The 72,089-nt window shown below is 34.1% G+C and overlaps 4 protein-coding genes, 1 non-coding gene and 1 pseudogene across 6 annotated transcripts; 4 read left to right on the top strand and 2 right to left on the bottom strand.

Moving 5' to 3' along the window:
* Window positions 1-816: 816 nt before the first annotated feature.
* On the top strand, window positions 817-3,510 carry LOC108982292 (dehydration-responsive element-binding protein 2A-like). Its single transcript, XM_018953618.2, has 2 exons — window positions 817-1,095; window positions 2,352-3,510. Exons 1-2 carry the CDS (start codon window positions 1,085-1,087, stop codon window positions 3,469-3,471), a joined length of 1,131 nt encoding a protein of 376 aa, XP_018809163.1. The 5' UTR covers window positions 817-1,084; the 3' UTR covers window positions 3,472-3,510.
* An 850-nt stretch (window positions 3,511-4,360) lies between these two features.
* Window positions 4,361-10,644, bottom strand: LOC108982302 (protein DETOXIFICATION 44, chloroplastic). Of its 2 annotated transcripts, none has more exons than XM_035688799.1 (13): window positions 10,262-10,644; window positions 10,050-10,171; window positions 9,569-9,727; window positions 9,304-9,446; window positions 8,602-8,737; window positions 8,007-8,103; window positions 7,807-7,907; window positions 7,275-7,438; window positions 6,481-6,552; window positions 6,243-6,359; window positions 5,680-5,775; window positions 5,481-5,553; window positions 4,361-5,127 (listed from the first exon to the last, which is right to left on the bottom strand). In XM_035688799.1, exons 1-12 carry the CDS (start codon window positions 10,555-10,557, stop codon window positions 5,494-5,496), a joined length of 1,563 nt encoding a protein of 520 aa, XP_035544692.1. In that variant the 5' UTR covers window positions 10,558-10,644; the 3' UTR covers window positions 4,361-5,127; window positions 5,481-5,493. The 2 variants fall into 2 exon arrangements, with proteins under 2 accessions (XP_035544692.1, XP_018809177.1); XM_018953632.2 differs by having other exon boundaries at window positions 4,363-5,127; window positions 5,481-5,602; window positions 10,262-10,642.
* A 22,027-nt stretch (window positions 10,645-32,671) lies between these two features.
* LOC118348092 lies at window positions 32,672-32,778 on the top strand. Its single transcript, XR_004801238.1, has one exon. It is a non-coding gene; the product is annotated as a small nucleolar RNA R71 (small nucleolar RNA).
* Window positions 32,779-47,036: 14,258 nt separating this feature from the next.
* LOC118348117 lies at window positions 47,037-47,147 on the bottom strand (annotated as a pseudogene).
* A 6,087-nt stretch (window positions 47,148-53,234) lies between these two features.
* Window positions 53,235-60,798, top strand: LOC108982294 (protein BREAST CANCER SUSCEPTIBILITY 2 homolog B-like). The gene is made up of 20 exons (XM_018953621.2): window positions 53,235-53,472; window positions 53,624-53,758; window positions 54,262-55,302; window positions 55,378-55,502; window positions 55,593-55,747; window positions 56,147-56,269; window positions 56,348-56,545; window positions 56,628-56,709; window positions 56,793-56,843; window positions 56,936-57,011; window positions 57,103-57,214; window positions 57,303-57,374; window positions 58,237-58,435; window positions 58,514-58,696; window positions 58,953-59,095; window positions 59,173-59,235; window positions 59,349-59,559; window positions 60,005-60,172; window positions 60,265-60,448; window positions 60,543-60,798. The coding sequence occupies exons 1-19, from the start codon at window positions 53,325-53,327 to the stop codon at window positions 60,319-60,321; spliced, it is 3,342 nt and encodes a 1,113-aa protein (XP_018809166.1). The 5' UTR covers window positions 53,235-53,324; the 3' UTR covers window positions 60,322-60,448; window positions 60,543-60,798.
* Window positions 60,799-61,402: 604 nt separating this feature from the next.
* Window positions 61,403-63,676, top strand: LOC108982295. The gene is made up of 6 exons (XM_018953625.2): window positions 61,403-61,851; window positions 61,963-62,080; window positions 62,459-62,652; window positions 62,850-62,917; window positions 63,002-63,151; window positions 63,458-63,676. Exons 1-6 carry the CDS (start codon window positions 61,482-61,484, stop codon window positions 63,602-63,604), a joined length of 1,047 nt encoding a protein of 348 aa, XP_018809170.2. The 5' UTR covers window positions 61,403-61,481; the 3' UTR covers window positions 63,605-63,676.
* Window positions 63,677-72,089: the final 8,413 nt, after the last annotated feature.

Genomic DNA, 72,089 nt, shown 5'->3' with positions numbered 1-72,089 from the left:
TTAATAGATTTTTTTTTTCAAATCAAAACCCTATGCAAAAGCCAAACCCTTTTAGCTCTAATATATGCACGACATCAACCAATAAAAGCTCACGACAATAGGGAGATTCAAATGGTGTCGGCTATGTTTATTTATTGAAAAATTTTATTTACAATCCTTATTTAGAGATTATATGTGAAGCTTTTTATTAAATAAAAAAAATATTATTTTAATAAAGATATTATTATACTTTTAAAAAAATTTAAAAATAAAATTAATTAAGTTTATAACACAATCTCTATTTAAAAACTATACGTAACATTGCTCTTATTTATTTACTTATTCAAATGGGCAGTTTTAGACAGAAATAACTATATAAATAAATGAAAAATGCAACTCTCAAGCACCTGAGGAACCCGCGCGACATCGTGTCTGACGTGTTGAAATGCAACCGGCCTAGTTACTGACACGTACTTGCTTGGACACAAACGTGTTGAAAAGCAAGAATAGCCATACATTTTTTTCTTTTTCTTTAAAATATATATATATATATATATATATATAAAAAAAAAGAGCTTCCACCATCCTCTTTCCACCCTAAACCACTTTACACACACGCGTCATGTCCACCTTAAAATGGAAATGAAACCAAGAATTAAACTTACCTTATACAGAAGAGAGCTTTGGATGCCGAGATAAATAGCCACAAGCCACGTGTCTCAAATCTATCCGAGGATATGACACGGCAAGATAAATACGATAGCCACGTGATCGCATTACATAAATATAGCCTTTATAGATAGATATGCATTCGCGGAAACATCGCAGCAACAGAGAGAGTGCCTGATGGCATGTTGTTATTCTCTCTCTCTCTCTCTCTCTCTCTCTCTCTCTCTCTATATATATATATATATATATATCGATATCCTTTGTTGATCGGTTGACAGAGTTACTTCGTCTCCAAGGCAAAGGTCGCAATACCAGCGTTATCAAGACAAACAGAGCAAGCACTGCAAAACGCTACAACAAAGAAACAAATATCATATATAGAGCTTAGAACTCGAGCTTCAACCGAGGCTTTTTGAACGAGTCCCCAGTCTGAGAGATGGCTGACGGGTGAGTCATGGCCCGTTTCCTTTTTTGGGTTATTACGATGTTAGGAGGCTTCTTCTTCATCATGAGTTTTAGTAGCACCCATTTTTTTTCTACGTTTCTAGACAACTCCCGATCTCTGTTTCTTGAACGTACTTGTCTGCTTTAATTCTTATATGTGGTTGATTTTCTTATGTATTTATTGTACTATGGATATGGTGTTCCCATTATTCCATATCTAGTCCTCCATCCTTGCTGGGTCTTTTTGCTTTTACGTATGGTGGATGGGACTAGAGGAGTCTCTAGGAACGATGAGAGTGGATAAATATCGAGTGCAGTCCAGGTTTGTTAAGGGTGGGTGCTTCTGAGTTACTGCAGCAACTTGTTGAGATGGATGTTGCGGGGTTTAATGAATTGGAGTTAATTTTTTTTTACCCCATAACTCAATAGATGGTGGTTCTGTGAGTTCATACTAGGATTTTAAGGCTTATATGAGTAATCTTTTGGATTTAGATTTAAATTTAGAGATGAGTTGAGATGATTTGTAAATAGTAGAATAAAATATTATTAGAATATTAATTTTAATATTATTATTATTATTTTGAGATTGAAAAAATTAAATTGTTTAGTATATTTTGTGTGTCAATTTAGAAAAGTTACAATGATAAAGATGAGTTGAGGTGAGTTTGACTAAGAGTAACACAAAATAGGGCTTTTTTCTCTTGCTTACTCCTTTTTATTTGTTTCTTATTTTATCACTGTGATGTTTGGTGCATGAAATAATCATTCCTTTTCCCTTTGAATTAGTTTTGTTATTTATGCTAACACAACTGTTATTAGACTACTTTATTACTATTCATAAATACTTCATTACTATTCATAGATGATTTGAGATACTCTTATGATCCAAACGGAGCCCCGATCAGTTTACCAAAACTTGATCTTTTTGAGAAAATAATTGTGCCTTCTAGTTAATCTTTCCCCGTTTGCTTTGATGTAATTGAGTAATCAAGTAACTGAAATTTTCATTTTGGATTATTCATTCTATCAACGTCTACTTGATAACTAGTCCTTAGTATGGCCTTTTTTTTTATTTTTAATTACAGATTATGCACTTAAAAGTAATTATAGGTTAATAGGATCCAATCTTTAAGCTTCATGTAGAACTATTTCTCTATCTCGTTTTGTTGGGGGAGTAGGGATGTCTAAATCAGCTTTGCACTTGTTACTTGCTGACTTGACATGGCTAATTAACGGATCTTTCTGGTCTATGATTGCAGGCAAAGAAGATCGCGGAAGAGACGCACTGAGTGTGATTCGATTGAGGAGACTCTAGCAAAGTGGAAGAAATTAAACGATGAACTTGATGCTGGAAAAGATGGAGTAGATGTGATACGTAAGGTTCCAGCCAAGGGCTCGAGAAAGGGGTGCATGCGAGGAAAAGGTGGTCCTGAAAACACACACTTTAAGTATAGAGGTGTAAGGCAGAGGACTTGGGGCAAGTGGGTTGCTGAAATCCGGCAACCACTTAATGGGACTTATGTACCATCGAGAAGGGGAAGTCGGCTTTGGCTTGGCACTTTTGACACTGCTGTTCAAGCAGCTCTTGCTTATGATGAAGCTGCAAGGGCTATGTATGGTCCTTTGTCGCGCCTTAACTTCCCCGAGCAAATTGCTGAATCAGTGTTTTCAGATACATCTAAAACCTCTCCGACAGAGTTTGAAGCATCATTGGATAATTCTGAGGTTGGTGAAGTTAAGGAATCAATGATTAATCAACTGTCCACTGTAAGCAGGCTCAATTACTCTGAAGTTGCTGATGAGGAATCAAATGAACAACAAGGCTGTTCTAAGGTTTGCGTGTTTGAGGAACCAATGAAGCTGAATCCAAAACGTTATCAGTATTGTGTATTCCACAATGTGGAGGAGAAACCTGATTTCTCTAAGGACTATTTTCCTCAGAAGGTGCAGAAGCTAGATGCTCACTTACCTAGTAGCAGCAGCTCGAATCGTATGCGGGTGCTACATCTGAAGGAGAAACTAGATTGCTCTAAGGACTATTTCCCTCACCAATTGCAGAATCTCGATGCTGACTTGCCTGGCAGCTCGAATCAAATCCAGGAGCTACATTTAAAGGAGAAACCTGATTGTTCTGAGGACTATTTTCCTCACCAGCTGCAGAGTCCAGATGCTTACTTGCCTGGCAACTCAAATCATATGCGGGAGTTACATTTGGATGCGGATGGAAGCTGTGATTTTGGCTTATTGGAACAGTGTGGACGGTCGTATTTAAAAGGGAGTGTGAATCTGGATAGCTTGAGGCCGGATTATGATTTTTGCTTAGTAGAAGAGAAAAAATTCCTTGATTCAATGTACTCTGACTTGGAAATGCTTTTATGATAGATCTTTGCCAATAATTTTGTTCATGTTTTGGAGGACTAGGACCAGCAGCAGCAGCAGTAGTTTCCATTTTCATATTCCTAAATAACATAGGAGTTCGATCTTGACGTTTTGATGTGGTTTGGAGATGGAGTTGGATGTTTTTTGCAAATTGAAATGTTCTCTCTCAGAGTCTTTGCATCTATTTAGGTAGGGTTAGTCGCACCCTTTACTCATATGTACATCCTTTTTCTTCTTTCCATTAGGTAGACAGACTGTATTATTGATGGAAAGTTTGAGCTGTATCAGAAATTAACCCATTCTTCTTTCCATTGGGAGGTACTTGAGGAAACTTGATTGTTAATTTCCTCCTTTAAACATTAAATCAAGGTGTTTTTTTTTAATTTTTATATGGCATTTTGTTCTGGTCATTTAAAGTTGTACCGTGCCATTTTGTTCAAGGAATCTAACATTTTATATGGCATCCTACATCCACATTCTGATAAATGCGATGCATAAAAATTTATATTTATATTTGGAAATACTAGTAATATAATATGATTCCCGGCCAGAGCTGATGGCCTGTAGTCTGGTTCTCCAAATAGAAAATCTGGGTTCGAACCACCCACTCTTCTATAAAAAATTTATATAATACGATTCTCGGAATAAAAACTCTCATATCTGACTTATTTCTAGACATCCTGCAAGAACTCTCAAACCAGGTGGTTGATTTTTTAGGCGGAAATGCTTAGAACTCGTCAGCTCAGCTTGCTGGGTATTACATACTGATGAAAATATTATTTGAAAAAGCATTCTTACAGCATGCTTAAATGTCCAAACTTCCCCAAGAGAGAGAAATAGAACACCATACCATCACAGCAAGAGGACTTTCGGAATTGTAATTAGAAATAGGTACAAAAACTTTTATCAAATGATGAGTCATTGTTAGTTCATTATCACAAGGGCATTTACACATGAGGACAGCCTTTACCACAATCCAGCCCCTATTATACAAGCCCCATAATTATGAGCCCTACATTAAATGAGTCTTTCAGATATTAAGAAACTTAATCCTTCTAAGATCTTTCCAAAAACCTGAAAATTTCTTTTACAATGGGTTACAAATAAATATTCCTAAATTACTGCACAAACCTTAATTATCGGAATATACATGTGTATACATATCTATGCATTTACCCACTTTGCAACTGACATGGTTGTAAAGAAAGAGCTAGAAGAATATACAACAAACTCTGATAAACATATGAACCTGATATTAGCCCAAAAGGAGAGAAAACTCGCCCTTCAAACCCTTGTTATGTTTAGCTACCTCCAATAATACATTGTACCTGCCTCCTCGTCAAACCAGCCATACTCGTATCCATTTAGTTGTTAGCAGCTGACAAAAATCCACTCTGATTAATGAATCCTTATAGCTTCAGAACTGTTTAATATCCTGACCCAAAACTCTTGTGATTTGAGCACTGGTAAAAGGTTGCTTGATCGACTTCAAAACCAGGATTTCTTTATAACAGCATAACGTTTTATGATCCTGATGGAACTCAAAAGTCGAAACCAGATGGCAGAAATTTTGGCACGCAGAACATGAATCATATCTCCGTTTCTTGTTTCAACTCTGACCAGACCATTTTCCATGGTCCACTTCTAGTGCCCAACCTGGGGGAATTTTATCGAAAGAGTTACAGGTATGGAAGAAAAGAGTTGTCCGATAATAACAGGTGGATATGAATATACCCAAATATAAATCATCTATTCTGAAATTCATGCTCAAAATGTAAACTTATTTTGAGAATGCCAAAGACCTTATGAGCTAACCAATCTGCTTGGAATTATCGTGATAAAGTAAGCAAGATACACCCCCTCCCACCTTTAAAAGAATAAATAAAAGGAAGGAAGAAGTAATTGTCAAACAGCACCATGTAACAGTTGATACCTGATTTGTCCATCAATTATAACAACTCAATGACTTGACATTGCCTTGTATAGTCATGAATCAGAAATTATATTACCTCCAAATTCCAGCTACAACACGCAAGGCCATGAAGAGAAACAAACCCATCCAGACTCCAGCAAGACCAAATACTGGAGCAGCCACAAGTAGGAAGATTGAGGAGATCAATCCAACAAGCACCTATTTATCACAAGGTTGCTAAGAAAGGAGAACATATCAAATAAGCAAATGTCATTACAATAGGAATAGGGATGTACCATAGAGTAGGCAGCATATCCAAAGTCTGAAACCCCATAGTAGAGCCCATCAAGAACAAATGCTAAAGCATTAATTGGCTGTGATCCAGCTACAAACTGCAGAAGAGCGACATGTTGGATATGCTCAACAGAACCATTTGTAACAAGAAATTACTAAATGAAATAATAATAATTCTTGTCCAATGTCATCAAGGTAAAAGAGGGATAAACCTAGGCTCCCTACCCTTTTTCGCATTTACTACAATTTAAAATAACCTATCTAAACTGGGAAGTGTCAAGAGCTGTCACCACACAGGTAAATTAAAATCTACAACATACTGTTTAAAGCTACGTACTGCATACCATCTTCACAGTCCATAACCTGGGCAAAAAAGGTCAAAATTTACAGTGGGTTTGATGGGTTCACACTCTAACTTAACTGGACCTGAAAAGACTAAATATGCTGCCCTTACTCCATAGCATATAACTCTGAAAGACCGCAACCCAAAGATCATTCTCAGCATCTACCCAAAACATATAAATGTGCTCAACTGGAAAAGATTTCAGATTTTATAGGTTCTTACCAGAATACCTGACCAGGCAATTTTCAGAACTTCCACATCTGTAGTGAACAAGCTAGAAAATGCCCCAAACCCAAGAAATAAAATGACAGCCAATACAATTCCTGTTCCTAAACCAATCTGCGTAAATTTAGAAGAAAAATAACAAGAAATTATTATGTCAGTTCTCATATTTGTTCTTTCGGGACAAAAAAAAAATCAAAGCAGTTCAGAACGGTAATCATAGAAGATTATTATAAACCTGAAGAACTCTGTAAATTACTTGACGTGCCTCTCCATAATTTCCTTGGGAGTAACCACTCGCAAGAAGAGCCTGTGAAGAATAATGTCATGTAAAGACGATGTAAAAAAGATGCAACTATTGCATCACTTAGTTGCAGCTTCTGTCTGCATTTGTGAATGCGTCCTCTGTGTATGTGCGAGTGCACATCTGTGCATCTTGATTTTATACTCTGCTTTTTTTGTAGGTGATTTTAGACTTTGTTTTTTAGATAATCTCTTGATTTTAGACTTTTCCTGAAGCTTCCCCAGACTAGCCAACAATTTGGTCTTCGGCAAATTTTTTTAAAATGGATTCTTGCACATAAATAAGCTCAAAGTGTTTCCTAATGGCATGAAGTTATGTTTTCAAATAAAAATTGGCAAGATTGGTGTGAACTTCTGGTGATATGTAGTAAGCAGAATGCACTCCCAAGGTTTTCGTCCATCGGAACTTCTGAAGTCAAACTCAGTATTCATTCATATATCTGATGTTCCAAAAATAGAAAAAGGTTTTACCAAAACTTCGTTTCTTTTGTTGGTCATGACTAGTAGGTGTCTAAGGCAGGCAATAAACCAATTAGGTACACCTCAAAAGCATCTCCAACGGTTGAGATGAGATTCTAATCATCCAGGGAACTTATGCATGTCACAAAGAAATAATTTGACAGAGATCCACAAAAGCTGCCAAGCAACTCCTGATATACTTGGTCAATTTTAAGGCACGCAACTTGATTATATCTGGGACATAGTGATAAGTCGATATGTAAGCTATACCTGACCAGCAAGTGCTAAAGCATCAGTCAGCAAAGACACTGCCAACCAAACCTGTGCACAAATCTGATAACCAGCCATAGGTATGGGACCCTCCCTAGCTGCCATGGATGTTGCCAATGTCATGGTTACAAGCACAGCTAGGGTCCTGCCAATAAGAAGCCCACCTGAAAAATGCAATAATCAGTACTAGTACACTCACTTGGTGTAGGATCTACTAATTAAAAAACTTAGCTGTATTTGATTTGATGATAAGTGATAAGCCATGAAAGGAAACTACAGTACATTCCATAAAATTTAAATTCCATACAAATGCATAAACTCATGACAGAACAATCTTTGATTATAACATTGATTCCGTTGAGAGAACAATATTGTGACTCAATCATAAATTCAACAAAAACACGACAAAGGCACATGCCTATATCAGTCAACAATTAAAAACAATAGCTCTCTTCTTTAGATTTTCCTATCATAAGGCTTAAACATTAAAGAGCAAAACAGTCCGACACCTATAAACCAGAAGTGAGCATACCGGATTTTAGATAGCTGGCAAGTCTTCTCTCATCAATATTTGGAGAAATAAGCGAAATCTCCCCACTCAATTTCCAGAGAAGAATAAAAGCAATCAAGTATCTGGGTGACATGAAAGAATCTGTTAGGAGAGAAAAGATTAAAGCAATATGCAACTCACAGAACATCAAGCATCATAAAGTTTACCACATTATGACGTACTCAGAAATCACAGTAGAAATCGCTGCACCACTGATGCCAAGACCAAAAAGAAAAATCAATATTGGATCCAATAGTGCATTAAGCAAGTTACCAGCACCTGATATTCAAGAGTCCATCATCATCATGTATACTACTAGCAATCCCTTCATGAAAAAGAGAAAATCTACTTGTCGAACCTTCTTTTATGTGACCACAGGGCAATCTCATTAATGCATGTGTGTATACGGTTTATGTATGATCCTAACTAGTTGAAATCAATAAATTGATTGGTTGGTCAAGTGCTACTGCTCAATCACAATTATTTTTTTTTATAAGTAGAAGCAATCTGTCACAACATATGTTCCAAAAGTTCTAGAAGTTTGTGATCCAATTATTTTTTTTTATAAGTAAATTGTATCAGAATTAATTATGCGAGAAATTCTGTTCAAAGCTCATTTTCATGAATGCAAAAAGAATATAAACTTGAATTTATGAGTTCACGTAAACATATATGCAAGCCAGAAGCCACAACTGCAGATGTAAATATGTTTGTTCACGTGCACACAGACCCACAGAGAGAGAGAGAGAGAGAGAGAGAAGACATGCTGCAACTTGCCAATGGCATAAAGTGGTGTCTTTGTGTCCATAAATCCACGAAAAGTGCCTTGTGCAGCAAGTGCAATTACAATTGGTGGAGCACCAAACGCCCTAAGGGTAAGAAACTGCTCAGCTGGCACTCGCATTGGTGAGTCCTACAACCGATCAAAGCACATTAACACTTTCCAAACAATATCTTCAGTATTATATTAAAAAGCATACAAGAAAAAGTCACATCACATACAAAAACTACCAAATATAGAAGGCACTAGACTAGAGGCTCCAATGAATAGGATTTACCATATTTAGGTATTCCAAGACAGGCTATGACAATTTCCCTGCTCATTTAGAAATTTCACTTGAAAGACTCAAATTTGTGGTTATTCTTTCACCTAGAGTTCATTGCAAAAACGTCCCACTGGTTCACATTGTTTCCTGATTTACTAAATCCATTCCTCACCCACTTTCATATTCATCATTAAATTTCTATAAAAAGTTTACATCTTTTACTCTAGATGTCCAAAAATTTTCTTCAAAGAAAAAAAATCTATACAACCTATCATGTCAAAGGAGAGACATTTGCATGAACAATTTCGTTACATGAACAGAACCATCAACATATATTTATTAAATTTAACAATGATTCTAAACATAATATAAATAGTTTGACAACAAATAAAGCAATGGTAATTAAATTCATTATTAAGTTAAGTCTACGTACGACAGGTATACCCATGATATTCATTAAGAAACCAGAGCCGAATGAAAGTGCAACAGTTTCAGCAAGACCAATGCTAGCAGCAAGTGCTAAAGAAGTTGATACTGAGGGAAGCAGTTTCTTGCCTTCGCGCTCACCCATGCCATCTTAATAACAACCAAAAAACGGAACACCCCAATAAGACTAAAAACAAAAGGACACAAAATAAAAATCCTAGAAACTCAAAATGAATATTGATATAATATGCTAGACTACATTTAACAATTACCCTTGTCAAATTGATTGGAATCTTCAGCCGCTTTATCAACCAAGGCCTGCTCTTCGGCGACAAAGGACGTTGTGACGTTGAGCAATGGCACATTAAACAATTTTGACACCAAATTGAAAACTGAAACCGATACCCCGACAGCGGCCAGTTCAGCAGATCCTACATGAGAAAGATAATGACAGGGAAAAGAAAAACTTCTTTTAGTGGTAGTCATCTAATAAGCAAGACGAAAACAGGCCATCATATATGATGCGTATAGGAAATATGAAACTGAAATTGCACACGTCCTAATAAGCAAGACATCCCAGAACACCGTCCCAAAACTGGATAAGATATGCAACATGCCAATACTTAAAAGTACTATTAACGAGTTCAAAGACTCCGATTGTCCCAAAAAATGACTCTCTTGGTTCCGAATTCACAATCATTCAAAGAGATGTCACATATACCACATCCACAAACTGATGCGAAACAAAAGTACCTAAATGGCCAACAAAGGCTGTATCAACCAACGACGCAAGCGGGTCAGCTGCCAAAGCCAACGCAGCAGGCAATGCAATCGACAATATCTCCACCCCGAGCCCATCAAACTTAATCACATCTCTGCAAAACCCCAAAATAAACTACCTCAAAATGAGACTCAGACCTTGGAATTGAAACCCAACGCTCAAAGCATTTCGAAATCGGGCGCACCTTAGACGAAGAAAAAGAGAAGAAAAGGAGTAAGGAATGGACGAGGTGGATGGAGGATTCGGGTCAACAGGATTACGCGAAGCTTCGGGTTTTGAGTCATCAAGGGGCGGAGTTTGAGTCTCTAGAGAGGGGCTGCCACTGTCAGCGTGCTTCTGAGTTGATGATTGGGGCACGGGTCGAAGACGGACGGAGCAAATTGGGTTTCGGATGAGCGTTGGGGATTTAGATGAAGAAAAGCAATTAGTCTTCAGCGAGCGTAGGCAAAGAAAATGGTGAAGCGAGAGAGCAGTCGCCATTGTGAGAGACGAAGAGAGGAAGGGAGGGGGACTGAAGAAAGCCCGGCAACCATATATTTTAGCAGTACTTTATCTACAGGACGTATTTACTTTACTTTATCATGTGTGTACATATTTGGAATGGGGAGTACATAAATATCATGAGATACACAATACAACCCCTTTACGTTACATGTACTATACAGTACTACGAGTCGACCCTCGCTCGGCCTGTCCAGCAAATCCGACAAGGTAAAGCTCGTACTATCTTTTTTGGAAAAAAAATATATATATATATTTATAATTATGGAGTAAGTAAATATTACATAATTTTTTTAAATGATATTTATAGAAAAAGAAATTAATTTTTTTAATAATAAATCTTATTTTTTTAAAAAAAATTGTATGATATTAAAATATTTTATAATTGTATGTAATATTATTTTTTGAAAAATTCGAATACGTCTGGTTTAAGGAACTTTTGAGAAATTTTTATAACTTTTTTTTATAATTTTGAGATGGGTTTGTTTTTGGATTTTGTGAAACTAGATCATAAAAAATTTATTACGTAAGCATTATTTTTAATTGGCATGATATGTTATGATAGAATGAAAATATCAAGAGTACTTACTAATTATTTTTTGTATTGAGATTTATGAAAGGGGATGGATTAAGATGAAAATGGTTGTCCCGGTATGAAGAGGATTCATGATCGCGGAAGCTTGGGGTGAGACGACGTGTGTTGATCCACTTATTTTCAGAATTCATACTGAGGACGTGCAAGGAATCGAGACGTGGAGTGGTGACCCCTATAAGCTTGAGCCCCCTTCACAGCTACGTCTATGCTCGACGATGGCTCCATACGGAATCAAAAGCCCGAGGGCCTTCGTGAAACTCTTTGAGTATGATCTTGTTAAGGCCATTTTGTTTTGATTTTTGTTATCTTGACTTTTGTCTGAAATTTAGGCAAATGATTGTATAAAAGTTAAATTTCGTTTTTAAATTAAAAGATGTTTAGATAATAGATTGACATTAATTTTTTTTTTAAGATTTGAAAAATTTTGTGGTTGTATGTCTAACCAATATGGGCAACCATCGTTTTCAAATTTTGTAGTTGTATGTTTCTCTTGTTATTTTTCAAATTTTGGTTTTTTTGAGTTTGTTTGGCTAATTCCCTTATGTTTTAATTTTTTTAATTTAAATACTTTTATTTCAATTTTTTTTAGCTTTCATATTTTTTATATAATTCTACTCTTTTGTTAGACGTGTGCCACTTCTTAATTTGTATCATGAGAATTGTTACAAATATAAAAAAATTACATAAAAGTAAACTCACAAATTGACGTGACTTTACGTCATCCGTTAGATCTACTTTATAATAAAAATAACTTTACAATCTGACATACTACATCAAGCCACATCAGTTTGTGAATTTACTTTTGTGTAATCTCATGGTGGCTAAAATATTTCTCTTGTATCATATAGCTTTGGGTGCCACATGTGACATGTCAAAACTCTACGTAGGGAAGAGATAGAAAAATAAAATATTTATTTTACATATAAATCTGTTGGCATTATGATAGTTTATATTAAAAAATTGTTAATTTGTTATTGTAGGAAACCATAAAATAGTTGGTTGTAATAAAAATTGTCAACTTTGATCGTCAAATATAAATAAACTTTAATCAATCCATATAATAATAAATTAGACATCACAACCTTAACCAACAAATTTTGTTTTCAGCTAATTTCAAGTTTATGCATCATATCAAAAACTGATGCCCCTTTTAGTCTTGTTTACTTTCACAATTCATCTCATCTAATCATTATAATTTTTTTAAATTCTCACATAAAATAAAATAAACAATTCAACTTTTTCAAATTTTAAAATAAAAATAATATTAAAAAAATATATTCTAATAATATTTTATTCAATTTTAAACTTTTATTCCAACTCATCTCATCTGCAAAAACAAACGAGATTATAATCACTCGATAAATATTTTTTATTGGTATTGATTTTGAGTGTTCAGGACAAATTTCAAATTAATCTCAGAGATGCATATACTTTTAGTAAGGAGTTTCACGACAATTTAAAGGAAAATACCTCAAATTTGTTGCTCCAAGAATGTGACTGCAAAATTTTGAACTTAGGAGCACTTCACCATCTTTAGGATCACTTGATAAAACGTTATTACAAAATCATGTTAGTACCTTTACAAAAGCAAGCCGTTAATGTAACGATTATTAAGCCACATTGGCTTTATAATTTTTTATATATGAATGTAGTTTTGATAATTCGAAGAGATATAGACAATATATGGACACTAATGGATTAAATTTTGCTTGTTACGCACGTAAATTTCAAGATCTGATAGTATATAATAATCCATATGCTATATTTTTCTTTGTTTGAATCTTATTACAAAGATGTTACAAAAAACCCAAATAATGGAGCTATATTTTATGTTTTGTTCAAATTTTATCACAAGTTTTCGTGAGACTCGCATATTTTTTATGTTTCTGAATTATGTGATATTTATATGATGAAAAAGTGATATCATTGATCACTTGGGTATCATGATAGAATCTGAATTCTGCAATGGAGGTTTTTGAGAGAGAAGTTGAGTACAGGAAAAATGTAGAAGACTAGAGAAAAAGAGAGAACTTGAGCATGTGTTTTGCGTTAAAATAGTGTATTTTTTTACCATTGTTATGAAGTACATATGAGGTATTTATATCAAAAGCCAGATTAAAACTAAGACTTATTATAGCTAATAGAATGTAACTAATATGCCAACATGGCAGTTATGCTATTTCTAGAGTCTCCCTCAAGATGGACTGTGTATATCCAAAACACCCATCTTTAAGTAAAGAATGAAACTGAGTAGAACCAAGAGATTTTGTGAAAAGATCACCCAAGTGGTGGTGAGAAGTAACATGAAGAGTCTTGATCACATTGGCATGTAATTTTTTTCTGACCATATGACAGTCCATTTCAATATGTCTGGTTCTTTCGTGGAAAACTGGGTTGACTGCAATATGAAGAGCAGCTTTGTCGTCACAAAAGGAAGTGTGGGCTGAGAGTGTTGGAGCTAAAATTCTTTTAATAAGATAAGTAACCAAGAGAGTTCACATGTTGTAAAAGCCATGGCCCTATATTATGCTTCAGTTGAGGACCTTGTAAAAGTTTGTTGTTTCTTTGATTTCCAAGAAATCAAAGACTCCAAAAAACAAAAATAAAAAAACAAAAATATGTCACAGACTTGCAAGTATCTACACAGCTAGCTTAATCTAAATCACAAAATGCTTTAAGGTGAAGATTAGAAGTCAGTGTTTTTAATCTCGTACCGTACCGGCCGGTACACATATCATATATGTTTCGTACCGGTTCAAATACCAGCTTTACCGGCTTGTATTTCGGCCATTATTTTTTTTCATTTTTTTAAACTACAAGCTTATTTTTTGACTCTCAATTCAGACTAGACTATTTATAATTTATATATAATTTATTCATATATAAACTATTATTTTGGAATATAATTTATATATATAATTTATTCATATATCGACTATCTCGAAATGGTATCGGTACCGAAATATTTCATTCAATTATCTTAACCAGTACGTCATTCGATACGGTATTCAAAACATTGTCAGAAGTGACTGAGAAGAAAAAACCCTAACCAAGTGTGCCTTTCAAATACTTAAGCACTCTATGCACAACATCTAGGTGAAGTTGTCTCGGCTTGTCCATATATTGACTAAGAACTTGAAGAACATATGAAAGATCGGGTTTGGATATAGTAAGGTAGACGAGTCTACTAATGAGCCTCCGATAGCTAGAAGGATCTACAAAGAGTTCACATTCAATAGAAGAAAATATGACATTTTGTTCCATAGGAAATTTCATTGATTTGGCTGATAAGAATCCTAAATCCTGCAATATATCTAATGCATATTTTCTTTGACATAAAGAAACGCCCTTGGATGATTTGACTACTTCTAAACTAAGGAAATACTTCAAAACTCCCAAATCCTTGATTTTGAAATTGTTATCCATAAATGTTTTCAACTCAGTAATGGACTGAAGATCATTGCTTGAAAAAATTATGTCATCAACACAAACTAACAAAGTAATAAAAGAAGAAGCACCAGACCTGATAAACAAAGAGTGATCTAAATGAGCTAGATGAAAACCATAATCAAGTGAAGCAGCAAATAATTTGTGAAACCACTGTCTAGAGGCTTGTCGTAGGCCATAAAGAGACTTTTTAAGTGTGCATACACGCTCCTCCTCCTTTTGTGCATGACCAGGGGGTATATCCATGTAAACTTCTTCATTGAAGTTATCATGTAAAAATATATTATTTACATTTAATTGATGTAGATACCAATTTTTAGTAGCTGCCAAAACTAACAAACATTGCTTGTGGTTAGTTTTAAAACTGGGGGAAAATTTTCTTGAAAGTCTAAACCTTCAACTTGAGTATATCTGTTGGCAACCAATCTGACTTTATATCTTTCTATGCTACCATCAACCTTGTATTTAATTCTATATACCCATTTACACCCTATAGATTTTTTTCCTACAGGTAAAGTAGTAAGTGTCCAAGTTTCATTGTCCTCAAGAGCTTTAATTTCAGCATTCATTGTTGTTTGCCATTCATGAATATGAATGGCTTGGGAAAAAATGTAGGTTCTATATGTTAAGAAATAGTTAAAGCAAATTTTTTGTGAGAAGGAGAGTTTATGACAAGAAAGAAAGGTAGAGAGAGAAAAATGTACCTAAGTATCTGCCAAGGAAACAAATTGTAGTGGATGAGAAAAAGCCACCTGACAATGGTAGTCCTGCAAATAACTTGGTTGTTTTCGTGACCTTGTTGATTGTTAAATAGGAAGAGAAGTAGCAAGAGGAGAAGAAAGATTTGTACTAGAAGAGGAGGAATTGTAGAAAAGAGAATCAGCAACATCTGGTATTGTTTTTGGTAAAATAAAGGAAGATTGTTGTGGAAGACAAGAATGAGAAATAGAGGAAGAAAAAAAAATTGTTTCATGAAAAACATCTCGAGAAATCAAAGTAGTGTGAGTCTCAAGATCAAATAGTTTGTATTCTTTGATAGCAAATGAATACCCAATGAAAATGCATTTTTTGGCTCTAGGATCAAATTTGGTTCGATTTCTAGTTAAGGTAGATTCAAAACAAAGGTAACCAAATACTCTAAGATGAATATATGAAGGAGGAGTGGAATATAAGATTTCATAGGGTGACTTGTTTAACAACAAAGGAGTTGGAGTTAGATTAATTAAGTGGGTTGCAATTAAGATGCAATCACCCCAAAATTTCAATGGTAGATATGCTTGAAAACGTAAGGAGCGGGCAATATTCAAAAGATGTTGGTGTTTTCTCTCAACTATACCATTTTGTTGAGGTTTTTCCACAAATTCTTCTACGAATCACACTATTGATTGAGAAATATTCAAGCATATGAAATTCAACTCCATTGTCTGTTCTGATTTGTTTAATCGGTGTTTGAGATTGTGTTTCCACTAGATTAAAGAATATTTGCAAATAAGTCTTGGTTTGAGATTTCTTTTGCATGAGGTAAAACAACTAGATTTTGAGTAGTAATCTACAATAGTTAGAAAGTAGAGAGACGCTAGAGATCGGTTATGGTGTAAAGAGGGTATTTACACCATCCAATAAGCAACTTCCACATCGTGGTTCCAAGGAAAATAATATACAACCTACCTCACTCAATTAAAATACACCTCACTTGCCCCTCTCCCAAACCCACCCGCGTATTGGGATTTCTTTCTCCCCTCTCTCCCTCTTGCTTTTTCCCCTCTTTCCTTCTCTGTCGTATAGAAAAACTCCCTTCAACATCTCTCTCTTTGATTCCTTTTGAATTTTTGACCAAGAAAATAAAATTAGAGGATCAAAATTAACCAAATTCATAAGGAATCAGCTTTGAATGTATTTCTTCCGAACATAGATTGAATTAGAGGAGAAAGTTGAGGGGGTCAAAGAGAGAGAGAGATACTGAAGGGAGTTTTTCTTCCAAGAAAAGAGAGGAAAAAAGAGGAGAAAAAAATCCCAAGACTGGGGGGGGGGTGTAAGAGGGGGTGTATTTTAATTGAGTGAGGTGAGTTGTATTTTTTTCTATGGAACCACGATGTGGTAATTACTTATTGGACAGTGTAAAGAGGGTATTTCCACCATAACTTGTTTGCAATTAATCTCTCGAAAGTATTTAGAGCCATCAAGAGCAGAAACAGAAAATGGACCCTATAGGTCACAATGAATGAGAGCAAAAGGAGATTTAGAAACATTATCATTAGGGTAAAAGGCAACCATTTTTGTTTAGCTAATGGACAAATTGTACAAGGAAAGGAAGTTGTAGAATCTAACATTTGTATATCTAATACAGATTTATTGAGAAATTCCCGTCTAGAAAAAGAAATGTGGCCTAGTTTACTGTGCCACAAATTATATGATGAACTGAGGAAGCAACGGAAGAACCAACCGAAGATTGTTGCAAGAAATTATATAAACCTGTTCTTTACTCACCCATAGCAATCTTTGTCCATGTAGATAGGTCCTAAAGAAAACAAAGGTTAGAAGTGAAAATCAGATAATAAAAGGAATCATAGATTAACTTGTTAGGTGAGATAAGATTGAATGAGAAACATGGAACACAAAGAACACTATGTAAGACCAATTATTTTAGAAAGAGAAACTTTCCCAACACGTGTGACTTTGACAAGATTACCATTTGGTAACTTTATTGAAGATTTAATGGCATAAGTGATTGAAGAAAAGAATTGAGTGGAGTTATGGTTTGTAGCTCTAGTGTTGATTATCCAAAGTGTATGGTTTGAAGAAATTAAAGATGCTGAAGATGTGGATTTACCTGAAAAATTTTCACAATGAAAAGCTTATAGAGTTGGAAGAATACCAGATGCTAAAAGAGATGTGGAGTTTGATTCTTGTAAAAGAGAAGTGGTCTGATTTATAGAGTGAGGGATGGCAATAGAGGGCTTAAGCATTGCAAGAAGTTGCTGACATTGCTCTTGAGCAAATGTCAACGGTACAACCTCATTACTTCCTTGACTTGCAAAGGAAGAAGATGTTTGATTTGCTAAATGAGTTGTCGCTCTCTTGGATTTGAAGCTTGGTGGAAAACCATATATTTTGCAGCATTTATCAAAGGTATGTCCATTGTATCCACAATGACTTCACATAAGTCGATCTTTTCGGAAGCCAGATTGTTTGGAAGAAGAATTTTCAAGTTTTTTAGATTTAGTCATTATCGCGACAATGGACTCAAGATTCGGTGCTATTTTTTGTCAACGGTGCAGTAATCGTTTCAAGATTTATGACAGAATTGACAAGCATCTATCTTTGTTTCTCTTCTTGAAGTGTAAGTGAGATAACTTTGTTAATGGATGGAAAGGGTTCAAGCAACAAAATTTGGCTCCCCAAACTATTGAAAGATTCTTTCAATCCCATAAAAAACTGCATCACATATTTCTCTTGTTGTATTTTTAAAAAAAATTTAAGGTTTCACTAGAACATAGTAGTGGACTTTTCTTGAAATTAGCTAATTCATTCAAATATGATTTTAGTTTTGTGTAATAATCACTAAATGATTTATGTTCTTGCTTTAGGGAACTGATTGCTTTCCTCGATTGAAAAATTCATGGTCGATCTTCTTATGAAAACCACTCATTTAAATCTCTCCACATGTCCTCCGCTACATCAATGTACAGGATGCTTGAACCGATATTCTTTACAACAGAACTAATAGTCCATTATACAACCAAATCATTACACCTAATACATGCCTGACAAATCGTATCTTCTTCATTCGAGGGTTTCTTGAGGGTTCCATTGATAAAAACTCATCGTGTTCTTTGCACTTAGGGCTTTAGACATTGATTTGGCCCAAGAATGATAATTGTCTCCATTTAATCATTCTATCACCAGCATAACACCTAGTGATGGAGAAAATAAGGGCTAGACAGATCTTCGATTGGGACTTGAGAAGAATGAAAGGATGAAGCCATTGTTAGATCCATGGAGAATTCAAGAACAACCAGTCATATTTCTTTGATACCATGACAAAATCTGAATTCTGCCATGAAGGTTTCTGAGAGAAAAGTTGAGTATGGGAGAAATGTAGAAGACGAGAGAAAGAGAGAGAACTTGTACACATGTTTTGTGTTGAAACTGTGTATTTTCTAACCACTATTATGAAGTACATGCGAGGTATTTATATCAAAAGTCAGAGTAAAACTAAAACTAATTACAGCCAACAGAATGTAACTAATGTGCCAACATGGCAGCTATGCTATTTCTAAGATATCATACAAAACTTCATCAATCAAATTGCATTTTTTTATAACCACGACCTTTGTTTTCTTAAAACCTAGATATTCGTTTCCTCTCAAGGCTATCCCCTGGTTCTTTGAGGAGGAATTTTTATGCCTTCACTCTTGAGTGGAATGTGTTTTTCTTGCCATAGGCAAGGCTGTTTTGTGCAAAAATGTTGTCTTCCCTTGCTTATGTATTTCGTCTTTTCATTTGGTTGTCTTAGTGGCAGAAGAACTTACGAATTTGTGGACTAAATTGTGTCTTACTGACACATAGAAAGAGGGCGTGTAGTAGTCGAGAAGGATTTTGAACATACTATGTCCAAAGGTTTCTTTTGTCTAGTGGGTAAGATTATGGCTGAAAAGAAGATTAACAGAGAGGCCTTTAAACATACTATGCGTAAATATATGAAAATTTGTGCTAGAAGTTAACATCATTGAAGTTGGGGCCAATTTGTTTCTCTTTGAATTTTGTTCTGATCAAGATCTTCATAATGTTTGGAAGGGTCAACCATAGCTATTTGATCAACATTTGATATGTTTGAAATTCTTTGATGGCTTTACTTCCCCCAATGATTTGGTATTTACTCTCTCTCATTTCTGGGTCCAATTACACAATTTGTCATTTGGTTGTATGAATTCTATTACTAGGACTTGGATTGGCATCTTGATTGGTAAAACTATACCTATGGATGTGGATACCATTGGTAATGGTTGGGGCAAGTATCTGCGGGTTCTTGTTGATGTTGATTTACTGAATCCTCTTGTACGAGAGACTGTGCTATCTCTAAAGGGACACCAAGTTTTTGTGTCTTTTCAATATGAACATTTGCCACATTTCTGTTCTTTTGTGGTGTTATCAGGCATGGTTGATTGTTGATGTTTGGTTAAATACGGTCCTTCTGATTCTATCACTTCTAATTTGCAATATGGTTCTTGGTTGAGGGCTGCAGCTTCTGCTACACGTGGAGGTGTGGGTAAACATCTTGGTGGTCGATCAAAACAACCATCCAATCTCCCTTCTGTTGAGCATTCATCCTTATCCAATTCTTCAAGAAACTATCATGATAGTTATGTGATTGCCTCATTGGTTCCTGGCAAGGATAATAACAAGTGGCATGGTGATATTCCTGCAAAAGTGAATATGATTGGTTGTTCCTCTAATAAGGTAACTATCCTAACTGCAACTAATGTAACTGCTCCATTTGATCTGTATGTCCCTACTCCGCACATTGGTCTACCTGATATGTAAGATACCCCATATCCTAATGCTAACCCCATCACTGATGGGGGTTTGAATTTGAGACATTGGAGGAATCATTGAATCAGAAGGCTTCAATACCACATATTTTCCCGCAAAAGTTAAAAACCAAGGTTCAAAATTATGTTTGTACTGAGACTGTACCTTCTCAAGCATATATTATTGTTAATCATAAGAGGAAACCTTTACCTGCTGGTGCCCCTCTTAATACTAATAAATTGAGAATGGCAAGACAACAAATGTCTCTTTGATCATCCTTGAATGTATCAGCAGAGGCTGGCAGCCAACCCCAATGGGAGAAATGAGCCTTTTAAGTTAGAACTGCCAAGGGCTTGGCAACCCTCAAACAGTTCATGACCTTAACCTTACGGTTAAGGATAAAAGCCTAGCATTTTATTTTTAATTTTAACTAAGGTACACAAAACTAAGCTTGGAAAATTGAAAATTTTCTTGGACTTTCATTGTCTATTTATTGTTGATGGTGTTGGTCGTGGTGGTGGTGGTGGTTTAGCATTATTGCGGAAAGATGACATTCCACTTGAGTTACACAGTTTTTCACAAAGACACATTAATTGTTGGATGGCAACTACATCCTCCAAACCCTTATGGATGTTCACATGCTTTGATGGGCACCCAATCACTAGAGAGAGAGAGAGAGAGAGAGAGAGGAATGCTATAATATATTGCGTCATCTGCACTCTTTGCAACCTCAAATGTGGTTGTCTTTGTGATTTCAATGAAATATTATTTCATAGTGAGAAGTATGGTAGTGCTAGGAGAAGTGATAAACATATTGCAATGTTTAGTGATGTCTTGCAAGATTGTCAGCTTAATGATCTGGGGTTTTATAAAGGGAAATTTATCTGGTCAAATAATAGAACATATGATGGTTTTACCAAAGAAAAACTTGATAAAGCAGTGGCCTCTACTGCACGGTGTGATGAAATTGGGGATGGGGAGATTATGGTGCTTACTTCAATGACTTTTGATCACTCTCCTATCTTATTGACTGTGGAACAAAGAGACTTTGTCACTCTGCTCCTGCTTATAGAGCAAGCAGATATGAAGCTCATTGGCCCACTTATGAGAATTGCACAGAAGTAGTTCAAGATGTTTGGCAAAAAACAGGTTTATCTTCTAGTAGTCTTACCACTATTTCAGCAAAACTTGGTAGTTGTATGAAATCCCTAAAAAGGTGGGTCCGTAATAAAGCTCTAGTTACTGATTAAACTTTGCAAGAAAAACTCACAAATTTAAAGGCCATTCAAACTAATTTGATAGCTTCATTAGTGGATGAATCAAAACAACTTCAAAGAGAAATAAGCTATCTCCAGGAAAGGTTACATCTAAAATGGAAACAGCGTGCTAAAATGCAGCTTCAACACAGTGACAGAAACACAAAGTTCTACAATCTATGAGCTAGTCAAAGAAGAAGGAGGAACAAGATTTTGCAAGTGGTTGATGAACATGGGGTCACTCATACTAATATTATCAAGATAGGCAGTGCTTTTACAAAGTTCTATCATTCTTTGTTTATTTCCTCTCATCCTTCTCAGATCGATGCTTGTTTAAATGCTTTGACCCCAAAAGTATTTGCAAAAATGAATGATGCTTTGCTACAGGAATTCACTGAGGAAGAAGTTAAAATTGTTGTCGTTCAAATGGGACCCCACAAAGCTTCTGGTCTTGATGGGTATGGTGCATGTTTTTACCAAGATCATTGGTCTGTGGTTGGTAGTGAGGTGTGTCGTGCTGTACTTTCATTCTTAAACTCTAATGCTAATATTGACTCCATCAACTTCACATATCTGGTACTAATTCTAAAAACTAAAAATCCAAGAAGTGTTTCTAAATATAGACCAATTAGTCTATATAATGTTATATACAAAATTATTACAAAGATGCTTACTAAAAGATTGAAATTAGTTTTGCCTTCACTTATTTTACCAAATTAGTGTTCTTTTGTCCCTAGTAGATTAATTACATATAACATTTTGGATGCCTATGAACTTTACACACTATGCACACGCAGCTTCATGGTAACAAGGGGTATAAGGTTTTGAAATTGGATATGAGTAAAGTATATGACAAGGTAGAATGGGAATTTCTAAGAACTGTGATGGCTAAATTGGGTTTTGCATCCAAGTGGATTGATCTGATCTTAAACTATGTTACTACTTCTTCATTTTATGTTTTGTTGAATAATGTTCCTCAGCAAAGGTTTAAACCTCAAAGGGGATTGAGGCAAAATTGTCCTTTATCACCATACCTATTTATTTTCTGTGTTGGAGCATTGAGCTCTCAACTATGTGCTACAGAACAACAAAAACTTCTCACTAGTATTACAATTGCTAAGGGAAATATCAAAATGAGTCATCTATTTTTTTGCAGATGATAGACTCCTATTTTGTCAAGCTAATATGCAGGAATGAGCCAATTTAAACCAGATTCTTGGTGTCAATGAAGAAGCATCAGGACAACAACTTAATAGAGACAAGACTTCTTTATTTTTCGGTAGAAATACTAAGCCAACAACCAAGCAGTACATTATGGAGTTGGCAAGATTAAAAGCTTATTCTAACCTTAACAAATACTTAGGCATTCCCTCTTTTATTGATAGATCTCGTTTGAGTCCTTCCAATGTATTATGGAAAGGGTGGGTAAGAGGCATAATAATTGGAAAAATAAGTTTCTATCACAAGTTGGAAAAAAAAATCTTATTAAAGCTGCATTACAAGCTATTCCAACTTATAGCATGAGTGTGATTTTTATGCCTAAATCTCATTGTAGACAATTACACTCTCTTTTTGCTAAGTTATGGTGGGGTCATTAGGATAATCAATCTAAGATTCATTGGAAAAGTTAGGAGCTATTAAGTGTTGGAAAAACCTATGGAAGACTTGGTTTCAAAGACTTGCATGGCTTTAACATAGCTCTTCTAGCCAAGCAAGCTTGGAGATTTCTTATGGACCCTAATTCCCTTCCAAGAAGTATTTTTAAAGCAAAATATTTCCCACACACTATGCTCTTGCAGGCTGAGTTAGGTTCTAAGCCCTCTTACTTATGGAGAAGTATTTCCCAAGCCATTCCTCTATTAAATGAGGGTCTTATCTGGAGAGTGGGTGATGGTACTCAAATCAAAGTTTGGAAGGACAAGTGGCTGCCAAGGGATTTTTCTTGCAAAATCTAGTCTCCTCTATCTGTGCTTCTTGAGAAAGTTGTGGTTGCTAACCTCATTGATCCTCATAATAGGTAATGAAAGAATGATATGAACCCGTGGGAATAGAATCCCTTGAACCCACAATCAATTTGAAAACTCACCCAAGAAAGTCAAAATCAAGCCAATGGATGGAGAATCTAGACCTGATGAGAACTCGTTTAAATAACCTAGATTATATTAAAATCTAGACCCGTTGAAGAACTCATCTCAAGAACCCAAATTACAAGGAGGAACGCTACAAAAGTTGTGATTGTTTATCTCATCTTGTTCTTAATTGAACTTTTGAACTTATCAAAGATAAATCACAACATTTGTGGCTTTCCTCCTTGTAATATGAGTTCTTGAGTCTTCAATGAGTCTAGAATTTAATATAATATAGGTTCTTGAACGAGTCATTTAACAATTTGAAAGCCTTCAATAACAATAGGCTCAAACAATAACTCTAAGTCATGCCTTCCACAATTCGTATCAAGTGGATCAAAACTGATTTTCCTTCTTTTAAGCTCATCTTGAGTGTTGGGCTCTTGCAAGCTTTATCCAAAGTGGATTGCACCAGGCCTTGCATTGCTTCATTGATCTTCTTGGCTCTTGATCTTGTGATTGACCCATCTGAAACTTGTAAATGATTTTAAGATTAGACCCACTTTGGTTCCTATCAAAGAAATTCAAGCTACTTTTAATGAAACTGACTTGAAAGAAATTCTTAAGATACCTATTAGTATGATGCCTTCTGCCGAAAAGTTGATAAGAAGGGGAACTGCTACTGGCTCCTTTTCTTTAAGGAGTGCCTATCACTTGCATAGGCAAATATTAACATTGTCTATTGGTGAATCTTCTAAGCAAGGGCAGGATGGGAGTTTATGGAGAAATTTTTGGTCCTTGCAAACCACTAATGCTGTCAGGATGTCCACTAATGCTGTCAGGATGTTCCTATGGTGTGCATGCACTGATGCTTTGCCTACTAGTGTCAATTTATACTAGAGACATATGGCTACTAACTCTTTATGCCCTATGTGTTTGGCTGAAGATGAGACCCCATGCCATATTTTATGGACATGCCCCTCCGTAGGGGATGTGTGGCTTCTGGGCTCACGAGCTCTCCAAAAAGGTGCTACCACAGCAGTAGACTTTTTTAATATGTTTGAACATATGTATGATAAATTGATGCAACATGACTTGGTATTGTTTGCTATCTTGGCTCAATGTATATGGTTAATAAGGAATACTTTTATACATGAAGACTATTTTCAATGTCCTGCTTCTATTTATCAACGAGTTATCCAAGCTATTGAGAATTTTAGGTATGCAATGCACCATCAACCTGTGACTAGAAGTATTACAGAACCTGTTGAATTACATTGGAAAGTCCCTCCTCCTAATTGCGTTAAGGTGAATTGGGATGTGGCTATCTATACTGACCATAATAAAATTGCAGTTGGTCTGGTGCTGGTGGTTCCTAGACTCTACCACAAGTGCATGGGTCGTGACAAGAAGAACAGGACACAAAAAATATTGTTTTCACAAAGAGGAGATTCAATTACCAATTTATAAAATTTCTTATATTATTTAGACGATCCCAAATTGATGTGACTGACTGCAAATTATTAACCTGAAAAATCAAATATGAAGGTTCCTAGTGCTTGGATTTCATCAATTGAATTCCTTCAATGAGTTTAAATCTGGTAACTTGCATCAAAGTTTTACTAAATACAATGACTGAATTTCATTTTTTTTTAATGTAATATCCTCTTTTAAGGTATAATACCTATATCTATATTAATCATATGTCTATTGTCGTGATCACATAAATTAATATAAATTCATTATGTTCTGTGAAATTCTTGAATGTAGGTCTCAAGGGTGTGTATTTATTTCTAAACTACATGCCAAGGTTTGATGAATTCACAAACTAATATTGAACTTCAACTTTCGTTACTTCATTCAACATCTTAAGCATGCAATTCATGGCCAGGAAATTGCAAAAATGAAAATCGAAATCATCCAATTGTAATTAACAAAAGGTAGTCAATACAACCATACTCAAATTATATTCAAAATTCAATGACTACATCCTAGCCCTAGAGTAAGAAAACTAGCAAATCATAACTAATAAAACAATCCAATTATTTCTCAAACATAAATTCAAATTCAACATCCTTAATAACAATTTAACAGCTAAAAATTAGAGAAAGAAAAAAAAACTTTGTAATTGTAGAAATCGTGAGCTTCATTCTTCTTCTCCGAAATTACAACTCCTCCTTTAATCCTTTTTTTTTTTGGTTTCATTCATTCCTCTAGTTTTTAACATCAACTTGTCTTTATTTTTCCAATTTTAGCATCTTATCTTTGACCAATAATAACTGAAGGCCATCAAACCAATTCAAAACCTGTTCTCCTTTCAAATTTGTTTTTTCTTTAAAAGAGAGATTTCCCCCATATCTACTGCTAAAATCTGGAATTCTTGGCTGATTTTATTACCCAACTTCCAGTTAGAGTTAGAGCATCAAAACGACATATTTTGAAGTTTGGCCCTTCGTAAAAGTTTTAGATCTCATTCTCAGCTTTCCAACTTACCTAAGCTTGCTTTATTCTGACTTCTAGAACTCCAGATACAGGCTGAAAACCAAAACAGAGTCTAGGTTACAGTAAACTTCTGAACAGATTCGGATTTCTCCGTTTCTACTAAGTTTTGAATTTCAAAAAGGTAGAACTAGGTTTTGTACTATTGATAAAAGTTTTAGGCCTATGTCTTAGCTTTCCAAAGAGCCAAACAATACCTAAAACTAAGGTCTGTAGCTCTAGTTAAAACTCAAAAATCGAAAAGTGTTATGTTTTGACTAGACCAGCCCAACTAGGATTTGCTCTCTTGGCCTAGCCCGAATTCTGCCTCTTCACTTCAGCCTAATTTCAACTTGATTCAATAATTGAACAATTGTAAAATATCAAGAATTTCTAATAATTAAATAAATTTAAAAGACACCTAAAATTATAGACAAACGAGCTAATAAACATATAAAATACTCTGAATCAAAACAATTAGGATTGAGAAAATGTGTGAAATAAATTCTCACATCAAATACCCCCAAACTTGAATGTTTGTTTGTCCTCAAGCAAAAGAAAAACCACAAAAACAAAGGACAATAACCATAATTAGGCTCAACTCATCACACCCAAAGAACCTATCATGCAAACATCAAATCTTCAACTTAGTACATAATTGCAAACAAAGGAAAAACAAGCATACTCACATTCTCTAGTTCAAATATCCATACATAATTCAAAACTCAATCATATTTAGCATGCAACCAACATAATAGAATTATGTAACAACTCAATATGCAATCACCCATACTCATTACTGCAAACAAGGTAGCAAACTAGATATATTATTATTATTATTATTATTATTATTATTATTATTATTATTATTATTGCATATTTATTCTGTCTTTAAGTTGTCACTCGCATTTTGACGCGAATACAAGCATTTGTGATAGATGCATCCTGTTATTCAATAAGTCACACACTTAAAGTGCTTTTGTATACTCATATTTCAAGTTGTCGTTTGACGTAAAAGTAAACATTGGTAATGACTACCCCTAGTTACTAAGCAACTCAAAACATTAGAGTAGATAGAACTTCATACACATTTATTTATTCAACTATCTATTCATTATCAGTCTATTTACTTAAACCCTGTTTAGGACTAGATCAAAGGGAATAATTACAAGAAAAGCATCACACTCATCTTTTATGCATAGTCACACAACTAATACAACTTTGTAAGAAAAAGTGTTCTTCAATAATCCTAAAGAAAACAAGTATGCTTAATCTTGCTTTATAGGATATTGCATATCCTAAATAAAAAATGCAATGCTTAACACAATAAAGAACCCAAAAGTGTAATGTTGATCCTAAATAAGTCTCACACAAGTGCAAATGTAGGTTCATTTCTCCTAATCTTTCACATAAAAATCTGGTTTGGAAGACATGGATATGATCACCAATTAACTTGCATGAATGTGAACAAACCAGAATTTCAAAGAAACAAAATTTTCTTTCTCAAACAAACATAGCCAACACCAGCATTCAGCATAATCAAATATCCACTCCCCAAACTTAATTTTCACATTGTCCTCAATGTGAAATGAAAGAAAAATAGAAAACTAATACTCCCCTTTTAGCAAGGCTGAATACAACGAATGTCCAATTGAATTGAACACGAACTAGCTTCTTGCTTGATTTTTCCGAACCTACACAACACAACCAAAAGAATGGGTGTCAAAACCTTCATTATTCAAAAAAAAAAAAACTTAAATAAAAATAACAACTAAAACAAAAGGAACATTTGTTTATAGTCATTAGCTTGACTTCTACACCATCAACCATAGGTATGATTCTTCAAGAAGTAACTCATTTTAAGAACTACATTACCAACAAGATAAGGCTTTAAATGCTGCCCATTAACCTTGAATGCACCCGTGACCTCACTATGCATCTCAACAGAACCATATGGATACACTTTTGTTATTATGAATGGGCCAAACCACCTAGATCGAATCTTGCCTGGGAATAGCCTCTGTTTGGATAGTAAGATGAGATGAGATGGTTTTAAATAAAAGCTGAAAGTTAAAATAAAATATTATTATAATATTATTTTTTAATATTATTATTATTTTAGGATTTGAAAATAAATTTTGAATTGTTTATTATATTTTGTGTGAAAATTTGAAAAATTTGTAATAATGAGATGAGATGAGATGAGACACTTTTACTATCCAAACGGGGCTAAGTCTTGAGTCGAAAAGTAACACCTGGTGCCCAATTTTGAAGTTTTTAATCTGAAGATGCCTGTCATGCCAATGCTTGGTATTTTTCTTGTAAATCTAAGCATTTTCATAAGCATCCAACCTAAAATCCTCAAACTCACTCAACTGTAACAATCTTGCAGCTTTCAAGTCCATGCCCAACTCCTTAATTGCCCAATAGGCCCTATGTTCCAATTCAACTGGTAAATGACAAGACTTTCCAAAGACAAGCCTGTAAGGAGACATACCCAAAGGTGTCTTGAAAGCTATCCTATAGGCCCAAAGTGCATCATCTAACTTATTCGTCCAATCCTTCCTTGAACTGCTCACAGTTTTCTCCAAAATTTACTTCAATTCCTTATTTGCAAGTTCCACTTGCCCATTTGTTTGGAGAGGATAGGAAAGTTCCACCTTATGAGTAATCTCATATTTCTTCAACAAAATCTCAAATGGCCGATTACAAAAATAGGAGTCTTCATCAATAATAATGGCTCTCGTCACACCAAATCTCGAAAAAATATTTTTCTTCACAAATCCCATCCCCATTCGAGAGTCATTAGTCTGAGTTGCAGTAGCTTCAACCCATTTAGACACATAATCCATTGCTACAGGATGTACTGATTGTTGAAGGAATAGAGAAATGGGCCATGAAATCAATTCTCCACAAATCAAACAGTTCAACTTCCAGGATATTGGTCAAGGGCATCTCATTCTTTTTTGAAATGTTGTCAACCCTTTGACATCTATCACATATGCTTGCATACTGTCTAGCATCTTGATACATGGTCGGCCAGTAAAAACTAGACTGCCATACCTTCACAACTATCTTGGACATACTGAAATGTCCACCACACTCCAAGGAATGGCAATGGTCAAGGATATCTTGCATCTCATCCTGGAGCACACATCTTCTAATCAACTCATCTGTACAATGTTTATGAAATAGCGATTTTTTTCAAAAATAATGCTTCACTTCCCACAAAAACTTGTTCTTTTGATGATAGCTCAAATAAGGGGGACAATGCCACTCACCCAATAGTTCACCAAATTAGCATACCAAGGGATGACTGAAACACAACTGCTCATCTGGAAAGTTTTCATTAATGGGCACCTCATCTGCTCTTGATTGCCCTTCTAATCTAGACTAGTTATCTGCCACCACATTCTCCATGCCTATCTTATCTCGAATCTCAATATCAAATTCTTGAAACAACAGCACCTGCCGAATCAAGCGTGGTTTGGCATCTTTCTTTTTCATCAAATACTTGATTGTTGAATGGTCTATATATACGATCACCTTGGAACCTATAAGATTAGATCGAAACTTGTCAAAAGCAAACAAAATATCAAGCAATTCTTTTTCAGTAGTTGTATAATTCAACTGTGCATTATTTAAAACTCTACGAGCATAATATATAACATGCAATTTCTTGTCTTTTTTCTAGCCGAGAACAGCACCCAATGCGAAATCACTAGCATAACCATTAGCTCAAAAGTCAAATTGCAATCTGGGGCTGCAATAATTGTTGCTAACACCAACTCTTGCTTCAACCTGTTAAAAGCATTCAAATAGTCCTTATCAATATCAAACACAACATCCTTATTCAAAAGATTGCAAAGAGGTTTAGAAATTTTAGAAAAATCTTTAATAAAGCGCTGGTAAAATCCTGCATGACCAAGGAAACTTCTAACTCCCTTAACATTGGTAGGTGATGGCAGTTTTTTAATAATTTATATTTTGGCTCGATCCACCTCAATACCTCGCTAAAATGTTTTAGTTTAAAACAATACCTTCCTGCACCATAAAATGAAATTTCTCTCAATTCAAGACTAACTTGGTTCCCTCACATCACTACAAAACTCGAGACAAGTTATCTAAATAACTATCAAAATAAGATCCAAAAACAGAAAAATCATCCATGAAAACCTCCATAATCTTTTCAACAAAATAAGATAAAATAGTCATCATGCAACATTAATGGAATGTAGCAGGTGCATTACACAAATCAAAAGGCATCCTACGGAATGCAAAGTACCATAAGGACAAGTGAAGGTGGTCTTTTATTGGTCTTCGGGGGATATAGGAATCTGGTTATACCCTGAATAACCATCTAGAAAACAGTAATATGCATACCCAACAAGTCTCTCAAGCACCTAATCAAGATAAGGTAAAGGAAAATGATCCTTATGGGTAACACTATTAAGTTTCCTATAATTTATGCAGACTCTCCACCCAGTTACTGTCCTAGTGGGAATTAATTCATTATCTTCATTATACACCACAGTCATCACACCCTTTTTAGGTACTACATGCACTGGACTAATCCATGAACTATCAGATATAAGATAAATAATCCTTGCATCTAGCCATTTAAGAACTTCAACCCTAACTACTTCTTTTATGTCAGGATTAAACCATCTCTGATTTTCAACAACAGGTTTATGGTTATCCTCCATCAGAATTCTATGCATACACAATGAAGGGATAAATCCTCTAAGGTCTGATATAATCCATCCTATAGTTTTTTTTCACAATCTCAAAATACACATCAATTTGTCAAGTTGATCATTAGACAAAAAAGAACTCACAATCACAGGCAAAGTATTATTCTCACATAAAAAAGCATACCTGAAATGTGAGGGAAATGGCTTCAACTCCAAAACTGGTGCTTGCACATTAGAAAGGGGAGGGAATGACTTACATTTGCCTAGATCCTCAAAATGAATACCTCTCTGCTTCGGCATAGGACATGTAGCCTCTAATGCACATACTACTTCTGCAACTTCCAAATTATCATCTTTACTTGTCTCTGCACTCACTAAACAAGTCTCAAGAGGTTCTTTAGTATTTCCAGCCCTTAAAATCTCTATGGTAGACTCATCTACAGCATCAACTCAATAAACATGATCAGTAAAAGAAGGATATTTAGCAGCTTCAAAGAAATTAAACTCTACCTCTTCTTCACCAACCTTCAAAGTCAGCCAACCATTCTTAACATCTATGACAGCTCCAGCTGTAGTTAGAAAAGGCCGCCTAAAATGATAGGGATCTCGGTGCCTTCTTCCATCTCCAACACAATAAAATCAACTAGAATGATAAACTTCTTTACCTTGATCACACATTTTCAAGAACACCTTAAGGATATTTCACCAATCGGTCAGCTAGCTGCAAAGAGATGGTAGTAGGCTTCAACTCCTTTAATTCAAGCTTCCTAGACACAGATATAGACATTAGTGAAACAAGGGATAGAAAAAATAACATCACACAAAATTTTAGAAAAATTAACATCTCCCATAGTACAAGGGATAGAAAAACTCTATGAATCTCTTAGCTTTGGTGGAAGCTTATTCTGGATAATGGCACTACATTCCTCCGTCAAGGCAATGGTCTCAAAATTCTCCAATTTCCTATTCTTGGACATGATCTCTTTTAGGAACTTTGTATAGGCATAAATCTGTGCTAAGGCATCTACAAAAGGAATATTAATGTGAAACTGCCTAAACACTTTCAAAAAATTCTCAGATTGTTGATCAATTTTATTCTACTTAAGCCTTTGAGGAAAATGATTAGGAGTTACATAAGGTTCGACTAATAGTAGTTGGGATGGTGTCTTGGCTAGGTCATCAACTTCTTCATCGACCTTCTTGCTCATCTCTTCATGTTCTACTTCATCACCAACTACAGTCTCACCACTTACCTGACCAAGTTGCTTACCACTTCTCAAGGTGACTGTCTTGCAATGCTCCTTCAAGTTGACCTCTGTCTTACTAGGAAAATTTCTCTGTCCACGAGAATTGATGGAATTGGCTAACTACCCCAATTGCATCTCCACATTTATATTGGAACTCGCCAATAGGTCAAACTTTGCTTCTAGTCTCTCAAATCTCTCTAAACTGGCATTGGTTAACTTCTCAATAGCTATCTCTTAAGGCTGCTTACTTTCTGGTTGGGATGATCTTGGTTGGAAACTAGGAGGATGGAAAGGTCTAGAATTGCTACCTTGGTTACCTTGATCTTTTTATGAAAAGTTAGGATGATTCCTCCAGCTTAGGTTGTATGTGTTGGAATAAGAGTTGTTCTGGTGCTGTTGCCTGTTAAAATTAGACACAAATTGGGCTTGCTCTACATGCATACAATCAGAAATTATGTAAGCTCCTCCACAACAATCACAACTCAAAACAGAACTAGAAACAAAAATTCACATTACCCAACTTATCGAACATTTTTACCAAAGAATCAACCTTGACATTCAACATGTTTATGACATCTACATCATACATACCTGGAATTTTCTTAGGCATACCTATTTCATTAAACCATTGATAATTGTTAGAGGTCATTTCTTCTAACAACTCATATGCCTCTTATGTTGACTTACTCATTAAATTACCTCCTGCAGCTGCATCTATGGTAATCCTTACTAAATGTGTTAATTTATTATAGAAAGTTTGTCAATCAGCCAATTAGGAAGACCATGATGTGGACACTTCCTCTGCAATTCTTTAAATCTCTCACAGACTTCATACAAAGAGTCACCATCAAACTAAACAAAACTGGTAATATCATTTCCAAGTTTGGCAGTCTGTCCTGGGGGGAAATACTTACTCAGAAAAGCTTGTGACAAGACATTCTAAGTGGTGAAAGAGATAGACGCTTTGGAATTCAACCAAGTCTTGGCTTTATCCTTTATAAAAAATGGAAAAATTCATAGCCAAATAACATCATCACTAACTCCATTCATCTTAATTATATCACAAATCTCAAAGAAATTGGCAAGGTGTGCATGTGGATCCTCAACAGGTCCTCCACCAAACTGCTCCGGCTACAAAATCTGGATGAGACCAGGCTTAATCTCAAAGTTATTAGCATTAACGATAGGTCTCACAATGCTAGGTTGAGCACCATTGACATTCAGCACGGCATAGTCACGCAACACCATCTGATTCTGGTTATCTGCCATGGCTACTGCTTGTTCTTGCTCTAGCTCCAATCTTTGTTTTGTCCTTAGTGTATGTAGGGTTCTCTCAATTTATGGATATATATATATATATATATATAACTCAATTAGCTCATAGTTACATGGCATACACTAAATACAGAAAATATAAATTGACAAACAGAAACACAAAACAGCCTGAAACCTCTAGAAAACAATGGAATTTGGCCTCGAGATGGTGGGGTCCGTCTAAATGAATAAATGAATAACAAAACAGAACAATGCAGTCTAAATTAATACAGAAATTTATTTGTATTAATGTTGAAAACAATCATCTCGACAATGACGCCAAAAACTTGGTGATCCCTAGACTCTACCACAAGTGCATGGGTCGTGACAAGTAGAACAAGGCACAAAGAATATCGTTTCCACAATGAAGAGATTCAAGTACCAATTTATAAAATTTTCTATATTATTTAGACGATCCCAAATTGATGTGACTTACTGCAAATTCTCAACCTGAAAAAGCAAATATGAAAGGTTCATAGGGCTTGGATTTCATTAATTGAATTCCTTAAATGAGTTTAAACATGATTGCTTTCATTAATGTTTTGCTAATTACAATGACTGAATTTCATTTTATTTTTTTTATGTGATATCCTTTTTCAAGGTATAATACCTATACATATATTAATCCTATGTCTACTGTCATGATTACAGAAATTAATATAAATTCATTATGCTCTGTGGAATTCTTGAATGTAGGTCACAAGGGTGTGTATTTATTTCTAAACTACACTGCCAAGGTTTGATGAATTCACAAACTAATATTGAATTTCAACTTTCATTACTTCATTCAACATCTTAAGCATACAATTCATGACCAGTAAGTTACAAGAATGAAAATCGAAATCATTCAATTGCAATTAACAAAAGGTATTCAATACAACCATACTCAAATCATATCTAAAGTTCAATGACTACATACAAAACACTCTGAATCAAAATAATTAAGACTAAGAAAATGTGTGAAATAAATTCCCACATTAGGTGCTAAGAGATTGTTTTGGTTTAGTTCTTGCAAGTTTGATGAAGCCTATGTTTTATTGTGTTGATCCTTCAATTGTTGAAGCCATGAGCTTAATCACTATTATTTTATTTTGTCAAGATCTTGGCCTAGATTACTTAATTTTTGAAGGTAGTTCTAGTCAGGTGGTCCAAGCAACTTCATCGTTGGAGGCCAAGGCAGGGAAGCTTAACTTCTTTTGTTCAGACATAAGAACTCTTCTTGGTAATCCTACTTGGAAAACTCAGCATGAGGAGGGAGTTAAATAGTGTTGTTCATCAACTAGCCAGGAAAGTTGTGCTGTTAGAAAATGAATTAATAGTTATAGATTGTGTGGCTGTTTGTATTCAATCTATTGTAATGGCTGATGGACAACATTGTGATTAATATCAAGATTGCATTTTCTATTAAAAAGAAAATCAAATTGCATTTTTTAAGAAATGGGAGGAGGGTTATCTTATAATAATATGAAAGTTATTATTTACACCTACGTTTAAAAAAAAATTGATATACAAATAAAGTAAATTGACAGGTAGACTTCAATTTAAAGAAAAAGCATTAAGCCATTGTTTTGATTTGAAACTCACGTCAATTTATCTCATCTCATTATTATAATTTTTTAAATTTTCACACAAAATATATTAAACAATTCAATATTTACAAATCTCAAAACTATAATAATATTAAAAATAATATTTTATTTAACTAATCTAAAACCATCTCTATTTATCTCTGAATCCAACCATCTCAACAAATTGACAGGATACATTTGTTTCTCAGAATCTCACTCTCTTATATAAACTCTTTTCTTTTCTTTTCTTTTCTTTCTTTCTATCTTATTTTTTTTTAAATTAATTTCAGGGATTTTCACATGAAATTTGCAGAAGCTCCCAATTCCATGGACCTAAGTTAGAATTTGTGGAATAATCGTTAACTGGCTTCCTCAAAACCAAAGGGTGATTCGATCACTCTAGAGAGTCCAGAAAATACCTCCCAAATATATAATCAAACCTTTTTATAAAGGGTGGTGCTAACGGACCGCTCAGCACTTATCGCTGGCGTAAAGCTAGCATAAATTTATAGTTTATTTTTTTATTATTATTTTTAAATAACTTTTTAACATTTTTAACAAAAAATTAAAAATACATACAATTTTTCTAATAATCACTTTTTTAATTATTAATTAAATTAAAAAAATTAAATATTAAATTATAACTTTAAGCAGTAATATAGTGAGGACTAAATAGTATTTTTTCTTTTATAAAATGAGTTTTGTTAAATAGAGTAAGTTTTGTATACTTCTTGTACACTTTATTGATGTGATTGGTTGCATTTATTTTTTTAATACGTAGTCAATTACATTAGTAGAATACGTAAAAATAAATACACATAATAAAATTTTTGTTAGAAAATACATATATCTGTAATATTATATATATATATATATATATTAAAAAGAAGAAGAGGAAGAAGATACTGTGCTGAGTGACATAATATTAGTGGAAGCGGCAAAGGAAGGGTGGACGTCTCAGTACCTGAAGAAGATGGAATAAAATTATAAAATATCAGAAAAGCTCGAATTTGGGGGCATAAGATGCAACGCCGGCCACACCACTCAGTTGGAAAGTTTAGTCAACGTACAACAGCCCTTACTCCCTGCAATTGCATGTGATATTAATGGACGATTGAGGCCAGAAACATAATTTTATGCACATATTTAAACTTTAGCAGACAGATACACACCAATACTTTTTCCTTCTTTCTCTCTCTCTCTCTCTCTCTCTCTTCCCATCTCTTTCTGTTTGGATTCCCAAATAAATTTGTCATGAAAACTCAAGATGTCGATGATCAACAGCTAGCCAGGCATCATTGTATATATATATGCTAAAATGTGAAAAGGGTATGTCTTCCATTCTTTAAATCTTAAAAATATGTCCATGATCGTTGTTATTTACGACAAATATGGTCTTAAAAACTGGCAGCTGGTCAATGAATATTAGATCAAGCGCAGACCCTGATCGATTTGATCTCATTTTGTCTCAAGCTGCCAACTCCCATTTTATCTTGTTTCTACATGATATGTTCTTTACCTTTATTCTCAAACTAAATAGAAATGACAAAAACTTCATCCGGCTAGCTAGCTCCTCAAACACAAAAGGCATCGTACATTAGATCGAAGAGGAAAAAGCATGAATGGGCATGTAAAAAGATGAAGTACCAGTACTACTGCTTACCACATGAACATTCTCTCGTTGATCTCTTTGGTAAAGACTGCTAGCTTGCCGCTGCACCTGCAGAAGGCCAGGACGGATAGAGAGAGAGAGAGAGAGCAAGAAGAACCGGTGAAACTCAGGATGGATAGCGCTACAGAACAGAAGAATCAAAAGCCAGTGCTATTACTCCATGGCGCTATCCCTCCTGAGCTTAATAGATTCTTCCATACTTTTTTCTTTTCTTTTTATAACATCAACGGGAAGCAGTGGCTTTATGTGACATTGGTTGTGAGCGGGGTGTGGGGAAAGGTTTGAGGAGAGCAGTGGTACTTATAGCAGCGAGCAGAGAATTAGGGGAAACGTGGCAATATGCAGAGAGAAACGCCGAGTCTCGATCCCTGCAGGCTGCAGCCATGGAAAGGTTTGACTAAGGTTCGGTTCCGTTTAGAAGATAAAATAAGATGAGGTTATTTTAGATGAAAATTAAAAATTAAATTAAATATTATTTTTTAATATTATTATTATTTTAAAATTTAAAAAATTTAAATTATTTATTATATTTTATATAAAAATTTAAAAAAATTATAATGATAAGGTACCCATTGTTTTCTTTCTTTTGTTTTTTTCATTGTGAGTTATGACTGTGTAAGCGTGAGTTGTATGCGCGGCAGTGCGGGGTGGGTGGGTGCGTTTTAACGTGCATTTCTCTGCTGCCCTGTGCATCTTTTTAATGCCCTTGCCGACTACGTTGTCTTCCCTATCTACCTCTTCAAATACCGTATCCATATATACCAACGAACATAGTATACAAGTGTTTTTGCAAGCAAATGACCCAAGTAGTTTCCAATATTACAATTATGTCCTAACATTGTCAATTTTCATCGTTAAATTATATATTCAATATATGGCTCACACGTGAGAAAAAATATAAAAATATAGATTAAAAAAGTAATGTACTTCGTTCTATACAGTTAATAATTCGATTTTATTAATTTATTTGTTTTTATATTTATATTCGATGGTGTAAGAAAACTCTCTCATTCTTTTGCTTAATTATTACTCCTTTTCTCATAATCTTTGGACTAATGATTACTATAGTACATATGGTAATTTATATATAATGTAATTTAACTGATTATATCTTCAAAAGATAAGTCCATTATAAGGTCATTTATATTTTATATGATCACTATCTTTCTTTTAAGATTGAAATTTTATTTTGTATCCCTAAACTTTCATAGTTTTTCAAGTTATTCTCAAACTACAACATTTGTTTTACAAATTACAGTCAAAACTTTACCTAAATTCTTCAATTTAAAGCTCAAACTCGCCTATTTTTATCAATGTGCATATATATATCCCACATTTCTTAAAACGTCATTGCTGAAAATTTCAAAATAATAAAATTAACAAAAACCTTAGGAGGTATTAATTACTTCATTATAAATATTAAACTATACCCAATCTTGTATTATTGCTATGATGCTTGAAAAATAGGTAAAAAAAAAAAAAATGTTGGGTGGGTTGTACGTGCAATATTAAAATGAACAAAATCGTAAGTTGCAAAAACTTCACATGCCTCAAAATTTTATCTAACGTTGGGCTGGTTTGGATAGTGAAATGAGATGTGATGAGATAGTTTTAGATGAATTGAATAAAAAATTATTTTTTAATATTATTATTGTTTTGAGATTTGAAAAAAATTGAATTATTTATTATATTTTATATGAAAATTTAAAAAAATTATAATAATGAGACGAGAAAAAATAAGATGTATTGAGAGTATTTTTAGATCTAAACAGGACCTAAATCTTGATGTGCTGAACTAGTAATCTCCATCGACAAAACTTTATGATGTGGGTCTTGTGAATGCCCAATTATAACTTTCGTAAGAGGAAAAAATAAATAAATAAATAAACATTTCCCCCTATTGTTGTTTGGTGTCGGCCGAGAAGAAGTATAGCATGATGAAATTCATCCAATAGAAGTAGGATTCTGTAGTTTACCATCATGATTATTAAACCGGAACCATAATTAGCCATGGCCAATAATATATGGATGGACAGATTTTTTCCTAAATTTTAGTTAAAAATCATCTTCTTCTTTTTTTTAATTTTTTCTAAATTTTACTAATTCTTCCAAAGCTCCTACATCACAGTACTCCCTAATTTTTATTTTATTTTATTTTTCTATTGTACTGATTTCTTTGTACGTCTTTAACTACTACTTTTTGTATCTCGAAAGAAGACCTGAAAAAAAATTTCAACTTATTTTTTTTTTTCACATTTTCGTTGTTATTTAATTATTTGTTGTACCCGTTTTTCATATGTAACAATTTTATTTTAAAACTATTTATCTCTCTAAACCATGATATTTTTAAAATCAGTACTTTTGTAATAATAATATTTAAAAAATCATATTTTCAAAAATTTTCATTTAAAAAAAACTGAATTATATCAATGGTGACATTTTTTTAAATTTCAACTATAATAAATATGAGTATGAGAAAAATTATAGAAGAAAGGGGAAGCGCCGAGGCTCTCCATTGATCGAAGGGATGCTTCGGAAATTGCATAGACCCAAAAATTATAATTAATAAAGGATCATTCGTATCAATTGTCTCTTAAATTAAAATTATTAAATCATAAGTAATATATTTATTCAAGTTATTATTTATTTAAAATGAATAAATTCTAATATTATTATCGTGTACTTTAAAACTTATGAAAAATAATAAGCTTCCAAGTATAATAATTATAAGCTACCTAATTATCACTTATATTTTGAACATAAAAAAAAACAAAAAACAAAATATAAGAAGTGGGTAGTTTGGGAATAAAGTATAATTATAGGAAGATATTAACCTTAAAACATTGTTATATGTAACCTAAGGTCAAAAGTACGCCCAAGTTTAACGAGGGTATTTTGGTAAGTAAAAGTCGTAGCAATGCCATGATGGTCTTCGGGCCAACAAATTATTGACGAGACCTTTTCTAGTGCTACGTGATGCACTAAGAGCACTCTTATTAGATTATACAAATATAAATTTAATAGATTGTTTGACTAATAGAGTTTTAAAATGTATTGCATTGGATTATATAAATATAAAAATTGATAAATTTTTGCTACAATAAGTTAATGTTGTGTGTCAAATTTGATAGTTATTATAGCATGATCAAAATGAATAAAAAATATTTTTTTCTTACTTTCTACCATGATTTGATTGGAGCAATTTTTTAAGAATTATAATATTATTACTAATTAATATATAATCAAGAGGAATGTTATGTATAGTTCTTAAATGGGGACTGTAATGTAAGTTTAGATAATTTTATTTTTAAAATTTTTTAAAATTATTAAAATATCTCTTCTAAAATGATATTTTTTTTCATTTAATAAAAGATCTGCATATATAATCTTTAAATGAGATTGTAAATAAAATTTTTTTATAATCAATAAAATGATAAAATATAATAATTTAGAATTTTTTTAAAAAAATAAATTATTATTATTTTATTATTATATAAAAAATATATAAATAATTCAATGCGAGGATTGGATTGGATGTGAATAAAATAAGTAAAAATAAATTCTATGTCATATTAAAAACTTGAATTTGAGTTAGCCAGGGAGGAGGGGGGCCTGTTCCTGTCGGTAGGATCGAGCGGGAATGAACATCCGACGGCCAGAAGAGCTTTTTGGAGATGGTGGCCGTGGGGTTCAAGTTGGGGATTGATGACATGGAGCGCCGATGGGCAATTTTAGGAAGGAAAAAGGTACTTTACCTCTCAAGTTATACCACTCCATTTGACCGTTCGGTCAAAATTTATTTATTTTATTTTATTATTTATTTTTATTTAATAATTAAAAAAATAATTTTAAATATATAAGTATATTTTTTTAATTTTTATAAATATTAAAAAATATAAATATTAAAAAAATATAAATTAAAAAATTAAAAATTAACTAAAAGTCAAGTAGAGACGACAAAGTAGCTCGACTCTATAAAAATTTGATCTTGGAAGATGGAGTTCAAAAACCCCACGATTCACGTGTTTGACTCTTCCTCAAAGCTGTAAAACTATAATTTTATTTTGGTTGTGATTGTACCAACGATTTGAAAAAACGTTTAATAAGGTTTGAATTTGCAGGGATCAATGTCTGGTGTTTGTAGTTGGACAGTGAGGTTGGTATGGTTAATGGTAATAAATTAATAATGGTTGCAATAACAATACTTGTTGTATTAAATATTAATATTGTCAATGCTTGTACAGTAACAAACTTATTATTTAAAAAATAAAAGATTTAGAGTTAAGTATTAAAATATTAAATATCGAAATCACATACGTCTCTTTTAAATATGAGAAATCTATAAATAATAATAAAATAATTTGTGAATAATAATGAAATGATTTGATTTAAGATTTTAGAATTTTAAAAAAAAATAGAGAAAAATTTAAATAAAAAATTATAAAATTAAAAGATGGTTAGAATATAATTTTTTTTAGATTTGAGATTTAAAAAAGTTTAATTTTTTTGTATTTTGTTTGAAATTTTATAAAAAGTTATAATGATTAGATAAAAATTTTAAAAATTTAAAATTGAAAAATATTTATGTTTGAATTATATTTAGATGTTGAGCTGTGACGAGATGATTTCAAAATTTTGTGAAACAAAATCAAACCTTAGAGTCACGTGTGAAAAAATTAAAATTTTTAAAAATAACTATGGCTGTGGTCATTGGTAGGACCTAGGCAATTGCATCGTATATTGCTTAAGTCGTAATCCATCATTAGCGTTGACGTGGCGTAAGTAACATACATTGTTATTGATTTACTAATAGAAAAATTAGTAAATTGACTGAAGTTGAAAGCACGTGCATTGAAAAGTTAAAAATTAATTAATATTTAACCCTAGAGTTCAACCTGAATTGTATTATGAGCTTTGCTATACAACTTTTACTACACTTCACATTTTATATTTTTAAAAATTTTTTAAATTTTAATTTTTTTTTAAATTTTTTTTTGAATTTAATCCTTTTAAATTATTTTAAATTTTCTATTCATTATTCATATAATAAATATTTAATAAAATAATAAAAATTAAAAATAATATAGAATGTAGAGTGTTAGAAAGTTGGGACGATTTTTTGATTATTAAAAGATATTAAATTCAAAATTTCACAAGATACTTGAGTTAAATTACGAGATTTCATTCAGATCACTTGAAAAGACGTGATTTAAGCCAAATTTCTGTTGAAGGGGATAGCATCCTTGAATCCTTCATCACATATTGACAGTTGTTTTCCTCAATTTTATTCATGGGCATATCCATTTACTAAATGAGTTTATCTTCAAACAAGAGCTTTCGTTTTTATTTGTTTTACACCCCTAAATTATCTTTGAACACGTAAGTGATTTATAACAGTAAATTATGTGTGCGTTTTATTGAGGCCTAGCTTGGTTACCAAGATAAGATCTCATCTCATTTCATATAATCATTATAATTTTTTTAAATTCATACATAAAATATAATAAACAATTCAACTTTTTCAAATCTCAAAATAAAAATAATATTAAAAAGTTATATTCTAACAATATTTTATTTAACTTTCAACTTTTATCTCATCTCATATGTATAACCAAATGAGATCTAATTGAGCCTTCGATAGAACCCTCCAGCTCCCCGACAGAACCCTTCTCTTCCTTTCTCCTCCTCCTTACTCCCTCTCTTCTCCCTTCTCTCTCCCCCCCCCTCCCGACAAAACCCTCTCCCTTTATCCCTAATTCAGCCTTCGACAAAGCCCTAATTGTAAGAGCCTGCTTAGTACATGAGATCTATCGTTCGGTTTCGAGGAGATCACGAGCTCTATCCATCAATTTCGATGAGGGAGATCTATAGTGGCCTTCAACTTGAGAGAGAGAGAGAGAGAGAGAGAGAGACTTTACATGCATTTTTTTTTTCTACACCCAATTCTATTGTAAACTTCTTAAGAAATACACGTGTCAGACTAATATTGGAAGATGTAAAAATGGGTAACTCACCGAGTCCAGTCCTTAGCAGCTCTCTTCCTAAATTCCTCATGCTTGGTGTGCTTAAGGTCTGGTTTGGATAGGAAACGCCTCTTATCTCATTTAATCTTAATATCCAAAAATTGCAAACACAAATATTTTTCAATTTCAAATCTTCAACTTTTTATCTAATCATTACAACTTTTTCAAACTTCTAAAAAAACACAAAAAACAATTCAACTTTTTTAAATTCTAAAATAAAAATTATATTAAAAAATTATATTCTAAAAATTTCTTAACTTCATAAAATTTTATTCAATTTTTTATCTCTCATTTTCTACAACTCCATAAAACATCTCAACTTAAAAAATTTCACTATTATCACACATCATTTTATTACTATTTACAAATCATCTAATTTAGTCTCACTATTCAAATGAGACCTAAAAGTTAAAATGATAAGGTGGCAATAATTCTTTAGGTATCCACTAAAATGAAAATGAGATTCACCGGCGGGTGAAAGAAGAGGAAAGTAACTGAGTTTTCGATTTTACAGTTCACACAATAGATTGTCAAAAAGGTGGGGCTACTCTGCCGCTTCATCTTTATCGCTGGGCGTACTGTCAGCTATTTTTTTTCTTTTTATATTTTTTTAATATATTTAAATATTTTTAAAAAATAAAAAAAATGCATCAATACACTTAAAATCACTTTCTTAATTACTAAGTAAAAAAAACAAAAGTCAAGCGGTCACTTTGAGCAGTCAAAGTGGAAGGCAAATTAGTGTTTTCCTTGTAAAAAACCGTCATTTAAGCAATACTCTCTTTGTGGAGAATGCGCGGGGATTGAACTTTTATCCCTTTTTTTTTTTTTTTTTTGCAATGCTTTTATTGTAATGGAGGTATGTGTTGGAGAACCTCATCCCCTCCTCATATACCTTATCATTTTATGTTAATGAAATGCTTGTTTAAAAATAAAAAAGTTTGTTTTATATCGTATCAAATTTCAAAAGCTAACTTATATTACAGTTAATGAAAAAAGGACCAAGTTGTCTATTTTGAAAGGCGAATATGTGACATTAATGAACCTAAATACACTAGACAGGGTTGATTTTTGGTTGTTTTGGTACCTTATAAATTAGTACATAAACACAGACTTATCATAGTGATAAAAATGTCAAAACATTAATATCATTTGAAAAAATTATATTTACAAGCAAATGTGGATGACACATACGTTACAATGCTGACATGATGAAATTTATGATAAAAAAAATATTTCTTTTTTTTTTGCAAATCAAATTTTGCATTTGGTGAGTAAACCGGTGATGAATTTGTAAATAGTCTTGGAAGATAGCCCCATCAACATTAAGTTTCAGCACTCCCGGTGATGGCTTTTTCCATCCAATTGGAGATTTTGCTTTCTTCTCTAGCTTTGTCTTCATTTTTCTGATGCAGCTTAAGCAGTGAAATAGCATGCTCCAGTGCCTATTCTAGAGATGAGATCTTCCATATTGCCTTCCACACCCCCCTTTGTCTACTTGCGATTGAGCTTTCCCCTTCATTATTTTTCTGACCCCTTTCTTTGAAGAACCTATAGGCACTCCTTACATTGTATTTGGCAGCTTTTGCTTCTCGCCATACTAGTTTGTTTGCATGTTCTCCTATGCCAAGCCCAATCTTCAAGATCTTTGCTGCTACCTATGGTTGAAATAGCTTTCTAATTTTTTCCAAATCCCACCACTTGGCAGTGTGGTCAATGAGATATGTAATTGTGGCATCCATATGGGAATGTTCAGACTCCCTTAAGTTGTAGCTCAATGGCTTGAAACCTGGTATCTAGTTATCAGACCATATGTTAATTGATCTCCCATTGTTCACCCTCCTTTCAGCTTATTTTTAGCCTCCCATATTCCTCTCCATGCATAGAAAGGGTGTTGTCCTAGGAGCGTTGGCCATTGCTAAGTCCAAATTTTAGCTAGAATTTTAAGTTTTGGCTATAACCTTAATCTTTGGCTAGATGAATTCACATTGGATTGGCCATTAGATTAGTCAAAATAATAATATAATATTATTTTTAAATTTTTTTTTATATTTTACAATTACACTAACCATATGTTAATTAATAATTTAACTTGATACTTAAATTATTATTTCTCAACTTTCCTCAACCTATTATTTTTCATCTACAAAAAATATAGAAGTTCTAAATGTGAAGTAAAAATATATAAGTTACAAAAAATATAGAAGAAGAACCTACCGAGAAAAAAATAAAAGAAGAATCTGAAAACTGGTCAGAAATGTGAAGTAAAAAAAAAACAACCAACAAGGTTGTTATGGCAGACCAGATATGGGGAACTTTCTGCCAAAGCAACCCAAAACATCTCCATAGCAATGAAAGGGAGAAAACAAGGATCCCAAACATGTGCTAAATGCTTCATTTATTTGTTTTCTGCTATGCATCTCTATAGTAATGCATCAGTGGAGTAACTTATCAAAAAAAAAGTAATGCATCAGTGGAGTATGTGTGTCCTTGCATGCAAAAACATAACCATACACAAGTCATACACAAACCAGCAACACAATCCCATACAAAAGAGTCCCACAAATAAATACCAATACAGTCTCATTCAAGTCCAGCAACACAATCCCAAACTTAGTGCAAATACAAAAGAGTCCCATACAAAAGAGTCCCGCAAATAAATATCACAGTCTCATTCAAGTTCAACAACACAGTTACATTCAAGTCCAGCAAGACAGTTCACTATTCAAGTCCAGCAACACATGGCACCAACAATCCATATAAATACCTCTTTATATATCAAAAGAGTCAGAAAAGTCATCAAAACAATCTACAAATTAGTTGCTACCTAGCCACATATTTATCCAGCTCACATATGGCTAGGCAGCCACTAAATTCTCAAAACATTTAGTTCTATAAATATTAGAAATTAGATATCTACATAATAAGGTGTCGAATGAGAGTTAGATCTACCTCCAGAATGGGACTTCGATTCCTCAAAAATTGATTGTTGAATATTAGGAAATATTCTTGTTGCATGGCATTCATGCCATGTAGATCTAGTATCATCGTCTTGCCTTCAAATTTCTTCTTTTCTAGTTCAAACTTCTTCTTCTCTAGTTCAAATACTTTCTCATTTTTTTGGTCTGCCTTCAACGCAACATTTCTCCGCTCTTCCATGGTCGTGACTCTATCCACGGTCATTTTAGTTAAGGAAATGTTGATCTCAGACTTTTTGCCTTCCATCGACTTTCGCTTCCTCTCCCTTTCTTTCTCAGTTTTTTGCCTAGAGGTCTCTCAACAAAAACCTTCATGTTCTCCTCCACCGTGTCAATAACAACTTCACCTTGTGGCTTTCTCCTCGTCCCAATGGTGGAGATGTGTTGTTGCCATTTTAGTTGGTGTCTCAGAAGACATCAACAGTGCTCCATTCTGAAGTTACTATTCTCCATCTCTTTGTATAAAATTCTTGCATTCTCAATCTACAAATCCATAGGAATATTGTTAGTTCATAAATCAGTCCTACATAATTTTGATAATTAAAGGAAAATGTTACATACATTATCTTGTTCCGTTGCACCACTCGGATGCAATGACTTTACTTGTGCTAAAAATGCACAAAACTTATTTGTCTATTTCATAATCGAGGACCATCAATTCATCAAAGAAACTACAAAACGATTCACATTGTTCTGTCTTTTATATTCATGATAAAATTCTGAAATTCTTTTCCACATTTGCGTGAACTTTTGATCAGTACCCTTTATTGCATTGATACTAATGTTGAGCCAAGCTGAGACGAGGATGTTATCCTCCTCTACAGTGAAAGATGCACCCCTTTGAACTTTTTTTAGAGGATGCCTTTTTTTACAGTCATTGAATGTTGCTTGGAGCACAACATTAGAATGTTGCGTTGGGGTGCTATTACAACCTTCTCCTCCACTTTGTAATAGAGTGGTGAAGAAGTGATCATTATCAATTTGTGTTCATCCTTGAAAAAGTGATCATTTTCAAGGAGTAGAAAAAGTTTTAAAATTTTCATGTCCCACAAAACAACAAGTCATGTTACCACAAATTAAAAAACTGACATGCAAACAGTCCACAAATATGTAGAAAATCAGAGTCAGAAATAAAAGTCATTTGCTAATCTGGTATACAAAGAAATATGTAGAAAAATATCAAAGAAAAAGAGCAAAGAAATATGCAGAAAAATAACAAAGAAAAACAGCAAAGAAATAAACTTCTTGTTCTGTTTTGCAAAGAAAAACAGCAAAGAAATAAACTTCTTATTCTGTTTTGCAAAGGAGAACAACAAACACATTTTATTCCTCATCTGTTTTGCAAAGAATAGTAAAGAAATCTCTGCTTTTTGGTTGGATGTGTTGATGTTAATGTTCTAATCAATCTAAATCAATATTATCTAAACAATAATAGTCATGCTCACAAACCCTTTATCGTAGCAAATCATGTTATAGATCTCAAGTAATAGGATTTAGCTTCTGCACATAAAGAAATGCATACATACCCACATACATATATATATATATATATATTTATATTTATAAGTGTCTTAACGATGGTAACAAATAATATATGTGGTGTTTCCGAGATCAAATGGCATTGAAAGAAACCATCGATCAAGATAGCCACAAACGTTATATGTAGCATCCAAGCCATTACCCACATACATATACTAGTACATACGCACATAAATACACCCTAAAACATGCTTACATGAAATGAGAGCTTAAATTAGGAAAAATCTGGGACATTTTCAAATCAAAATTCTGAATTAATATGCTTGGCCTTTTTATTGAAATGAACATTTAATTGTTGATGAATGATATGAAGAAGCTGGGTGATGATATAATATGAAGTTGCCGGTTCAGAAACTCATTCCTTTATGTTAATGAGATGCAATGAATCAGCCCGAAATCCTTACAATAGCTTCATTATGGAATGCATCAATACCAAGATCAAAGGCACTAATACATGAACCATGTGGATCGGTGGGAAGTTTTAAAACATCTACAATGAGAAGAATTCAAATAGTACATTTTTTACTAGGTTTCCAAAGGTAAAAATGATGTTGTTGAACAGGTCCACAATAATAATCAACTTCCATAGAGATGAAAATGAATTGAGAATTGAGATGAAACAAAGAGCCACTTTAACCCAGTCAGTCATGTCTGAGTCCATCCTTTACATGATTCACAGAAAAAGGTATTTTGATTTATGTGCACACGTAAAAAAAAAAAAATAGAGGTGTGGTGATGCACACGTTAAAAAAAAGAGGCTCTATATGAAAGCATATAAACTAGTAAACAAGAAAATCCCAACATTATCTTTTCATGTTGAATACAAGCTCAAATCAAAATCCTGAATTACTACAAAAACAACAACAACACAAAACCAAGTAACCAATAACAAACACAAAACCAATCAATAACCAAAATGACTAGTAAAACAACAGAGTGAGGCACAAGAAAATGACCATACACAAAAAGCAAACAAATTCAAAAAAATGAAAGCAGAAACATCGGATTGTAGTTATCGAAAACACAATATATATATATATATATATATATGGGGCTCAGCTCTAAGACTTTGAAAGGAGGTTTGGCTAGACGTGATAATAACCAACGTAAAAAAAATCAGCAACACCAACTTCACAAAAATCAGCAACACCAACTGTAGAAAAATCAACAACGATAATAATCATCTTACCCAAACAAATTCATACCCATTTTATAAATTCACACATTCATACTCAAAATATTCAATACAAAGCTTATCCAAATAAAATTTCTATAGTTTTGCAACCCAAACCGAGAGAGAGTGCTGCGTTCTTGAGCCAACGAGTGAATGGAGCACTAGAAGTGCAATCCATAAAATGACTCTGAGCTACGGTCGTTCAACATATTTAAAAAACACTGTAGCTCAATCAAGTTATATTTTTTTTTTCTCTCACCGCAGATGTTTCTTTTCCTTCGGATTCATTTCTCACCTTTTCTCTCTCTCTCGCCTGCTACAAGTCCTAATTGTCCCGAAACCCTCTTCCTCTCCCTCGTCGTTGCCTTGTATATGATCGACACAGTTTTAAGAACTTTCGGGAACAAAGAGAGAAACTTCAAAATAAATCTAGCAGTTAGTTGCTTCTTTTTCAATTGTTAAATTCTTCTTCATTTATTTATTTTTCTGGAGCAAGAAGTGGGTGGTGAAAGGCTTGAAAGAACTCGAGTTTTCGGCTTGCTCTTGATGCCCGTTGGCAAAGATAAAAAATCATAAAAGAAAAAAATTAATGCAAAAAGAAGCTACGTGAAGAGTAAGTCTGTATTTACTATTTAGATGTTGAATTGAGTTGAGATGAAAGTTAAAAATTGAATAAAATATTATTAAAATATTATTTTTAATATTATTATTATTTTAAGATTTGAAAAAATTGAATTGTTTATTATATTTTATATTAGAATTTGAAAATTTTATAATGATAAGATAAGATAAGTTAAGATGAATTAAAATTAGTTTGAGATCCAAACGTACCCTAAGGTATATAGGTTAGCCAAAGTAAAAATAGTGACTATAGTAAAACATTGGCAATAGTTAGCCAAAGCAAGAACTAAAATTTGCCTGAAATCATATGAGTTACCTTTTGTCTTTGTTATTCAAGATATAACTCCATATTAAATTATTCATCTATTAGTCAAAATAATAATAAAATATTATTTTTTTAATACTAATAATTTTTTATAATTTTTTTTTCAAATTTTGTAATTATACTAATTATATGTTAATTAATAATTTAATTTTTAATTAAATTATTGTTTGACAACTATTTTTTTCCAACTTAATTATCCAATAAATACATTTTTCAAACCTATTGATACTTTATAATGATAAAATTGAACATTAATTTAATCGATTCTATGGTCAAATTAAAAAATATATATCTATATATCAAATAACAAATACAGGAAACTTAAAATCCAACATGAAGTAATCAAAAAGTAAAAAGTTGCTTAAAGATACTAAATGTAAAACAATGGAGAATATCAAACTCTTGCGTTTGCAATGAAAATTGGATCACTTTCTTATATTATTTTTTAATAAAATGTGCTTTTGGTGGGTGAACAGTTACTTTTTAAATATGACTTTTACAATAAATTTACCATAGCTTTTCGTTTGGATTCGAATATGAATTGAGATGAGTTGTAAATAGTAATAAAATTTGTGAATTAAAGTTGATGAATAATAATAAATAATAGTGAGATGAATTGAAATAAATTAAAATAAATTATGAATTCAAATCGAAAAGATATCTGACTAGTCCAATACAGCTGATTTAATAAAAAAATATTATATTTTTTACTTGATATTTGACTAGTAAATACCAGTCCTCTAGTCAAATTTGGCCAATTCTTTTAACTTATTCGATGCGAATGCTCAAGGGTGGAATTGAGGATCTATGGCCCATGGGTAATAGCAAACGCTCGTTACTGTGTAAATGAAATCATGATGCTTAATTACGACGGAAAAATGCTACTCTCACCGACAATTGAGTTTTGACAAAATATTTTTATTTTATTTATTGATTAAAAAAATATTTTTTAATGAAATTATAAATTTTTTAAAAATATTTAAAATAAAAAAATATTTTACCTTTATCGGGATCCGTCTCGTGCTACAGGTGGGTGTAGCACTGCTTATTACGATGGGACCCGAGCCCAGAAGCCTACATTTTGCTTTCATAATTTTTTCTTCAGTGATCTTGTCGTGATGAAAGCGATGCAGCCCACGCACTTGGCTACAACCTTGTCAGAATCACGCTGTCTATTTTCTTTTCTATCTTTTTTTTTTTTTTTTTTCCGTAATTATCGGTTAGTCTAAGGAGATATTTATATTCACAATTCATCTTAATTCATCTCAACTCATTTTACTATTATTCATTACTATTCAGTAACTTGTTATATTTTATCAATCTATTAATTATTTAATGTCATAATGAAATAATGAGAGAACAATGAATAAAAAGATAATGAAAATAATTTTATTTTTCAATAATTTTATGTAATTTTGTAAACATAGTTGCTTATTAAAAATATGTTTAGATTGAGAATATGTCTTTTTTTTCAAATAAAAACAAGATAAGTGTTGATTTTTGAGATTATTTTAGTGTTAAAATATTTTGGATTTATGGTATGAAATTTTTAAGAAAATCTTCAAAAAGCTCTAATTCAAAGATGTATTTCGAGGCTTTCTAGCTCTCATTCATCTCGTAACTATTCTTAATAAGGAGAATGCCATCACTCCATTAATTTAATTTTTACCACTCTATGATTTTATTTTACTTTTTACTTTTCAAATTGTTTGTGAGTAAAAATAAGTCATGAAATTGATTTTTATTTATAAAAAAATTAAAGTGAAAAAGAAATCGACAAATACATAGAAAAATGGAGTAATGATCAAATGATGGTTGTAAAATGGTGGGCCGAGTAGGGTTGATCCTTCTAATGATGCGACCATTTGAATGCACTAAACAATTATCTAACATGCATGTTCTTAATTTGGATTGTATTTAATGGATTTCTATGTAAATTATTATTATTATTATCCATTCTCACATTTATCAACTAATTATAAAATTAGGACATTGCTACATAGAAATTTTCTACCGAACACTTCAAATCTTTTTTTTTTTTTAATTTTTACTTTCACTATTTTTTTAAACTATTTAGATATTTAAAAAAAAAAATCACATATTCATTTAAAAGCACTTATTTAATAACTAAGTAAAAAAAAATTAAAAAAAATATCGGTAGCCAATTTTTGTGGGAAAAGCATTTCCTATAAAATTACACCCTATCCAATCTCACATTTATAAACTATTATTATTAGTATGGATGTGAATAAACGCAACCCCCCCTCTCTCTCTCTTAAAAAATCCTAGGCAACTCTCTCTCGTAAAAAGATTTTAAATTTGAGTTTTGCTGAAGAGGAACTTCTCCTCCTACTCTCGAGAGACATGCACAGCACAAGAAAATTCCTAAGCAGCAAACTATTCGAAGGATAGTGGCAATTTTCTGAAAATCACCAGGCGTGATTCTCATGTGCCACCCCTTCTGGCAACTTTTCTCGTCGCATGTGTCAAATCACTAGAATCTCCACCATCATCAAATCTTTTTTAGATTTGACTTTTGTGACTGAAAAGAGACAAGCGTGGTACCTTTACGCACCATCACAGATTCCAAAGTTTATTGAAGTTGGTCCAAACTATAATTTGACATTTTTCGCATCTATTTTACTGTTTTCCTTATTGTTTAGTAAAAAAAAAGGAGTTCATATCTTGGACGGTTGTCTGTAGAGGTTGAGTCTCTTTTTAGGCAAAGTACTGTCTCTTGAATGTTTGTCTATAGAGAATATCAACAGTAGTGAAGACTTGACTAGTCACAAAAGGAAATAGAATACCGGTAAAATTTCAAATGCATTAATTGGTTTATAAGGTAATGGTTGATGTGAGGATATCTCTATATGTATCCAATTATGAATATAAGTTTATCTGATAAATAAATGATGATAGTTTCTCTTAGAAAAAAAAATTAGATCGACATGTCATTTCCTTAGTTATATTTTTGGAAAATTTAGTAAGATCATAAATCTGTCGTTTAAATTTGATCAAAATTTTCAAGTGTGCATGTGGTCGATTATAGTACAATGCAGCATGTTAAGATTTTTATTTTTATTTTTTTCTTGTTTTTGTCTTTGGGTTATAACTATGGATAATGATCCGCTTATTATCCTTTTACCATTCTTTTACTATTCTATAGTGTATTTAAAATTTTTATTTTTATTTTATTTTCTTTGAAGTATTTTTTTAACATTCATAATCATTAAAAAAAATTAAAAATAAATATACAACTTCATTAATGGTCATTTCTTTAACTATTAAGTAAAAATATAAAAAAAATAAACAGGGTAGTAAATGAATGGTAGGAAGTAATAAGCCTATTATTATCCTATAGCTATTGTCGCAGGGTTCATTGAATTGAAAAGGTTCTATCACGAGGTAGCCCTGATGCGAAAGATTTTAATATTGGATTGTAACAAAAAAAAAAAAAAAAGAAATAGAAATAAATCATAAGTAATGCTACATACAGTCGTAGAGTACTCAAGCACCATGTAGTTGCTTTAAAAAAGTGTCTAATTCACTATTAAAAAATTATTATTTTTCCATATATATCTCATATATATATATTTTTTTAAAGTGACTGCGTAATACTTACACACTCACAACTGTAACTATCATTTTATAATAAATGATATTTGCAGTCATATAATGCGTAATTATCTCGTATTTATTTTAAAAAAAGTGAGAAATTCAAATAAAAAATTTAATTTTTAATAGTATATTTTACTATTTTAAAAAAATATGCAATGCTTATAGAATCATAACTGTATTTAAGATTACTCATTTTTATATATATTTTGAAACGTTCAACATGCCAATAAAAGAATAACCATTATCCTTGGGCTTGCCTCAAACTCAAGGGCAGATAAATACGAGCCGAAAAGCCTCTATAACATTTAGGCCCATTTAAGCCCAGAATCGAACCAAAAGGTTTGGGTACTTGCGACTACCTCGTGCTCCCAATGGTCCCTCATCACTGCTTAGCTTAATCAGCTTTGCCCTCCACTTTTAACTTTCCCGCCTTCTCAAAATAGCAACAGAAATCAATAATGTTTATTTTTTAAATTTTTTTTTTTTTGTAAATGGCTGAGAGCAGAACAATCATCAAAACGCTTTTAAAAACTTCCTCCTCGGCTCCTCCTACGTAAGAAACCCTAATTTCAATTCCATAACTCGGCTGACGCCGGAAAATGTCTACCTGGCAGATATTCTCCGATGCCGGCAATAGCTTCCGGTGGGAAACCTCCGACCAAAATCCCCAAATAGAACCCGAAGATGATTCTGACAGTCACTACACTAGCTCTAGTCTCCCTTCCATGTCCGATCTCCTGCTCCAAGGCAATCTCTTACCCCAACTATATATATATATATATATATATATATGTGTGTGTGTGTGTGTGTGTGTGTGTGTGTGAATGCATAGAGATATCTCTCATGCTTGTGTTTTATGGCTTAATTTGTGTTATGGAATTTGGTTGGTTCGCCACAGGGTGTTCTAAGCTTCTGGATAATCGCGGTGAAAGTGCGGGGAGCTTTCCAGCATTCCAAACCGGATTGGGAAAATTGGTCACCGTGAAACAGTCTTCGATAGCGAAAGCATTATCTGTTCTTGGCGAAGATACAGGTGCGCGTTGTGTTTATTTTATTTCCAGGTTCTGTATAAAAATTAACAGTTTTTGATAGATTACTCCCCCTCCACCAAAAAAACCCGCGTTTCGGTGGTGAAGCATATAGAAATTTGTGGGATTTCTCTTATTTTTGTTATAACATCTGTTAGTCCTTTAATTTGGCCACCCAGAAAACTGAGAAACCGAGGAATGTGAGGAGAACGAAAAATGGGGGCTGGCATTTTGTGCTATATGTTTCTTAAGAGACTGAAAGACACTACTTGATTGCATCCCCACAAGTACGAAAGCTTAATATGAGTTTCACTTTTTCCCTTATGAAAGCCAAAATAGTTGAGAATGCGAAACTCTAGCTTTTATGCCCCTCCTCTGGTTTGGTTTCTTAGTGATTGAAGAGAACGGCATTGTTTTGCTAATACTAGATGTATAACTTCCGTATAACTCTAGTCCTATATTGGTCTTTTGTAGACATGTTTTTGTGATCTCATGGCATGCTTTGCAGGCCAAGTGCTAGCTAGAGATAATGGATGTGATTCCTCAAATTCTCTCTTCCAGACAGGCTCTGGTAAAACGGTCAATATATCTTCAGATGGTTTGGTTAGAGCCAAGACATTGTTGGGATTGGAAGAAGATACTGATAATTGCGTTTCTCAAGGCTATCAGCATTCAGCAAAACCAAATACGCCATTTGGATGGCAAGGTTTATCTCCTCTAGAAATGGGAGAGGGCGTGAACAATAGTGTGATTAAGGATGTCAGGTCAGTTCCAAGACATTCTTTTGATTCTAAGATTGGTTCAGCAGGAAGTAGATTGAAGAATCAGGGAAATCCAAACATTATGCTACCCGAAATGCATAGTTCAGCTCTCAAACCACCTCCAATCAAGTTCCATACTGCTGGTGGAAGATCTCTATCTGTCTCTGGTGATGCACTGAAACGTGCAATGAGCCTTCTTGGTGAACCAGAACTGGGAACTTTCTTGAATGAAGGGGATGCAGATGATTCAATTTTTTCTCTCTCAAAGGAGACAAGATTGACTGATACTTCATCAAATGAAGGAAATGATCCTCGGACTCCCTTTTCTCACGAGAAAATGGAAAATTGCAAAAATATGCCAAATATCTTCATATCCCCATTACGGTCGTCTTCTTATCAAGGGCGGTTGCCCGTCAAGTCAGAAGATATTATTGGAGGGAATAACTTGATCAAGGAATTTGATGCTGTTCACCATGGCAATGCTTGTAGATTAAACAGTAATGCATCTTCTCTTGAGAAGCGGTTAAGCGATGGCCAAGGTGGTTCCGACACAGTAGCAAAAAGTTCTTTGGCAAATGGTGTCGGTTCAAGGATTAATTCATTTGGACGGTCACCAGCCAGGCCATTGGTTGATATTTCAAATACCATTGGCACGGCTTGTACAAATAATGGACAAATGACTAGTGTAAAGAGAATACTCGGGAAAAGTTCTATTTCTCCATTCAAAAAGCCCCGCAGCTCCAAATTTTCCACCCCTTTGAATAGTACTGTTCCATTTGTTTCTAATGGTAAAATTCATGCACGTTTTCTAAATAGACTTTTGTTTTTGTTGGCTTCCTAAATTAAGCTACATGTTCCATCAGGTTTATCTACTTCAACATCTGCACCTTCATGCTGCAAAACTGGAATTTCCTCACGCTACCCATTTAAGATTCCAAGAATGTATATTAAGGAATTTATTAAAGTACCTCCGTCAAACCAGAATATGGTACATAGACTGTCACTACTGTTATTTGTCCTCTAAAGTTTCTTTTGCTTATGACTCTTAACACCATTTTACTCATTCAAATGAATGTAGTTGGAGGTTTTGTCTGACCAGATCAGATGCATCAAATCAACTAATGCAGAAAAGTATACTTTTCATGATGAAACTGGATTAAATTGCATTGGACCAGAAGCTTTTTTCCACATGTTGGCTCGGACAGGAGCATTAGAGCAATATGCTTCAAAAGAGTAAGTTCCCCCTATATTTACTTTTTGCCCTATAATCTCCCTCCCCTCTTGTAGGCTGGGAGAAAAATTTTGAAGTTACACTGTCTTGGTTTGCAGATGCTATATGGATCTATACATACTTTGGTGATAAAATTAGCTTTATATAACACATCATCCAGATGATATAGAGTTGGGCTTCCCCTTTAGGTTTTGAATAGGGGGGGGGGGGGGTCTGGTAATATGGATTGTTCTATTGCACTTGAATTTGGTTACATGAACAACCATGGAACTTCTGTGCTTTTTAATGGGTCAGGGGCCAGCAGTGCGGCTGTTAATGCTTCTTTTTATTTTTTTAATTTTTTTTATTAATTTAGAATTTATCTGATCTTTTGTGTAGTATTTTGCATTGTGTCAATCTAGGTGGGTCATAAATCACTACAAGTGGATTGTTTGGAAACTGGCATGTTATGAGAGATACAATCCCACTAAAGCTGCTGGAAAATTTGTTACAGCGTCCAATGTGCTCGAGGAATTGAAGTATAGGTATCTAATTATTATATTAGTTAAACTTTAAGCCCCGGGTGTGTAGGACATGAGAACAATTTTTATTCATTTACACAGATACGAAAGAGAAGTCAATCACGGCCACCGCTCTGCAATTAAAAGAATACTGGAAGGGGATGCATCGCCTTCTTTGATGATGGTTCTATGCATTTCGGCAGTTTGCTCAATTTGTGATCTAAAGAATGATACTTCTTCCGTGGCAGTAACTGGGGCTCAAAATAGTAATGCAACAAAAGTTGAACTAACTGATGGGTGGTAAGAAAATGCCTGGATACCTTTTCTGATGCTTATACTATGTTTGAAGTTCTTTGGCATGTAGCATTATCTTGTCTCGCAGGTATGCAATGGATGCTGTTTTGGACGCACAGCTATCAAAGCAGTTAGCTGCCGGAAAACTGTTTGTGGGACAGAAACTTCGGGTAATATGGTCATTTGAGCTTCTTTGATTAGAAAATTTCCGTTGAAATTGCCTCTTGCTCAGAGTGTATTTTGTCCCGTGAAGATCTGGGGAGCAGGATTATGCGGCTGGGTTGGACCTGTTTCACCCCTCGAGGTTCTGACTAGTTTTATGCTTTTGTGAAAGTTGACTTATTGGAGATTCTACCGTTTTTAGAGGGTGTTCAAAGGTTTTTGATTCAATTTCAGGTGTCAAGGACAGTTAGTTTGCTATTGCACATAAATGGGACGTACAGAACTCATTGGGCTGATCGACTGGGATTCTGTATGCACTCCCCCCCACCCCCCCCTTCTCTTTTCCCATATATGTAAGCTTTTTGCCTTCTAATGCTTGGTCCTCAACTCTATTTCCATAGGTAAAGGCGTTGGTGCTCCTTTAGCATTTAGGTGCATTAAGAGTAATGGGGGTCCGGTGCCTCTGACTTTAGTTGGAGTCAGACGGATATACCCTCTCCTCTACAAGGAGAGGTAATTTGTAAATGTTTTTGTATTGAAGTTTTTCTGCACTCCTTATAGTGTTCTGTACGATGAAAATATTCCTGTTTCTATCATCTAGGTTAAGTAATGGAGGATCTATTGTTAGATCAGAGAGGATGGAGAGTAGAATGGTGCAATTGTACAATCAGAGGTGACTTCTGTACTTCCTTATCAATCCAATTTTACATTATTTACTTTCTTGAAAGTATTCATTGATAGCGTTTGCTCAATTTATTAGTAGATCTCTCTGTAGCACATATTTAAAAATACTTATCTCGTTTGATCTTTTTCATTGAAGTATGTTCAGTAATCAGGCATCTTGTTGCACTATTTCTGAGCATGCAAGGACTAAAGCATGTTGTCAAACTTTTTCTTTCTAGAAAGCATGGATGGGGATGTAGCATTCTTTTAAAATAGGAAAAATCTAATTGTAAGCGATTCTGCACACTAATATGCTCACTCATTCAATATGATTGGTTAGAAAGTAGATTTTATTGAAAACAGTGCTAATTTGAATTTAGAATATGAAGGCAACAACATTAGTACGCAGATTGGTACGCAAACTTGCTTGTACATAGCAAAACTCTTTAAAATATGGTATATAAACATCAATGTGACACTACTTGAACAATGATGCACTATGGGGTGGGGTACAGTACACTAATGCAGTAAATCTGATATGTATCTGAAAGTGTAAAGAAATATCTATCTGATATAAATATGGCACCCTTCTAGAAAGAGCGGTGCTAAATTTTCTTTTGTGAATTTTAAATATGACCAAGGTTAATTTAACAATTCTCACTATTTGCCATCTTGGCTGGCCAATACCCGCTAAGTATGTCGTGACTTAGGCAGCTTCTGAGATGGTTCTCCTGTTAATGACGCAAAAGGATGTCTAATTCTTCAACATGACCTACATGACCTTGAACATTCAATGTGGCATTATTATGAATTTTATTTGTTTGCATTGGTGTAGTTTTGTTTCTCTCTTTATGATTTTTATTTGGCTGCAGGCGATCTACTGTTGTAGAGGGCATTGTTTCTGAGTTTCAAAGAGGCACAAAAGATTCAAATAATTATAATGACACTGATAGTGAAGAAGGAGCAAAAATTTTGAGGATACTTGAGACGGCTGCAGAACCTGAAGTATTAATGGCAGAGATGAGTCCGGAGCAGCTAACCTCTTTTGCTACTTATCAAGCAAAACTAGAGGTGGGCTTCAGATGTTTTTCTTGACTGAAAAACCCAAATGAAGAATGTGATTATTAACCATGGTTTGTCTAAACTTAGGCAACCAAGCAGTCGGACATGGAGAAAGCAATCAAGAAAGCTTTCGAAGGTGCTGGCTTAGGTGAGAGAGAAGTCACCCCTTTTATGAGAGTGAGAGTGGTTGGATTAACAAATAAAATCTATCACAGAAAGGACAGCCCGAAAGAAGGCTTGATAACAATCTGGAACCCAACAGACAAGCAGGTGAATGCAAGAATTTTCTGCGTTGACTGATCCCTTTTTTATGTCTAGTTTGCTCATTCCCCCTTCTCTCCCACCCCTATATCCCTCTCTTCTGCCCCAGTTCCCTGTTTGCATGCATACATGCCTGTGCTCAAGCCCGCGAAGCCAATATGGTGACTACATTTGCTTCCTCTCATTAGTGTCTCTGCATGCTAATCATGAATAGCATGTAGTTTCTTTATAAGGGTTGTAGTTAATCTAATTACTGTCTTGACAGCAACATGAGCTGGCTGAGGGTCAGGCTTATTCCGTTGCAGGACTTGTACCTATTAATTCTGATGCAAATACCCTATACTTGCAAGCAAGGGGATCCACTACCAAATGGCAGCCTTTATCTTCCCAAGTAACCGAACACTTTATGTAAGTTTCCATTTTCTTTGCCTATTAGAAACAATCACCAATAATAATTGAATTTAACTCAATAGCTTTCTCTGCAGTCGATTTCACAGTCCTCGCAAATCAGTCTTACTGTCGGGTTTGGGTGAGGTTCCACTTTCCAGGTGCATTTCATATCTCATGCTTTCTGTATTGATGCTTTTTTATTTCGTCTATTTTTCTTTCAAGCAATAAAGAGATAAAAGTTATAAACTTAATATTACTTTGGCTCATTCAGTGAGTTTGATATTGCTGCGGTCGTAGTGTACGTGGGGGAGGTTTTTGCAGACCCTCACCAAAGGAAACAGTGGGTGTTTGTGACGGATGGCTCCATTTCCGAGTCACGGGCAGAGGAATTATCCAATTCTTTACTTGCCATCAGCTTCTGCTCATCAGACGTTGATGATTCATCATTTGCACCAGTCAACTCTAATCTTGCAGGATCCACGGTGAGGATATAGTGTTCCTTTCACAGTCAACTCCATAGTGGAATTTATCTTTATCAATTTATTCAATTTGACAGAAGGATATGCATCTTCATTAGAATTTCCCTTTGTTTCTTCTTATACATTTAAGTTCAACTGCGAGTACAGGAAATTGAATTACTGATTGCTCCATGACTGAAACAATTTACAATCTGAAAACTAAATAAGCAATCGATTCCTGCTCTAGATTACTATCTACTGGAAAAATACAAATAATAATGTGTGGCTTTAGGAGAATCCCTTACTCAGAACATGGATGTTTACCATACATGGAAGTCCTTTTGGCACTGTGTTTATTGCATCACTTCTGATTGATTGTCTTTTTGTTGTAAAAAATGTCAATAGTATCTTCCACTTGAAGAATGCTAAATATTCCATTCAGTAACAGCTCTTAGTTTTCACATTGCAGATTGGTTTCTGTAATCTCATCAAGAGAGCGAAGGACCAAATGAATCATCTCTGGGTAGCAGAAGCTACAGAAAATTCAATCTACTTTCTAAATCTTGATTCTCCCCCTTGTTCTCACCTAAAAAATGCAGCTGCCTTAACGCAAAAATGGGCAAGAATGTCGAGTTTGGTTTGTATTTTCTGACTTCAATATCACATTGATAGTATTTGCTACATGTTATCTGCTGACGAAATACTCTGTACTTGGCGTGCTTTTTGCAGACTTTGGATAAGCTTAGAGAGAAGGTTTTATTTATTATTGGTGATTGTAAGGGCTAAATGGCAAATGGAGCTGATCTAAATTGGCTAGCAATTCTCTCCTATACGTTCTATTTGACATCCACCAGAGGGTGTCTGGCTCCTACGGCTTATACTCTGGCATGCTTGAAAAGCTTAATTTTTTCTGGTAGAAATCTCATTCCAATTATTATGTCAGCCTCTTCATTGAATTTGAACTCTAAAATTATAGGAGTTTGATTGGATATATATTTTATTTGCAGGTCTTCATCGCCAATATTTAATTGGCATTGACTGTGTATGCAGAAAAAAGTGGTTTATACATTATCCATGTTTGAGCAGAATGCCATCATTTGACAAGTTTTGTTGGTTGATGTCAAACAAAGATTCTGTAAGCACTAAAGCCTTTTTTTGCTTTTGGATTGAAGGGAAAGTGAGGAGAGGTTGGTTTAATGTTCAGTTCAGTAGGGGCATGGGGGTGATGTATGCTTTTCTGCAACAACTATACAAGTCAATGAACAAAATATGTAGGTATTAAAATAATGATAAACTAATAAATAATATTTGTTTTATACAATAGTGGATTTATCTTATGTTTCCATGGGACATGGTAACAAAAAAAGACTCTTTTCTTGATGGGATCAACTAATTTAGAAGCCACCCAATCTGCCCATGCCTTCATGGCCAATTCCATGGTTCCTTTCCCATCTCTATCCAAAACCTGTGAGATCCAAGAAAACGAACTAAAACCCATCAAACCAGAGCAACGGGAAAGGAAGAAACCAAGACACCACAATTGACCCAGAATTATAAAGCAAAAAGAAAAGAAAAACAGAGTAAAGTTGAACCAAATGTCCCAAGTTTATAAAATTGTGTACCATTAGTTACTATTAACGGTAACTAACCGCCACTTCAAAAACTCTTCTTAATTAACTGCGATTCCCCCCGCTTCAAAAACTCTTCTTACTTCCTCGTACTCGTTCAGAAGTAAACCTTTCACTCGGTTTCTCTCTCGCTCTCGCTCTCGCTCTTCACTCTCAAGTACCAACGGCAAGAGTTGGTGCTTGGGACCCCCAACACGACGATTTTCTCTCCGTATCGCGGCGCGGCGCTGCTCTTTCATTTTGGCGCCGGCCGCTACCAAATCTACGCCAAAGATCACAGAGAAAAGAGAAGAATTCCACACTGAAGAATAATAAAGCATGGCAGATCCTAGTGCCATTGTACCATACATTGACCCGTACGATCGCCCATTGACCGACAACATCAATTTCGATTTCATGAACGACTCCACCCCCACTCTTGCCGATTTATCATCGTTTGCTCTACCAACATCTCCCGATTTTGCGGCAGTTGAGCATTTACTCGACGTTGACCCCTCTGAGGATCCGGCTGCGGGGGATATGCGCGATGACTCTAATAATAGTGGAGCGGGGAACAAGTCTCAGGCGGCGGGCCCCTCGGCGAGTGCCAATGATGGAAATGCGAGGCCGCTTTTCGCTTGGCCTGTGGCACCAATCCCATTTAATTGTAGCTGTTGCCATGTGCTCAGAGAAATCATTTACTGTAATGGTATTTTTTTGTACATGCGAATTTGTTTCAACTTGGTGTTGATATATATATTTGAAGTTGCTGATCAAGGTAATCACAGAAATCTGTCCTATATATATTTCCTGGTTGTAGGGACCAATACCAAGAAACTTGAGATACATGGAAGACTCGGTATGATCTGTCATGCTGTTCTTGAGGATCTGCAAAATGTTAATCGGAATTCTTCGAGCAATCAGTATCAGATGTTTGAGTAAGATTTTCAGTTTTTTTTTTTGTCCTTCTAATCATCTAGGAATGGGTCGATATGCCCACTACTTAATGGGTGGAATGAAAATGATTCGTATTTTAACTTTGTTTAAGCCATGAGATAATTCTATAAAATTATTCTGATCGATGCTATTTCCTTGGCCCTTTTGAGAATTTCCGCATTCCTTTTTTCTTTTTCTTTGGAAGTCATATATGCATGGCAGTTTAACCAAACCCTGTATCTTGAGACACAGACACACAAGCATACAGTACATTAATTCTGTTAAGTTAGTCAGTGAATCTACATATTGTTTCAATTAACTTCCACAGATTGTTTTGGAGAAGATGAAAAGTTTTCATTTGTATCTTTTATTTTAATCAGTTTTTGTAAGAAAAGCATAGAGGACGTCAAGCAGTTTTTAATGAAGTACTGTTTGGAGCAAAATATAGCGGGCTATGTTATGGTGCCAGATCCGTTAGCGACTTATTATGAAGCCCTCTGTGTTGGACTAGAATGGGACGATGATGATGTTCTTCTTGATGACTTGAATTTTCAACCATCCCCTACGAATTCAGGTTGGTAATTCGCTTCGTACGTACGTGCTGCATGCCTTGTGAATATAATTAATTTACCATATGCATGCATGTAAAATTAGTAGATCACTACAGACGCGGTTAATTCATCATCATCAATATGTTTGTAATCTAGCAAATTCACTTGGGTTTCTTTACGCGATACTGCGTTTCTTGAGCTTTCAATGGATATATCTCAGGAGGAGCACGTCCAATGAATGAACCAGAGGCCACAAGGCCGACACATAAGGTTTCCCTTGCAGCACAGGTTGTTGCCTCTTCAATATCCCTGATCTGATCTCATTTTCTAGTAGTTTTCTATCCTGATTCCGATTTCTATGTAGTACTGCAGAGGGAAAGAGCGGGAAAGTTAACGCTAAACGAGTTGGGCCGTTACTTCAATCTTCCTATAGAGGAAGCGGCCAGGAGATTGAATCTGTGCCCAACTGTTCTGAAGAAGATATGCCGGAGAGATGGAATGAATCGATGGCCTCACAGAAAGGTTTGTGCCACTGATCACTATATATATATATATATATATGAAAAATTCTATACACACTCTTCTCATTATGATCGATAGAAATTACTCGTACAAGTCACAAATAAATAAGTCTCCCAAAGTCTTTATAAAAAAGTGGATTTCACCTTAAAAAATGTAAAAAAAGACCTATTCTTTAATATTAGGGAGACTCACTTTTTTATAAATGATTTGTATGAAGTTTGTCTATTTAAAACTTATACCTATCATTACTATTCTTTTATATATATATATATATATATATATTGATGAATGCATGCATGCATGCAGGTTAAAAGCCTGCAGAAGCAAATATCAAGTCTGAGAGCAAGTTTAGAGTCAAATATCAATGCAGAGGCAAGAGCAAATGCTCGAGCTGAAATTGACAGACTTGAGCAAGAACTAACCAACGTTTGTCGTGGGGTTACATTACGATGATCACGTGAAGAATATTGTACTTTTGTGCTTAGATCTTGGAAATTAGAGTTCTCCAATTTTTGCATCTATGAGAGGCTTTTTCTTTTTGTGTTATTGGATATAAAAATAATGCACTTGTATTTTTATTTCTGATTGAATATTATATAGAAGTAATGGGGGGGTGGGTGGGTTAATTAGGCTCATGTACATGAATAATTTTATTATGTAAATTATCTTTGTATATATATAATTTTGACTTACTCTCCCCGCCTTTGATCGAATTGGGAGTTATTCACCAAATGTTTAATTAGTTTGTTTAATAAATAATTGCTTGCTTGTATAAACTTGATCACTGGACTAGTATTTAAAGTTAGTATAACCTTCTTCTTATTATTATTTTTATAGGATTATCTTCTAGTACTCTTGAATACCATATGGATGACTATATTTGATCCAGAAGCCAACTGATCAAGGCAAATCTGAAGTGCTGGGATGCAAATGAATCATCATGCCTTGTTGAATTGGATATATTTATTAAAAGTTAAATAAATTAATTGACTTAATTTGTATAATACTAATTAAGCTTGTTTATTCACTACAAGAAAAAGAGATTTTTCCGGTGATAGGAAGTTGTCAAGAAAAGCCCTAAACTCACTACAAATAGATATTTCTGGCCATTTTTCCACCGTCGGAACGTCGTTGCTAATGTTGAGTCTAGAATACGAATTTCCGACGTTTTGCCGGGCAGTCGAAAAATATTGAGTATGATATTGTGTTGTCGGAAAAAGGCCTAAATTTCACCACAAAAACACATTAAACCATGGGTAATCGTCGTTGGGCTGAATTTTTCTATCGATTATTTTGGCAGCAAATAAATATTTGCCGTGATATCAAGCGCGAGAAATAAGTTTTTGCGTCTATATCTAATGATGTAAATAATTATTTCCGGCTAAGTTTTTTTTTTTTTTTTGAGAAACAAGAAACTTCATCCATTATGAAGGAACTATTTCCGGCTAAGTTGGATCACAGGAATTAGTTACATATTCTAAAAAAAATTCCTGGTGAATTATTGTCGCCAGAAATAGTCATTTAAAAAAAAAATTACACTAAACAGAATGCATGAAAAATACAACACACATTCATATTATAGGCTTGCTATGTTGTTCATGAGATCATTCATAAATTTTCAAGCAGAATTTGAGTCCATATGCATGCATTTGCACTACAAATATACTCTTCTACAAAATTTAAAAAAACAAAAACATTTTACTTGAACAAAATAAATGCTATAAAATAAAGTTCATAAACTGTAAAGTGTATAACCCATTCATGCAAAATAGCGCAACAGATTTGAAGACCTCAGTCATTGGCTTACATCCAGCTTGAGTTGTGGGAACAACAAAACTTGCCCCAACTGCTCTAACACTTTCACTCAAGGGGTTGTAATTTTAAAAGAATCAAAAGAACATAACATCAGAAATGTCAAAGAAAGCACTTGACAAAGAATCTGTACATACAAAGACCCCAATTATATGAAAAAAACAACAAACCATATTATGAAGTGGTATATTGTTCATAATTCCACCAAGGCACCCCTCACCAAAGAACTCTTGATTAGGGGAAAACCCCAGATTATATGTTAAAGATTATAAAAACTAAAAAATTGTTCAACAAAATGGTAAAATATGTATATGTAGTTTTTTTTATAATAACAAATTGGTAAAATATGATAAAAGATAAAACTGGTGACATCAGTTAAGAGCAAATATGATGAAAGAAAGACTTTCTATGAGGCTAATGTGAAAATTGCCTCCCTAAAATTCATGAACATGTTTAGACACTAAGCAATACAAGTGTACATGTGTGTATACACCTTTAGTCTGCTAGTTGCCGACCTTTTCACATCTTTCATTTTCCATCCAACTCCAATAGATGACTAAAGTAAGCTGTATAAGAGAAAGAGAAAGTTGAAGAAAAAGGCATTCAAAAGATGTTAGTCACCACAACCAAGTAAATATAAAATCAACACTTCATAAGTGGCCTTGAATCTAAGACCTCTCCCACATAAATATGAATAAAAACACTGTCAAGTGTATATGATATAATTTGTTCAGCATATAGATTCTGTATCGAGTATGCAATATACCTGCAATCGATCCAGCAATTGATATTACACAATTTGAATTGTATAAACTTGATGGGACTTGAACAATTAAGTTAATATATCTTTACTTTTATTATTATTTTTACAAGATTATCTTCTACTCTTAAATATGGTTTTTTTCTCCTCTAAAAAAATTCATTTTATTCTTAAGTCGATGTGGAGAACACATTATCCACATAATTGATATTACACGATTTGATTTGTAAGACTCAAATTAGTAAATTTTTTTAGAAATTAAATCCTGCAAAATCAACGATATGCTGTGTGTACTACACACTGGCTTATTAATAAAAATTTTCACAAAAAAGAGAAATATTTTAGTTATAAAGAAATTATATAAAAGTAAATTCATAGACTAACGTGGTTTCATGTGGTACGTTAGATTGTAAAACTACTTTTATTGTAAAACAAATTTAACGTCTCATATATGTGAAGTCATGTCAATTTGTAAGTTTATTTTTATGAGACTTATTTGTGATTGTAGTATTTCTCTAAAACAAATATGATCGTTCTTAGAGATGATCGTTTTTCTTAACCTGAAAGCCGCTAAAAGCCATATATGTTTTATAGTAAATTTCATGCAAGCTGCTTCAATCGATCTTTCTTTTCTTGGGTGATCAGAATATAGATGCATGAGAAGTTCTACAACCATAAAAAGATTTCACAAAAACAAACTTACAAATTGACGTAGTTTCAATGATACGTTAGATCTAATTTACAATAAAAGTAGTTTTACAATTTAATGTATCATATCAAGTCACGTTACTTTGTGAGTTTACTTTTATAAATTTTTTGTGACTAAAGCATTCCTCTATATATATTTAAGCTTTTTCGAAAAAACCTAGAGAGTCGGCTAGCAGTTTATGAATGTCTCCGTGGTGGGCCTGATCTTACTGTGGATCCTTGTGAATTGAATTTAACTTAATAGTTTTTCTCTGCAAGCAGTTTCACACGAGACCTCACGCAAATTAGTCTTACTGTCAGATTTGGGCGAGGTTCCACTTTCTAGGTGCATTTCATATCTCATGTTGTATTGACGTTTTTGCATTTCATTTATTTTTCTTTCAAGTAATAAAGAGAAAATTTATAAACTTAATATCACTTTGTCTCATTTAATGAGTTTGATATTGCTGCAGTTGTAGTGTACGTGGGGGAGGTTTTTACAGACCCTCACCAAAGGACATAGGAAACAGTGGGTGCTTGTGATAGATGGCTCCATTTCGGAGTCACGGTCAGAGGAATTATCTAATACTTTACTTGCCATAATAAGCTTCTGCTCTTCATAAATTGATGAATCATCATTTGTGAAAAATTAAAAAACACACGATGGAGAATATCTAGGTATTAACTCAATGGCTAGATATTTCCTTGTGAGTATTGATCTGCATATCTGTTAACATCCCCCAGCAAGCTAATGGGTGAGACACACACTTTTAGCTTGTCTCTAAGTATCATAAATCAAGTAGAAGTTAGGGTGCAATCTATTGAGTAGTGGGAATATACTGAATTGAAATATCTTTTTGCATTACTTTGTCATAGATGGAGTGGTAATCAACCTCGACATGCTTATTGCGAGCATGAAAGATAGGGTCTGATGCCAATGAAATAGCTCCGAGGTTGTCACACCAGATAGTAAGAGTGTTGCTGAGTGGAATTTTAAGATCAAGAAATAGCATGTGTAGCCAAAATAACTCAGCTGTGACAAGGGCAAGAGATCTGTATTTAGCTTTAGTGCTGGAGTTGGAGACAATTAGCTGTTTCTTTGCACTCCAACTAAGGAGACAAGGTCAAAGAAAAAAAGCATAGCCAGTGATAGATCTTCTATCATTGGATTTTTTGCTTGATCCGAGTCACTATATGCATTCGGTTTAAGGGAGTCTTTGCCAAAATATAACCTTTGAGTGATGGAACCTTTGAGGTAACGCAGGACTCTCTTGGCCGCTGTCTAGTGTGTAGTGGTCGGGTTGTGCATAAATTGGCACAACTAGTTCACAGTGAGGTCGGGTTGTGCATAAATTGGCACAACTGGTTCACAGTGAAGTCTATGTTAGGCCCTGTCAATGTACAATATTGTAGTGCTCGAACCAAGTGATGATATTTAGTTGCATTCTCTAAAGGGTTACCATCATATTGAGACAACTTGGTGCCTCCAGGAGTTGGACTCTTGGCAGGTTTGACTCAAATCATTTTGGCATGATCAAGACTCTTAGTAATGTATTTGGCTTGTGAGAGGTAAAGTTCAGCTTCATTTCTATGCACATGAATGCCAAAAAAGAAACTTAAGGGCCCGAGATCCTTCATGGGAAATGTTTGCTTCAAAGAAGAAATCAAGAAAGTGATAGCTAGCGTGCTAATTCCAATCACAATGATATCATCCATATAAATGAAAAAGAATATATGAATGTTGAACTTCTGAAAAATAAAAAGGGAGTAACCAACTTTTGATTCAATGAACTCAAGATTCAGAAGTGTGCCTGCCAGTTTGTTAAACCAAGCTCTAGGTGCTTGTTTAAGGCCATATATGGCCTTATTAAGCTTACAAACAGGATGTGGGAATTGCTTGTTGATAAAGCCAATAGGTTGCTTTATGTATACTTTTTCTTCAAGGATTCTGTGGAGGAAGATATTGGATACATCCAATTGCCTTATTGGCTAGTTAAAATGGACTGCAAGAGCCAAGATGGCTTTACTGGTTGAGGCTTTGACAACTGGGCTGAATGTTTTAATGAAGTCAATGCTATCCTTCTGCTAAAAACCCTTAGCCACTAATATTGCCTTGAATCTATCCACACTTCCATCAGCCTTTTGCTTTACTCGAAAAACCCACTTGTTTATGATGATGTTTTTGTTGATTGGCCTAGAACACAAGGTCCATGTTTGATTGGCCTGAAGTGCTCTAAACTCTTCTTCCATAGCTTGGCACCATTGAGGAGATTTTACTTCCTGTGAGAAATTTTTTGGTGCAGTAGGTAGGGAAGTGGAGTGAAAAACTTGTAGAGGATGCTTGGTAGAGTAGTACATGTGGTATTTTGAAAAGTTTTTGATTTTTTGAGAGCCATCTTGAGATCTGGTAACCATTGACTATGAAGGATGGGCAGAGACTGAATTAGATTGAGGAACTGTGTTATCAGTTTGAGTGTATGGTTCACTGTCTTCAGTTGCAATGACAGGTGAATATGAGTTGGATGCTTGATCATTGGATTCCAATTGTTCATCATTAAGAGAAGTGGGAGAAGGTGAATCTTCCACATTTGAATCAACAAAGGAAACATTAGAAGGAATGTGCAATTGTGAGTGCTGATGTAAAGGACTTCCTACATGTGAAGTGCAAGTTGCCGGAGGGCCAGTGTCTTTTGATGAGTGCAATGCTTGAGAGGAGGTCCAATCTTGAGTTGGAAATGAGTGTCCATCTTAAACAACATGTCTACTCATGATTATTTTGTGAGACACTAGATCAAGACATCTGTAAGCTCTGTAACTGGAAGCACAACCAAGAAAAATGTACATTTTGTATCTGTACAACAGCTTGTATTGATTGTAGGGACGAATGAGAGGAAAAAATGAACACCCAAAGACACTAAGAAGAGTGTACTCATGTTGTTTTTTAAGGAACTTGGCATAGGGAGATTGATTTTGCAATACTGCTATGGGTAACCTATTAATGAGGCCGACATTAGTGTTAAAAACATCAACCCAATATTTTGAAGGGAGTTTTGATTGAGCTAGGCGAGCTAATTAACTCAGTTTCTACTATGTGCCTACGTTTTCTTTCTACTAATTCGTTTGCTGAGGAGTGTAGGGGCATGATAGCCTTCTCATGATGCCATTGGATTCAAGGAATTTAGTGAACTGGTTGGAAGTGAATTCACCTCCTCCATATGATTGGAAGGTTTTAAATTTTGTGGCTAACAAATTTTTAGCCATACATTTGAATTTAATGAAGCATTCAAATATTTATGCTTTTGAGAGCAAAGGGTATGTCCAAGTGAATTGAGAGAAATTGTCTATAAAATTCACATAATATTTGCAGCCATTATTAGAAATAATAGGTGAACTCCAAAAATTAGAATGCACTATTTCAAGAGGTGTGGAGATTACATTATTTGATTCAGAAAATGGAAGAGATTTAGCCTTGGCTAGTTGACAAGATTCACAAAAGGAATTGAGTTGACCAGACTGAGTAATAGGTAGCTGAACAAGACTCTTTATTTGATCAAAAATAAGGGAGAAAGGATGTCCTAATCTTCTATGCCAAGTGGCTGAATCTATTGCGACTCTAATGAAAGTTGTGATTTCTTGGCTTTGTTTATTGACTGGGATAGGTAGATTGGATAGAGTCTACTTTACCCTTACAAAAGAGTCTGGCCTGTGCATTTGTGCTTCACAAAATAGTGGGAGTCAGTCAAAAAGAACCAGCAAGATTTGTTAACACAAAATTTTTGTATAGATAATAAATTTGCAATAGCAGAAGGGCAATGAAGGGTGCTACTCAATTTAAAGGATTTATTGGAGTTATGAAGCACATTGGAACCTTTATTAGCATTAGACAAAACTATACCATTACCTACTGCAATCTTTTCATCACCTTTGTATGGTTCTTGAAGGGATAAGTTTTCCAAAGCAGTTGTTAATGACTGTTGGCACTGCTATCTGCCATGGAAGCAAGCTGGGTTGGTGGACATTTGCCTTGATAGGTAAAATTCATACGTTGGTAGCAGTCTAAGGCTTGGTGACCAGTTTTTCCACAAATTTGGTAGGGGGCTCGATTGGTTGAATCACCATGAAAGGGATTCTTGAAGGAGTTGCTGATGTCTGGTCTTTTTTGGTTGTGTTTAAAGTGATTTCTATCTTGTCTTGAAGGCTTCCCCTTTGTAATGAGAACCAGAGTGCTTTGGTTTATGAGAGTAGAGTGCAAAGTTACCTAAATCAGTGTCGGAAGGTTGCTAATTTCCTAGTAGAACCTTGAAGTTGAGAAGTTCTGCTTGAAAGTCTTAAAATAACATGGAGAACTCTCGGGTGGCAAAGTTGAATGATGTTATGAATACTGTGTATGCAGGGTTGAATCCACCAAGAATGTAGGAGATATATCATCATCTTCTACTGGCTTTCCCATAGCCATTAGTTGATTAGACCAGGACTTGGCTTGACCAATATATTCATAACAGGTTCGAGAACCTTGTTGTAATGCTTGAAGTTGGTGTTTTAGGTTAGCAACTCTAGATCTTGATTGAGATACAAAATTAGAAGCCAAAGATATCTACACTTGTTTTGAAGTATTTTATCCAGAGATGGAGGACAAGACATTCTAAAAAAGTGTGGGGAGATACTAGTCTTTTGTTTGCCATACAGTGTAATCCAGGTTGAACACGGTGGTTAGTGTTTCAAATTCATCATAAAAGAATTGGGGTGGGCATGGTTTTGAGCCATCAACAACGCTCATAATTTCATGGCTTATGAGAATGAGCAGGAACTGTGATACCCAGTTCAAATAATTTGATCCATCCAATTTGGTGGAAATGTGGTGTGTAATGCTAGGCAAGATGAAGGTGGTTGTGGTGGGTGCACTAGATGTAATATGAGAACATGATTCCATATTCAAAGCAGGATCAGAGGAGCTATCCTAGGAGAGCTCTGATACCATGAAAAAAATGAAAAGCACCCGATGGAGAGTAATTTGGTTTTTGCATAACAGAATTAGTATTGCATTGATTCTAATTTTATACAAAGTGCAGCGTACAAGAATATGAAAATATACAATCATAAGAGTAACTATGTATATTCTAGATCATGTATAGCTTAAAACAAATCTAAGTATTAATGCAGAAAGTCAATGGTTGGATATTTTCTTGTGAGTCTTGATATGCAGTGAGGTCCTTTGATTAGAGATGTTGCTTGGATATAGAGATGAAGTGATCTTGTTGTCATAGCTGACGATGGAGTGTTAATCTGCATATCTGTTAACAATTTGCACTAGTCAACCCTAGTCTTGGAGGATCCGCGATTAGAATTTCCCTTTGTTCATTCTTATAGATTTAAGTTCAACTGCGAGTACAAGAAATTGAATTATTGATTGCTCTATAACTGAAATAATTTACTATTTGAAAACTAAATAAGAAAGCAATTGATTCATGCTCTAGTTTATTGTCCACTAGAAAAATAAAAAATAATAATGGGTGGCTTTAAGAGAATCCCTTACTCAGAATATGGATGTTTACCATTCAGGAAAGTCCTTTTGGCACCATGTTAATTGCATCACTTCTGATCGATTACTTTTTTTTTTTTGTAAAGAATGTCCATAGGATCTTCTACTTGAAGAATGCTAAATACTCCATTCAGTAGCAA

The sequence above is a fragment of the Juglans regia genome, chromosome 3 (assembly GCF_001411555.2).
Source record: "Juglans regia cultivar Chandler chromosome 3, Walnut 2.0, whole genome shotgun sequence".
In the NCBI taxonomy this organism is placed as follows: Eukaryota; Viridiplantae; Streptophyta; class Magnoliopsida; order Fagales; family Juglandaceae; genus Juglans; species Juglans regia.
Note: the sequence above shows the minus strand (reverse complement) of the source record. Positions and strands in the feature narration are given on the sequence as shown.

Excerpts from the sequence above, each read along its gene's own strand:
- LOC108982295 (XM_018953625.2), top strand. The coding sequence starts at position 61,482 with ATGGCAGATCCTAGTGCCATTGTACCATACATTGACCCGTACGATCGC. Across the intron at positions 62,918-63,001 it reads AGGTTTCCCTTGCAGCACAG|AGGGAAAGAGCGGGAAAGTT; the intron begins GTTGTTGCCTCT and ends GTAGTACTGCAG. Across the intron at positions 63,152-63,457 it reads ATCGATGGCCTCACAGAAAG|GTTAAAAGCCTGCAGAAGCA; the intron begins GTTTGTGCCACT and ends GCATGCATGCAG.
- LOC108982302 (XM_018953632.2), bottom strand. The coding sequence starts at position 10,557 with ATGGCGACTGCTCTCTCGCTTCACCATTTTCTTTGCCTACGCTCGCTG. Across the intron at positions 9,728-10,049 it reads AGCCTTTGTTGGCCATTTAG|GATCTGCTGAACTGGCCGCT; the intron begins GTACTTTTGTTT and ends TTTCTCATGTAG. Across the intron at positions 8,738-9,303 it reads ATATCATGGGTATACCTGTC|GACTCACCAATGCGAGTGCC; the intron begins GTACGTAGACTT and ends GATCGGTTGTAG.
- LOC108982294 (XM_018953621.2), top strand. The coding sequence starts at position 53,325 with ATGTCTACCTGGCAGATATTCTCCGATGCCGGCAATAGCTTCCGGTGG. Across the intron at positions 56,270-56,347 it reads CTCGAGGAATTGAAGTATAG|ATACGAAAGAGAAGTCAATC; the intron begins GTATCTAATTAT and ends TCATTTACACAG. Across the intron at positions 57,375-58,236 it reads GTGCAATTGTACAATCAGAG|GCGATCTACTGTTGTAGAGG; the intron begins GTGACTTCTGTA and ends ATTTGGCTGCAG.